Here is a 72,089-nt window from a genome sequence, read left to right as displayed (position 1 = left end):
AGGAGGCGGCGAAGGCTGCGTGGAAAGCGGAGATGCTGCAGCGGATCCGAGACCGCCGTCGAGGAGAGGAGGTTCCAGGACCAGTCGACCTGGAGGTCGTAGTCGAGGGTGACCTAGCGGCAGGTGAGAGTGCAACCCCTGCCCCGGCTGCGGAGCCATCAGAGGTGATCCTGGACCTCATGGCGGAGTACATAGTCCCCTACGCGGTCACCTGGGAGCAAGCACTATCTCCTGAGCTGCAACCGGCAGCTGTTGGCGGGGACTTACGCTGTCACGAGAGCTCAGTAACGGAGGTGCCTGGAACTGCGGAGGAGGCATCGGTAGAGGACTTGCAGCAACCCATCCTAACCCCGCTACCTGCACCGGCGGTAACCTGGCCCGAGGCCGAGGAGTGGGCCTGGGAAAACCAGGGGGTCGACCTTATGGGCTTCCCGTGGGAGACCAGATCTGAAGCGCGCAGGAGGAGCCAATGGTGCAGCGACCAGATCTTCCAACTGGCACGGGAGCAACGTCGGCGGGAGCAATGCTGCGAGCGCCTCGAAGTCAGGACCAAGGCTGCAAAGACTCGGGCGCGACAGGAGGAGGCCACCCGTCCCAGTCCCCGATATGAAGGCAAGATTGTGCGTTTCCACCATGAGGCGGGGTGGGGGTTTATCCGGTGTCCCATGTTCCAGGACGATGTGTTCGTCAGCAGGCGGGACGTCGAGCCGCGCCTTAAAAAGGGACACCCCGGCTGTAACCTCTTTCCGGGCGACACAGTGACTTTCACTCGCCACCAGGGGAGTGTGGGTGGTACGCCCTGGACGTCCGCAAAGTGTCTGGGAGTGACGCCACCACGACCTCAACATCAGGTGACCGGCTAGCCTCTGTCGGGAGGAATGAGCCCTTCCCTCCACGTGAGCCCCAAGTCTAGAGCAGCCCCCGGCTGCTGTTGTTATTGTTTGAAGTTTAATTATTGCTGCTATTTTTGTGTTTTTCCTTTATATAGAGACTTTGGTCCCTGCGGACTATGGCAGGCGGCGGACTGCATTGTAAATAGTTATGCACCTATTTAGGTGCTCCCTATTGGTTTTATACAAAACCGTGCCTACTTTCTACCTCAGACCTCAGAAGCAAAACCTCTCTTGAGTGGCTTGTGTGGGGGTCCAGCTCCGAATCTTCATGCCCTGCAGCCACCCCAGAGCCCACGTAGAGGGTTTAGGGCAGGTCCCTCTTGCTACTGAACTGACCGTCGTCACCTTTAAGCAGTCCGCTGTCTTGATCAAAAAGTCTCTTGTCTTAATTTTTAATTTTGCACTTTTATACCTTTGTACTTTTATAATTTTATACTTTGCACTTTTGTACTTTTATAACTGTTATGCAACGTTACAAGAAATGTGCCTCCCATAAAGGGATGATAGTTTTACTTGTTATATAAAAATACATTTTCCTGGGTGCTATTCCTTTGCAGCCCGCGGACGTGCTGTGTTTTACAAGGGGGGAATGTGGCGCCCCTGAGGATTCGGCCGCCACAGGAATGTTGCACTTCTTTAATGGAGTCTGGTGTTCCTCCTCTGAGGTAAGCCTGGTGTGATGGTAGTGACCTAGCCTTTTGCATCCAACACCACATTCCACCAGAGGGAGCTAGTATGCACTAGTGTGGCTCCCCTGGTTACAGGGAGACTGGGGAGCACAAAGTGGTAGGAACCAGTTAGTGGGTGTGGCTGGAGTAACAGTTAGTTAGTTACACTTCTAATTTCATATTTAATAGAATGCCATCTTTGATCTTGGTCTTCGGTAGGTCCTTTGGTTCTTCTCTGGCAGTCTGTCAAGTGGTCGTACTGTGCTGTCATGAACTGTGTGTAAAGTGACTTCCCTCCGGGAGCGCAGATCCTGTGTGGGCCTCCACCGGCATGGGACACAGCCCTCGTACCCCGATCTATGGGACGAGAGGAAGGTTGCAGACAAGGAATGTCTCAACCCGGCCAAGGACCAGGATCAAGAAGGCCCGGGAGCTTTAGAGTGTTGCTCCCTAGCAAATGGGTCCCGGGGAGGATGCAGACGGAGCGGAGCACGCCACCTGTCCTTGCCTACCTGATCTATTCAGAGGGATTCCGGCTGCGAGAGGGGTACTGGTCCCCGACACCCGACCTCGTACTCTATGTCCAGGACGGGAAAGCCCGGTTAGGCCCTGAGGATCCCGCCGGGCCTGGGATGGAGAGGAATTGCCACCCGAGCCATACATCTGAGAGGAGCTCAGAGGGAGACCCGGCCTATCTACACACGCACAGATGGGAAAGGGTAAAGTTTGTAGTGCAGGAACACTCTGGTGTAGGGATGCTACCTCACACTGGACTTCCTCGGAGGTAGTCGGACCCCCGTCCCTGGTGGCCGCAGGACTCCGCGAGGAGCAGGGAGAAGCCTTGTGCTGCTTGAGAGAACTGTGAGCAAAGCCTTGGAAGTTCATCCCTATGGCCTCCGGACTGTTCATTACGCGCCATACCACGCGACGCAGTGCCCGCACTCCCCGCGCTACTACTACTACCCCCTTCATCCTGCCTTGCCTGCCCTGAGGCCACGCTCCGCCTGTGGGGAGCAGCGAGAACTTTAGCCGCCATGACATCGGGCCTCAGCGGACTGTAGCGGCGCTGGTGGCGCATCACCAGACACCACAGGTGGCGTAGTAGACAATTACCACTCAACCTGGAAAGCCCTAACACCATTTTTAATGTGACGGCCCTGGGCACTGAACGGGTCCAGGCCACGACTGCATCCCCGTTCTCAACGTCGTACCCGGCTCCGAGTACCCCATCTTCCCAGGGCAGGGCTTGCGAGTGTCACAGCTGCACATACCATCAGCTTCAGTGGACTGCTCCGCAGCGGCGGTTCCCAATAACCGCATTCCACAGGTGGCGTAGTCGGACATTATAAATACTATACATAAACTACCCTGGTTTGACCGCCCTGGGTCACGGACCCGGTCACCACCACGGTGACTACAACCCCCAAAATCTACAGGCCCGGCTGCGGGTACCCCACAGCCCAGGGGGCGCGTCATACCCTTTTACTGATTTTTTAACCCCTTGTTAGTGAAATGATGGCTGGGTGCTATTTTGTTGCATTTGTGCAAATTGACTCCCAAAAATTTTGGAAAATCCCAAATTTTCATAAATTCGGAAATTAATTTGATAATTTCTAATTATACTATAGTTTCCCTATACTTATTTTTTTGCCTTAAACACCTGCCCTTGTGTGCCTGGTAGCAAGTACTATCTTGTATTTAAGCAAGAGATTTGTAATAGGAACCATAATTGTAAAAAATTACAATTTCACAACTTTCCGCCATAATAATTTTATTTCTGGCTACAGGATATAAAATCAGTTCTATATAAAAGGGACTTTGTATCGTCTGGAGAAGTCTTGTGCAGGCATTACACAATCATTATATAGACTACATCTTCTTGCCTGGTGTAGAATATCAGTCCCCACGCGTTCGCTGCAGACTGGAGAACGCAGGTAAATAAGCCAATCTTTCTATCAGCATCTATCCGCGTATTCGGGGAGGCTCAGTAAATCCCTGGTACGCTGCTGATAGAGAATATTGCTCCGTTGGTAGGAGCAGATCCAGATAATCCTTTCTGCTAAGAAAATTACTAGTCTTGGTTGTCAGTGACAAAAGTGTTCATGTTTGTGTCAAAACAGCAGTTTTCAGCCTCTTCAACATAAAAATAAATTATTCATGCATAAGTCACAGCTACTTAAGGTCTAAAAGGGGGGAGAATGATGCAGGATTTAGAGGGAATCTGTCAACAGGTTTTAGCTATGTAATCTGAGGGCAGCATGATATCGGCGCAGAGAGAATGATTTCAGCAATGTATCACATACTGGGCTGCTTGATGTAGTTTCGATAGAATCCCTGTTTTCTCTGCTGCGAATCTAACAGTGCTCAGAAAGCTGAGCTCTGAATAACCCCGCCCACATCACTGATTGGCAGCTTCCTGTGAACACTGCTCATAGACAGAAAGCTGCCTGTCACGATTCCACCACTCAGAGTGTCCTAAGGACGCTGTGAGTGACAGCTCACCCGACCTAAAGAATTAGGGGTGTGTACTGCTGAGCTGTCAGCATTGTGAATGATAGCAATTTGGCCAGGCCTGTGGAGTTTCCTCCAGGTGTCGCCCGTTGGGGGTGATTACCTGGCTATTTAACTGGCTGCTAATGATTGGAACATTGCCAGCTGTAGCTTAGCTCAAGTGGTGTGTGTTTGCTCTGTATTCTAAGTTCTTGCATTCTGATCTTTGTTGCCTGACCTTGGATTTTCCTTTGACCATTCATTTGCCTAGCCCACTTGACTTGATCCGTTATCTTCTTGGAATTCTGACCCCGGACTGTGATCTGACTGGGCCTTTGTCTCACCCCTTTGCTAAGGCGTGTCCTCCTGGCTCATGACCTCAGACTCCTTGACTTCCCCGACTCACGACTTGTCCATGAGAAGTGACTCAGCTTCAAACTGCCAATTAGTGGAAGGGGCGGTGTAACACAGTTAAGCCTGCATGTGAGACCTAGTCATGCAGTGAGAATCTCCTGCTAATAAAACACTAATTGTATTGAAACTGCGACACACAGCCTAATAAGTGACACATTGCGGGAATCAGAGTCCCTGCCCCTACATTATCCTGCTCTCAGATTAAATGGCAAAAATTTGCTGACAGATTCCCTTTAAAGATGGTTGCGAGGAAAATTTGTGCGTCATGTTTCCCCACCTGCCTGGATTAATCATTATTAAATAGGGCATTGGTCCTTTAAATTGTAGATTATGGAATGGGGTGGAGTATATCTAAGGTCAAGAGTTACATTACAGAAGAGAAAAAAATTTACCGTATTTTTCGGACTATAAGACGAACTTTTTTCCTCCAAAATTTTGGAGGAGAATGTGGGGTGCGTCTTATAGTCCGAATGTTGGGGGAGGGTGTATATATATATGGGGTGTGGGGGGAGAGGTAGCGGTGGAAGAGCGGGGCACAGGAGGCAGCAGCCGCCCGCTGCAGCCTACACTGTCCCCGCTGCTAAAGAAAATGAATATTCACTGCTCCCCATGCCCATGGGGCGTGTGGAGCACTGAATATTCATGCTCCTTAATAGCAGCACACAGTATAGACGCGCTGCGGCTGCTGCTGCCGGAATCGTCTATGCCCGCTGTTAAAGGGCATGAATATTCAACCTCTCTCCACGCCCATGGGCGTGGGGAGGGGGTGAATATTCATGCCCTTTAATAAGCGGGCACATGCAATAGCCCGGCAGCAGCAGCAGCCGCAGCGCAGCTACACTGTGTGCCGGCTATGAAGGAGAGGGAAGTCACTGCTCCCCGCGCACACAGTCCCGGCGTGGGGAGCGGTGACTTCCGGCAGCTGATCTCTCCTTGTGAGCCGCGCATGGCAGTGACGTCATGCGCGGCTCACATGGAGAGATCAGTGCAGGCAGACAGGACGCTGCGCTGGAGGAGAGAGAAAGGTGAGTAGGAGTGTTTATTTTTTTTTTTTATGTGCAGCCTGGTGGGGATTAGGGGGGCCATGCATACTAGGATAAGGATGAGGGGGCCATACATACCAGGGTAATGCTGAGGGGGCCATACATAACAGGATAAAGATAAGGGGGCCATACATAACAAGATAAAGATGAGGGGGCCATACATACCAGGATAAGGATGAGGGGTGCCATGCAAACCAGGATAGGGATTATGGGTGCCATGCATACCATGATAAGGATAAGGGGTGCCATGCAAACCAGGATAGGGATTAGGGGTGCCATACATACCAGGATAGGGATGAGGGGTGCCATGCATACCAGGATAGGGATGAGGGGTGCCATGCATACCAGGACGGGGATGAGGGGTGCCATGCATATCAGGACAGGGATGAGGGGTGCCATGCATACCAGGATAGGGATGAGGGGTGCCATGCATACCAGGATGGAGGGGTTCCATGCATACTAGGATGGAGTGATGCCAGGCATACCAGGATGGGGATGGGGACCACGAATAAAAGGAAGGGGGGGCATATATACCAGGATAGGGGATATTGTCAGAATTGGGGGATATTATCCCTGTACCAGTGTCAGCAGAAGACCCCCTCCCCCTTAAAAGTGCATCATGAACACATTAGATGCTTTAAATTTATTTTTTTTTATTTTCCTCCTCTAAAACCTAGGTGCGTCTTATGGTCCGGTGCGTCTTATAGTCCGAAAAATACGGTAAATATGTGTCTTTTAATTGAAAAAAAGAATAATAAAATGAAAAATAAAAGAAGTAGAGAATCATATGAATTAAATTTAAAAGGGACAAGCAGTTCAGCAACGCAATATTCTTATACCGTATTCATATACTATAGAATCTTAAAGATTACTTTGGCCGAAGTAAAGAGTTGGTACAAAGAGTGCCTCTTGCTCTGGAGGACCTGTCCTCTCCAATATTTGACACACAAACCATTGATTTCAATGAGAAGTGTGGTGTCACTACAGGGAAATTAAACATGTACAGTATTGTGAGTGTCACGGGTGTGTCGCCACGAAGATCGTCACGATTACACAGCCTGACTTCTCGCAGCTGACTTTTTGGTGCTTTGTGTTTTCGGCAGTGAGGGAGTTAATTCTCTCTCTCTCTGTGCTAGACGAGGTCCAGCCTCGCCCAGCTGCAATCAATGCTGCTGTAGTAAGACTCCTTCAAATGCCTGCTGGTCTGTTTGGGAAGTGTCGGTGAAAGCATTTCATGCAGACTAACAGAGCGGATCGTGGTATTTGGAGTTTCTGAGATAAGTGTATTTGGAGTGTTTTTTCCCTTCCTCGCTTTATCATTTATCTCCTTTCCCGTTGGTGTTCCCTCTGTTGTAGTTGTGTAGTTTTTGTATGCAAGGTGGTTTTGGTTTTTCCCTTGTACTGTCTCGTTCGTCTAAGTACTGTGTGTGGGCATATTATTACTTGTCCCCTTTTGTTGTGATCGGGGTCCTTCTCAGGACTAGATTACTTAGGTGCAGGGATCCTCAGGAGGTAGGGGTTACGCTGGCGGCCTGGACCTCTGTACCTTTAACAGTACCTCCAGGTTGAGGGATTAGTCAGGGCCCCAGCTTAGGGTCAGCTTAGGCCCCCTACCTCCAGTATACAGAGACAGCATGACATTTTCACCGACCCACTTAGTTTTTCTCCAGCTACCATGGATCCAGTAGCCGGTCTAGCTTGGCAGTTGCAGAGTTTGTCCATGGAGCTGGCGGACGTTAGGTCCAAGGTTTTGCATCCTCAGGAGCAAGCCGGACCAGAACCTAAAGTAGCTCTCCCTGACAGGTTCACTGGCGGGCGGGACAAGTTTTTTCTTTTCCGGGAGGCATGCAAGTTGTACTTTCGGCTGCGGCCTCGGTCATCGGGGAGTGAAGAACAAAGGGTGGGAATTGTCATCTCGCTCCTACAAGGGGACCCACAATCTTGGGCGTTCTCTCTTCCCCCGGGCTCCCCGGCTCTCCAGTCAGTGGATAGGTTTTTCGCTGCTCTGGGACTCGTATATGATGACCCAGATCGGATCTCCCTTGCTGAGTCTAAGTTACGTAGGATCCAGCAGGGAGATCGTCCGGCGGAGGAATTCTGTTCGGAGTTCCGTAGGTGGGCCACGGACACCCAGTGGAATGACCCGGCTCTTAGGAGCCAGTTTTGTCAAGGTTTATCCGACAAATTACAGGATGTGTTGGCACAGTATGACTCTCCCGCGTCACTGGAAGCCGCTATGGCCCTTGCTATTCGCGTTGACAGACGGCTTCGGGAGAGGTGCGGGATAACTCTACCCCCTGTGATGACTCCACCTCCTACAAGGTCCCCTCATATGGTGGTTCCCCTGGTCAGTCCAGAGGAGCCTATGCAATTAGGAGGGACATCATTTCGGGGGAGGGGACCGGTGGTGCGCCATAAGACAGGAAGGTGTTTCTTCTGCGGGAGAAAGGGACATTTTATTGGGGGGTGTCCATCCCGTCCCTTGCAGAGTGAAGAGTCGTCGGAAAACTGTTGATCCCAGGTTGTGTGGTGGACGGCAATCTGGGAGTAGGTATTTCGTCCCTAGGTTCGTCTCAGTTTCTCGTACCGGCGGAGGTGGTGGTGGGTACGTGAAATGAGAGGATATCTGTTCTTCTGGATAGTGGGGCCGGGGCTAATCTGGTTGATGCTCGGTTTGCCCGGGTTCAAGGTATGCGATTGAGTGAGTTGGCTAAACCCATCCCCATATTCTCGATCGATGCCAGGCCTCTCGGTCAGGGAAGTTTTTTGCAAGCTGTGCATGACGTAAAACTTCAAGTGGGGGCGATACATAAAGAACTGTTGTCTTGCTACGTGTTGGAGGGTCTTCCCACTCCTGTAGTGTTGGGCCTTCCTTGGTTAACTAAGCATAACCCGGTTATTAATTGGCAAACCAGAGAGATAAGCCAATGGAGTAAATTCTGTAATAAAAACTGCATGAACACGGTCATCGGTGCGGTTACTCCTTGGGTCTTACCTCCATTTCTGGCGGACTTTGAGGATGTATTCTCGGAGAAAGGGTGTCAGGAACTACCTGTCACGCTGTCTCTGTATACTGGAGGTAGGGGGCCTAAGCTGACCCTAAGCTGGGGCCCTGACTAATCCCTCAACCTGGAGGTACTGTTAAAGGTACAGAGGTCCAGGCCGCCAGCGTAACCCCTACCTCCTGAAGATCCCTGCACCTCAGTAATCTAGTCCTGAGAAGGACCCCGATCACAACCAAAGGGAACAAGAAATAATATGCCCAAACACAGTATTTAGACGAACGAGACAGTACAAGGGAAAAACCAAAACCACCTTGCATACAAACAACTACTCAACTACAACAGAGGGAAAACCAATGGGAAAGGAGATAAATGATAAAGCGAGGAAAGGGAAAAAACACTTCCAAATACACTTATCTCAGCAACTCCAAACACCACGATCCGCTCTGTCAGTCTGAATGAAATGCTGCGAGAAGTCAGGCTGTGTACTCGTGACGATCTTCGTGGCAACACACCCGTGACAGTACCCCCCTTTCTACGAGGGGCCTCCGGACCCTCAGGGCCAGGTTTATCCGGGTGAGTCGTGTGGAAGGCCCGAACTAATCGGTCTGCGATGATATCCGACGCAGGAACCCACATCCTCTCCTCAGGACCATACCCCTTCCAATGAACCAGGTACTGAAGGGACCGGCGATTAAAGCGTGAATCAATGACCCTCGATACCTGGAACTCCAAGTTACCATTGACAACCACTGGAGGGGGAGGTAAAAGTGACGGTACCACCGGCGCCACATACCTCTTAAGCAATGATCTGTGAAACACGTTGTGAATTTTAAACGTAGGGGGGAGGTCAAGACGGAATGCCACCGGATTAATAATAGAACTGATTCTGTACGGCCCGATGAACCTGGGACCCAGTTTCCAGGAGGGAACCTTAAGTTTTATATTCCTGGTAGACAACCATACCCGATCGTTCACACTTAGGTCCGGACCAGACACTCTCCTCCTATCAGCCATACGTTTGTATCGGTTCCCCATAGTATTCAGATTCTTCAGCACCCCTCTCCATACTGAAGCGAGTGATGAGGAAAATCGTTCCTCCTCAGGAACCCCCGAAGAGCCCCCCCCACTGAAAGTACAAAACTGGGGGTGAAAACCATATGCCCCAAAAAACGGGGACTTACCAGTGGACTCGCTCCGCCTATTATTAAGAGCAAACTCTGCCAGAGGTAAGAAAGAAGCCCAGTCCTCCTGGTTCTCTGACACAAAACACCGGAGATATGTCTCCAAGCTCTGGTTCATACGTTCCGTCTGACCATTGGTCTGAGGATGAAAAGCCGATGAGAATGACAACTGCATCCCCCGCCGTGCACAAAACGCCTTCCAGAACTTAGACACAAACTGAGACCCCCGATCAGACACCACCTCGGAGGGTACCCCGTGAAGCCTCACAATCTCCCCAATGAACACCTGCGCAAGAGTTTTAGCATTAGGGAGAGCCGGAAGAGCGATAAAATGTGCCATCTTGCTGAACCTGTCCACTACAACGAGTATGACCGTTTTACCCGAAGACGGAGGGAGGTCCGTAATAAAGTCCATAGACAGATGAGTCCAAGGACGCTCCGGGATCTTCAAAGGTAAGAGGGCCCCAGACGGACAGGTATGTGAGGTCTTAGAGCGCGCACAAACCCCACAGGACACAACAAAAGTTACCACCTCCTTATGTAAATTAGGCCACCAAAACCGACGCGAGAGGAGATCCACAGTAGCTTTACTCCCCGGGTGTCCTGCAAAAACTGAGTTATGGTGTGCCTCGATCACCTTTTGTCGCAACTGATCAGGAACAAACAATCTCCCTGGAGGTCCAACAGGGGCGTCCCCCTGAGCCTCCAATACCTCCTCCTCCAGCTCAGAGCATACTGCCGAAACCACCACCCCCTCCTGAAGGATAGGAATCGGGTCGTCCGTATTCCCGGCCCCAGGGAAACTACGAGATAAGGCATCCGCCTTTACATTTTTTGACCCAGGACGATATGTAACGACAAAATTAAACCTGGTAAAAAACAATGACCACCTAGCTTGTCTGGGATTCAGACGTTTCGCGGACTCCAGATATAGCAGGTTCTTGTGATCGGTGATGACGGTGACTGGATGAACAGCCCCCTCCAGAAAATGGCGCCACTCCTCAAAAGCTAACTTAATGGCCAAGAGTTCCCTATTGCCGACATCGTAATTCCTCTCAGCGGACGACAATTTTTTAGAGAAAAAGGCGCACGGATGCCACTTACCAGGGGACGAACCCTGTGACAATACTGCTCCCACCCCTACCTCGGAAGCGTCTACCTCTACAATGAATGGCTGAGACGCATCAGGTTGAATGAGTATGGGCGCCGAGGCAAAACATTTTTTCAAAGAGGAGAATGCTTGACAAGCCTTGTCAGACCACCTAGAAAAATCCGTCCCCTTTTTAGTCATGTCAGTGAGAGGCTTAACCATGGACGAGAAATTACGAATGAACTTCCGGTAATAATTAGCAAACCCCAGGAAACGTTGTAGTGCCTTAAGATTCTCTGGCCGATCCCACTCAAGAACTGCCCGCACTTTCCCAGGGTCCATACGAAAACCGGACGCTGAAACCAGGAAGCCTAAAAACTGGAGTTCCTGTACGGCGAACACACACTTTTCCCACTTGGCATACAGTTTATTATCCCGCAAGATCTGTAACACCTGCCTAACGTGCTCCTGATGAGACACCAGATCCGGCGAGTAAATTAGGATATCATCCAGATATATGACAACAAACTGTCCCACCAAGCGGCGAAAAATGTCATTAACAAAGTGTTGAAACACCGCCGGGGCATTAGTCAGACCGAATGGCATGACAAGGTTCTCATAATGCCCCTCCGGAGTATTAAACGCCGTCTTCCACTCATCCCCCTCCTTCATCCTAATCAGATTGTACGCCCCCCTGAGATCCAACTTAGAAAACCATTTGGCGCCCACGATCTGATTAAAGAGATCGGGAATAAGTGGGAGCGGATACGGATCTCGGACCGTAATCCGATTAAGTTCACGGAAATCCAGGCAAGGGCGTAGGCCTCCATCTTTCTTCTTAACAAAGAAGAACCCCGCAGCCACCGGTGAAGATGAAGGTCTAATATGCCCCTTAGCCAGACTTTCTGAGATATAATCCTTCATGGCCTGCCTCTCAGGACCAGAAAGGTTATATAACCTAGCTTTAGGTAACTTGGCCTCAGGGAGCAGTTTTACAGAACAGTCATACACGCGATGAGGACGTAGTTCCTGACACCCTTTCTCCGAGAATACATCCTCAAAGTCCGCCAGAAATGGAGGTAAGACCCAAGGAGTAACCGCACCGATGACCGTGTTCATGCAGTTTTTATTACAGAATTTACTCCATTGGCTTATCTCCCTGGTTTGCCAATTAATAACCGGGTTATGCTTAGCTAACCAAGGAAGGCCCAACACAATAGGAGTGGGAAGACCCTCCAACACGTAGCAAGACAACAGTTCTTTATGTATTGCCCCCACTTGAAGTTTTACGTCATGCACAACTTGCAAAAAACTTCCCTGCCCGAGAGGCCTGGCATCGATCGAGAATATGGGGATGGGTTTAGCCAACTCACTCAACCGCATACCTTGAACCCGGGCAAACCGAGCATCAACCAGATTAGCCCCGGCCCCACTATCCAGAAGAACAGATATCCTCTCAGTTCTCGTACCCACCACCACCTCCGCCGGTACGAGAAACTGAGACGAACCTAGGGACGAAATACCTACTCCCAGATTGCCGTCCACCACACAACCTGGGATCAACAGTTTTCCGACGACTCTTCACTCTGCAAGGAACGGGATGGACACCCCCCAATAAAATGTCCCTTTCTCCCGCAGAAGAAACACCTTCCTGCCTTATGGCGCACCACCGGTCCCCTCCCCCGAAATGATGTCCCTCCTAATTGCATAGGCTCCTCTGGACTGACCAGGGGAACCACCATATGAGGGGACCTTGTAGGAGGTGGAGTCATCACAGGGGGTAGAGTTATCCCGCACCTCTCCCGAAGCCGTCTGTCCACGCGAATAGCGAGGGCCATAGCGGCTTCCAGAGACACGGGAGAGTCATACTGTGCCAACACATCCTGTAATTTGTCGGATAAACCATGACAAAACTGGCTCCTAAGAGCCGGGTCATTCCACTGGGTGTCCGTGGCCCACCTACGGAACTCCGAACAGAATTCCTCTGCCGGACGATCTCCCTGCTGGATCCTACGTAACTTAGACTCAGCAAGGGAGATCCGATCTGGGTCATCATATACGAGTCCCAGAGCAGCGAAAAACCTATCCACTGACTGGAGAGCCGGGGAACCCGGGGGAAGAGAGAAGGCCCAAGATTGTGGGTCCCCTTGTAGGAGCGAGATGACAATTCCCACCCTTTGTTCTTCACTCCCCGATGACCGAGGCCGCAGCCGAAAGTACAATTTACATGCCTCCCGGAAAACAAAAAACTTGTCCCGCCCCCCAGTGAACCTATCAGGGAGAGCTACTTTAGGTTCTGGTCCGGCTTGCTCCTGAGGATGCCAAACCTTGGACCTAACGTCCGCCAGCTCCATGGACAAACTCTGCAATTGCCGAGCTAGACCGGCTACTGGATCCATAGTAGCTGGAGAAAATCTAAGTGGGTCGGTGAAAATGTCACGCTGTCTCTGTATACTGGAGGTAGGGGGCCTAAGCTGACCCTAAGCTGGGGCCCTGACTAATCCCTCAACCTGGAGGTACTGTTAAAGGTACAGAGGTCCAGGCCGCCAGCGTAACCCCTACCTCCTGAAGATCCCTGCACCTCAGTAATCTAGTCCTGAGAAGGACCCCGATCACAACCAAAGGGAACAAGAAATAATATGCCCAAACACAGTATTTAGACGAACGAGACAGTACAAGGGAAAAACCAAAACCACCTTGCATACAAACAACTACTCAACTACTACAGAGGGAAAATCAACGGGAAAGGAGATAAATGATAAAGCGAGGAAAGGGAAAAAACACTTCCAAATACACTTATCTCAGCAACTCCAAACACCACGATCCGCTCTGTCAGTCTGAATGAAATGCTGCGAGAAGTCAGGCTGTGTACTCGTGACGATCTTCGTGGCAACACACCCGTGACACTACCTCCTCATCGCGAGTATGACTGTTCTGTAAAACTGCTCCCTGAGGCCAAGTTACCTAAAGCTAGGTTGTATAACCTTTCTGGTCCTGAGAGGCAGGCCATGAAGGATTATATTTCAGAAAGTCTGGCTAAGGGGCATATTAGACCTTCATCTTCACCGGTGGCTGCGGGGTTCTTCTTTGTTAAGAAGAAAGATGGAGGCCTACGCCCTTGCCTGGATTTCCGTGAACTTAATCGGATTACGGTCCGAGATCCGTATCCGCTCCCACTTATTCCCGATCTCTTTAATCAGATCGTGGGCGCCAAATGGTTCTCTAAGTTGGATCTCAGGGGGGCGTACAATCTGATTAGGATGAAGGAGGGGGATGAGTGGAAGACGGCGTTTAACACTCCGGAGGGGCATTATGAGAACCTTGTCATGCCATTCGGTCTGACTAATGCCCCGGCGGTGTTCCAACACTTTGTTAATGACATTTTTCGCCGCCTGGTGGGACAGTTTGTTGTCATATATCTGGATGATATCTTAATTTACTCGCCGGATCTGGTGTCTCATCAGGAGCACGTTAGGCAGGTGTTACAGATCTTGCGGGATAATAAACTGTATGCCAAATGGGAAAAGTGTGTGTTCGCCGTACAGGAACTCCAGTTTTTAGGCTTCCTGGTTTCAGCGTCCGGTTTTCGTATGGACCCTGGGAAAGTGCGGGCAGTTCTTGAGTGGGATCGGCCAGAGAATCTTAAGGCACTACAACGTTTCCTGGGGTTTGCTAATTATTACCGGAAGTTCATTCGTAATTTCTCGTCCATGGTTAAGCCTCTCACAGACATGACTAAAAAGGGGACGGATTTTTCTAGGTGGTCTGACAAGGCTTGTCAAGCATTCTCCTCCTTGAAAAATTGTTTTGCCTCGGCACCCATACTCATTCAACCTGATGCGTCACAGCCATTCATTGTAGAGGTAGACGCTTCCGAGGTAGGGGTGGGAGCAGTATTGTCACAGGGTTCGTCCCCTGGTAAGTGGCATCCGTGCGCCTTTTTCTCTAAAAAATTGTCGTCCGCTGAGAGGAATTACGATGTCGGCAATAGGGAACTCTTGGCCATTAAGTTAGCTTTTGAGGAGTGGCGCCATTTTTTGGAGGGGGCAGTCCATCCGGTCACCGTCATCACCGATCACAAGAACCTGCTATATCTGGAGACCGCGAAACGTCTGAATCCCAGACAAGCTAGGTGGTCATTGTTTTTTACCAGGTTTAATTTTGTCATTACATATCGTCCTGGGTCAAAAAATGTAAAGGCGGATGCCTTATCTCGTAGTTTCCCTGGGGCCGGGAATACGGACGACCCGATTCCTATCCTTCAGGAGGGGGTGGTGGTTTCGGCAGTATGCTCTGAGCTGGAGGAGGAGGTATTGGAGGCTCAGGGGGACGCCCCTGTTGGACCTCCGGGGAGACTGTTTGTTCCAGATCAGTTGCGACAAAAGGTGATCGAGGCACACCATAACTCAGTTTTGGCAGGACACCCGGGGAGTAAAGCAACTGTGGATCTCCTCTCGCGTCGGTTTTGGTGGCCTAACTTACATAAGGAGGTGGTAACTTTTGTCGCGTCCTGTGGGGTTTGTGCGCGCTCTAAGACCTCACATACCCGTCCGTCTGGGGCCCTCTTACCTTTGAAGATCCCGGAGCGTCCTTGGACTCATCTGTCTATGGACTTTATTACGGACCTCCCTCCGTCTTCGGGTAAAACGGTCATACTCGTTGTAGTGGACAGGTTCAGCAAGATGGCACATTTTATCGCTCTTCCGGCTCTCCCTAATGCTAAAACTCTTGCGCAGGTGTTCATTGGGGAGATTGTGAGGCTTCACGGGGTACCCTCCGAGGTGGTGTCTGATCGGGGGTCTCAGTTTGTTTCCAAGTTCTGGAAGGCGTTTTGTGCACGGCGGGGGATGCATTTGTCATTCTCATCGGCTTTTCATCCTCAGACCAATGGTCAGATGGAACGTATGAACCAGAGCTTGGAGACATATCTCCGGTGTTTTGTGTCAGAGAACCAGGAGGACTGGGCTTCTTTCTTACCTCTGGCAGAGTTTGCTCTTAATAATAGGCGGAGCGAGTCCACTGGTAAGTCCCCGTTTTTTGGGGCATATGGTTTTCACCCCCAGTTTTGTACTTTCAGTAGGGGGGGCTCTTCGGGGGTTCCTGAGGAGGAACGATTTTCCTCATCACTCGCTTCAGTATGGAGAGGGGTGCTGAAGAATCTGAATACTATGGGGAACCGATACAAACGTATGGCTGATAGGAGGAGAGTGTCTGGTCCGGACCTAAGTGTGAACGATCGGGTATGGTTGTCTACCAGGAATATTAAACTTAAGGTTCCCTCCTGGAAACTGGGTCCCAGGTTCATCGGGCCGTACAGAATCAGTTCTATTATTAATCCGGTGGCATTCCGTCTTGACCTCCCCCCTACGTTTAAAATTCACAACGTGTTCCACAGATCGTTGCTTAAGAGGTATGTGGCGCCGGTGGTACCGTCACTTTTACCTCCCCCTCCAGTGGTGGTCAATGGTAACTTGGAGTTCCAGGTATCGAGGGTCATCGATTCACGCTTTAATCGCCGGTCCCTTCAGTACCTGGTTCATTGGAAAGGGTATGGTCCTGAGGAGAGGATGTGGGTTCCTGCGTCGGATATTAACGCAGACCGATTAGTTCGGGCCTTCCACACGACTCACCCGGATAAACCTGGCCCTGAGGGTCCGGAGGCCCCTCGTAGAAGGGGGGGTACTGTCACGGGTGTGTCGCCACGAAGATCGTCACGATTACACAGCCTGACTTCTCGCAGCTGACTTTTTGGTGCTTTGTGTTTTCGGCAGTGAGGGAGTTAATTCTCTCTCTCTCTGTGCTAGACGAGGTCCAGCCTCGCCCAGCTGCAATCATTGCTGCTGTAGTGAGACTCCTTCAAATGCCTGCTGGTCTGTTTGGGAAGTGTTGGTGAAAGCATTTCATGCAGACTAACAGAGCGGATCGTGGTATTTGGAGTTTCTGAGATAAGTGTATTTGGAGTGTTTTTTCCCTTCCTCGCTTTATCATTTATCTCCTTTCCCGTTGGTGTTCCCTCTGTTGTAGTTGTGTAGTTTTTGTATGCAAGGTGGTTTTGGTTTTTCCCTTGTACTGTCTCGTTCGTCTAAGTACTGTGTGTGGGCATATTATTACTTGTCCCCTTTTGTTGTGATCGGGGTCCTTCTCAGGACTAGATTACTTAGGTGCAGGGATCCTCAGGAGGTAGGGGTTACGCTGGCGGCCTGGACCTCTGTACCTTTAACAGTACCTCCAGGTTGAGGGATTAGTCAGGGCCCCAGCTTAGGGTCAGCTTAGGCCCCCTACCTCCAGTATACAGAGACAGCGTGACAGTGAGGTCCCTCAACAAAATATAGGAGACAAAGCACTTTTAATCTGCTATTGTCAGTGGAGCCTTCTTAGAAAGACAATAACATATAGCACAGTCCCAGCAATTATCCAAGATAGTGCAAATTACAGAGTCTCACCCTTCTGCTGACTCGCCGAGATTAGAGCAGCTGCAATTTTGGGGCTTCCAGGGTCGACTGCCCCCATCAGTGGCACTCTGCTTTTGGTGAGCACCCACAGAGAGGAGGTAACGATAAGCTTAGCAAGCTGACAATCCATTGAGGATGTGATCAGGTGTTGCACAGGTCAGGCGACAGGAGTGCTTAGCTCAGGTGACAGGAGTGCTCAGCTCAGGTGACAGGAGAGCTCAGCTCAGGCAACAGGAGTGCTCAGCTCAGGTGACAGGAGTGCTCAGCTCAGGTGACAGGAGTGCTCAGCTCAGGTGACAGGAGTACTCAGCTCAGGTGACAGAAGAGCTCAGCTCTGGCGATAGGACAGTTCAGGTCAGACGACAGGAGATCTCAGCTCAGGCGACAGGAGTGCACAGGTCAGGCGACAGGAGAGCTCAGCTCAGGTGACAGGAGAGCTCAGCTCTGGCAATAGGACAGTTCAGGTCAGACGACAGGTGATCTCAGCTCAGGTGACAGGAGATCTCAGCTCAGGTGACAGGAGATCTCAGCTCAGGTGACAGGAGAGCTCAGCTCAGGTGACAGGAGAGCTCAGCTCAGGTGACAGGAGAGCTCAGCTCAGGTGACAGGAGAGCTCAGCTCAGGTGACAGGAGATCTCAGCTCAGGTGACAGGAGATCTCAGCTCAGGTGACAGGAGATCTCAGCTCAGGTGACAGGAGAGCTCAGCTCAGGTGACAGGACAGCTCAGCTCAGGTGACAGGAGTGCTCAGCTCCCACTTGAGAATGCACAGAGAGCATAGACGGATGCTATTGAAATCCTCAGCTTCGCCAAAATGTATTTGAATTCAGTATTTTTTTGTTCTTGTATGGTTTGGAGAACTTCACCCCTCAGAAGTGTGCTACCGTCCTGCTTTTTTATCCTGATAAACAGATTCCCCAGTGAAGAAACAAGTACGGGTCAGCGAGTCGCTTCATATCTGTAAGATGTGTGTTAGACAATACACTGTGCAGTAGACAGCAATCCACATGAGACCAGAATGACGCTGTGTTGTCAATGTCGGATCCTTTGATGACTTAACATCATTCAAACAGTTTGTAACAATGTTTTATAAGCAAAAAATCACATTTACTGTAATTTCCCTGTGTCTATAAAAGGAAGCTTATATCAATTCACCAGAGCTAAAGTTGTAATGGTTAAAATATCATGATGATAACTAAGTATAATATTTAACACTCCAAAGCACATTATGGTACATTACTTATCCTGTACTGATCCTGAGTTACATCCTGTATTATACCCCAGAGCTGCACTCACTATTCTGCTGGTGGAGTCACTGTGTACATACATTACATTACTGATCCTGTACTGATCCTGAGTTACATCCTGTATTATACTCCAGAGCTGCACTCACTATTCTGCTGGTGCAGTCACTGTGTACATACATTACATTACTTATCCTGTACTGATCCTGAGTTACATCTTGTATTATACTCCAGAGCTGCACTCACTATTCTGCTGGTGCAGTCACTGTGTACATACATTACTTATCCTGTACTGATCCTGAGTTACATCCTGTATTTTACTCCAGAGCTGCACTCACTATTCTGCTGGTGCAGTCACTGTGTACATACATTACTGATCCTGTACTGATCCTGAATTACACCCTCTATTATACTCCAGAGCTGCACTCACTATTCTGCTGGTGCAGTCACTGTGTACATACATTACATTACTTATCCTGAGGAACATCCTGTATTATACTCCAGAGCTGCACTCACCATTCTGGCCGAGGGTCTTAGTAGAGAAGCACTTTGGAATTAGCCTGTTGTAAAGGGACAACATCTTTTATCTGTTTTCCTGAGATATGGCCCCCTAATCTCTGTATGCAAATCCAGTCTTCTTGGCAAGTGGGCATGGCTCTGAACTATTTCTTGGGGGTGTTGCCTTGAGAACCACGCCCAGTTGGCTAACAAGACCAGAGTTACATACAAGGAATATGTGATCATATCTCAGGAGCGGAGAGACAGAGGAACAAAAGTAAAACATCACCGCATTCAGGAGAACAGAGGCTTTTAAACCAGGTAAAAAAAAATTCCATATTTATGGCAAGTGACAGGTCTTCTTTAAAGATAGTGAAATAATAACCTGGCAATTAGTGGAAGAATTAGATATTTTTGGCAGCATTACCTACAGGTATCTTTCCTTGCTCGCCTTGGAAGAGTGATCAGAAAACTATAGGCTTTTTCTGTCATGTAGAGCTGGGAATTTATGATACCTCAGGGGACATACGCTAAGAAAATCTACAAAAGAGGACCTTATAGCAATTATGTTGATATAGAAAGTCATAGAAAGTGAATTAGTGGCAACAATTAGCCAAGCCAGTGCGTTGCGGGTATCATCAGCTCCGCAGCGTGGCAGAACAAGCCCAGCAGACATGTCTAATTGCCGAGATGTAGCTAAAGGGAACCGTAGGATGTTTTGAGGTCTCAGGAACCGGATTTTTATGACAGCTTTTCTCTTTTGCTCCTCGTTTGACAGCTTCCTGACACTGTGTTATTTTTGGGCTTTCACCTCTCTAAGACTTCAAATCAAGTTTCCCGGTCTTGTAGTGAGGAGGGCGTCTTAAGATCAATACTGGGCTTTATTTGCAAAGTGTACTTGTCAAAAAATTGTAGCTTTGGATTAAGGGAGGGGGGTAGACTTTTAGTGTCCTTGCAGCTTTGAATAGGAAAAGGAACTTAATTCAAAGCTTGCATAACGGGGGGAAAAAAGAAGCAAAATATCATTAAATCTGCTGGCTTGCCGGGCTGCATAATTCATATGAATGGTATGAAATATGAATGTTACTAAGAAGTTGCTGTCAGGAGTAAGAATTTAAAAAAAAAGAGCAATTCCTCTGCTGTTTGCAACAGGACTGTAGCTGATTTAGTGATTGTCAGAACATGGAGGTCAGGCTCATCCGGTATTAGGACAATGATGGACACATTCTACAGCCCGTTCTTACATGCTGAAATATTGAAACTGTGGTATGAAAAAAACAAATTTCCTTCCTTTTTCCTTCCCCTGATAGCTGTCTTTATCCTTCCTTTGTTTGCTAACTACTTCTATCTTTTCCTCCATTCCATATACAGAAAATTAACTTTCCTTTCCTTCTTTCACAAATCTGGAATACTTCTCCATAGAACTAAGCATGTAACTTATTTGATTCCTCCATTCATTTCCTAGCCTTTCAAAACCATTTTGTCTCATTCACCTTTCTTCCTTCTATCCTCCTATTCTTCTTTCTACATTTCTTTCCTTCATTTATTTTCTCATTCCTTCATTCTTTCTTCCCTCCCACATTTTTACCTTCCATACATTGAACATCCAGAATTTCCCCTCCATCTCCTTATAATTCTCTCACTCACACTCTCATCAACTTTTTTTCTTTCTCTTTCTTTCTTTCTTTCTTCCTTCCTTCCTTCCTTTCTCTCTTTCCTTCCTTTCTTCCTTCCTCCCTCCCTACCTTCCTTCCTTTACTTTCTTCAGCAACCTGACTTCCACCTTCCTCCTATGCCTTCCCTTTTTTAAATTTTTTAATTTACCCTTTACCTCCCTATCTCAATCTTTTGCCTCTTTTCCTCCTTCTCTTTCTTCTTTACTTCCTTTCTTCATTTCTTCCTTCTTTCTCACCTTTTAAAGCTCCCTCCCTGACTTCCCCTTTCCTTCCTTTTCTTTTTCTTTTGAATTGCTAACTTTATTCTTTTCTCCCAAATACACTCCTTTCCTCTTCCTTCCTTCTTTCTTCTTTCTTCTTTCTTTTCTTCCTACCCTTTAAAGATCCCTTCTTCACTTCTACTTTCCTTCTGTGTTTTCTTACTCTTTTCTTTTTCTTTTGAATTGCTAACTTTATTCTTCCCTCCCAAATAAACTCCCTTTCTCTTCCTTCTTCTCTCCCTCCCTACATTCCATCCTTTAATAAGAATAATAATCTTTTTATTTATATAGAGCCAACATATTCCTCAGTGCTTTACAATTCAGGAAATATCATCACTGTCCCCATTGGGGCTCACAATCTACATCCTCTATCAGTATGTCTTTGGAGTGTGGGAGGATACCGGAGGAAACCCACGCAAACACGGGGAGAACATACCATACCTTGCAGATGTTGTCCTTGGTGGGATTTGAACCCAGGACCTCAGCACTGAAAGGCTGCAGTGCTAACCACTTAGCCACCATGCTTTCTTATATATATTCCCCTTCTTCCCCTCTTTGACTTCCACCCTCCTCTTATATTTTCCCTTCTTTTAAATTTTGAATTTCCCCTTTACCTCCCCATTTCACTCTTCCCTCTCTTTCTTCCTTCTTTCCTTCCTTCTTTTCTTCCACCCTCCTACCTTCCTTCCTTTCAAAGCTTTCCCTTCTTCCCCTCCCTGACTTCCACCTTCCTCCTATATTTCCCTTCTTTTATTTTGTGAATTTCTCCTTTACCTCCCCATCTCATTCTTTTCCCTCTCTTCCTTCCTTCCTTCCTTCCTTCCTTCCTTCCTTCCTTCCTTCCTTCCTTCCTTCCTTCCTTCCTTCCTTCCTACCTTCCCTAACAATCCTCCATCCTTCATTCTTACCTCCCTTCTCTCTTCCTTTATAAGCCTCCTTATACTTTAGTCTGTATACTATACCCACTGTTTCTTTTATTGATCCTTCATTATTCATCCAATACATCAATATCCTGATTGTCTTAAATGCGTACATTTATACCTGAAGATAAAACAGGTGCACGTTGGAGATTGAGCTGTTTCATGTTGGTGAGCATTATGCGAAGATCTTTTTACACTGCAGTTTCTGAAGGAAATGGCCAAGATGAATTTTTGGATCAATTGCAGCTTCTGATTTGTCTTATTTATCAGGTTGTTGGTGTGAGTTTTGACTACTTTTCTTTTCCACAACTTCAATCTGCAAAATCTCTAAGTTTATCATCATGGAAGAATATTTAACTATTTGCTTTACCATACCATTCTATGTCTTGAGCAATAACCTAGAAACATAATTTCCAAGTTCAAGCCACTTCCTCATATTTCCTTTAAAACAGATTCCTTAATTTCCACCTATACCCTGATGAATCAATGACTGTCTTTTCCTTTCCATTCATCCTCGATTTTTAAAATTACCTAAGTAATAGTTATTTCTTGTTTTTACCTTTTATAGAAAATTACTTGGATATCCATGGAAACCCATGACGTCATCCACCTCACTCAGTCTTATGACATAGACTAGATTTAAAGCCATCATGTCAAAAGCTTTAGTGAGAAGAATCCTTCATCAGGTCTTTTCAGCTGTCAGATGTAGTAAATTATCAATATATCAATAACCACTCTACGAGGCGCGTCACCATGAGTGATGGAGGGCAGCTCTCCTGTGCTCTCATCATCTCCAGCCTGTGTCATCTCCGGTGGGATAGCATGAGTGCGGTCACAGTACCACTCACCACAAGAAGATGGCTGTCTCCGAAGACATATTTCACGGCAGTAACTATTATACTATAGGGCTGTTTATCCTGTGCCAAAACCTACGTGTCATTATTAGGTGGAACTTAGGGCACATTTCCATCACAATGTTCACCTTGTCCATGTTCCGCAACGAGGCAACCACATTAATACCTACAGAAGAAGAATGATCTCTCTCGTGTGCCCTAGACATCCAAATTGTGCTCAGTAGGATACATGTGAGTCATAACAGTATGACGCGGAGTAACAAGTGCCTGCTATACTAATAGGGCATGGTGCAGGGAAAGGATCACACTGATCTATCATTTATCATATCTATCTATCTGGGTTGCCAATCATACAGAATTTCGAGTACAGTCCATAAAAATTGGTCATTTTTTGCTATCCATAAAAAAATGGAGGTGTCTTAATGATTACTGGTTAATGATTTGTTTGTGGTTGAATAAACTTATATAGATTATTATGACTGCAATTATCATCATTTATCATCTATTTAACTATCTATCTATCTATCTTTTGTGGTAGATTGTCTCACTCGGCCACTCACAGAGGTAGACACAGGAACGCTTTCCTTTTAAGACTTCCACGGGTTTATTAAAAAAACGTGCTGCATAAATCAGTTCAAAATTAAACAAACAAGCAATGCCCTTATTGCATAACGGGAAAAACAAAATAGCATACAGTACAGTGTGTGTGACTGCAGGGATCAGCCCGCTAAGAGAAAACACAAGGTTCAGCTCTCTTTAACATGAGCACAGCTCTGGAGATCTCATTTCCAGAGACACCAAACACTGAATGAGTCCAAAGGCTCCACATTTAGCATCTGGATTCACCCTGGGGTGGAGATATGGTGAACAGCCTCCCATCCACGCTTCAGCTGTCCACAAAAACAGCCCTTAATATGGTCGATTAACCCCTCTCAGCACTTAGTATGCTGGAGCATTTTTCCAGGTTCATATTACTGTGGCTGACATCCTGAATGACACATATCTCCCCTCCAGTATTTTACCAAAGACCTTCTCACACTATCTATCTATCTATCTCCTGCTTTTTCCCTTTTCATGGTTTGATTGCACAACTATTTGTTATATCACTGCACAACCTTATTCCATTTTTATTGACATAGCAAGTTGTTCTACCAAAAGGTGATATTTTTTTTAAACAGCTATAGTCTGGTGCCACTGACAAGCTCTCTCATTGTAAAATATCTATCTATCTCTCTATCTATCTATCTATCTAGGTTATCTAGCTACAGTAGGGAAAATAAGTATTTGATACGCTGCCGATTTTGCAAGTTTTCCCACCTACAAAGAATGGAGAGGTCTGTAATTTTTATCGTAGATACACTTCACCTGTGAGAGACAGAATCTAGAAAAAAATCCAGAAAATCACACTCTATGAATTTTACATTATTAGTTTGCATTTTATTGCCTGAAATAAGTATTTAATACAATAGAAAAGTAGAACTTAATATTTGGTCCATAAACCTTTGTTTGCAGTTACAGAGATCAGACTTTTCCTGTAGTTCTTGACGAGGTTTGCATACACTGCTGCAGGGATTTTGATTCACTCCTCCATACAGATTTTCTCCCGATCTTTCAGGTTTCAGGGCTGTTGCTGGGTAACATTGAGTTTCAGCTCTCTAGAAAGGTTTTCAATAGGATTCAGGTCTGGAGACTGGCTAGGCCACTGCAGGACCTTGAAATGCTTCTTATGGAGCCACTCCTTAGTTGCCCTGGCTGTGTATTTCGGGTCATTGTCATGCTTGAAGACCCAGCCACGACCCATCTTCAATGCTCTTATTGAGGGAAGGAGGTTGTTGGCCAAAATCTCGTGATACATGGCCCCATCCATCCTCCGTTTAATATGATTCAGTCATCCGGTTCCCTTTGAAGAAAAGCACCCCCAAAGTATAATTGTTCCCCCACCATGCTTCATGATTGAGACCTTGTTTTTAGGGTTGTATTCATCCTTCTTCTTCCTCAAAACATGGTGTGTGGAATTGATACCAAAAAGTTCTATTTTGTTCTCATCTGACCACATGACCTTCTCCCATGCCTCATCTGGATCATCCAGATGGTCATTGGCAAACTTCAAATGGGCCTCGACATGTGCTGGCGTGAGCAGGGGAACTTTGCGTGCCCTGCAGTATTTTAATCTACAGTAAGATGGCGTAGTGTGTTACTAGCGATAATGTTTGAGACTGTGGTCCCAGCTCTCTTCAGGTCATTGACCAGGTCCTCCCATGTAGCTCTGGGCTGAGTCCTGACCGTTCTCAGAATCATCCTTATCCCACGAGGAGGGATCTTGCATGAAGCCCCAGAGCAAGGAAGATTGATAGTCATCTTCTGTTTCTTCCATTTTCTAATAATTGTGCCAACAGTTGTTGCCTTCTCACCAAGCTGCTTGCCTATTGTCCTGTAGCCCATCCTAGCTTTGTGCAGGTCTACAATTTTGTCCCTGGTGTCCTTAGACAGCTCTTTGGCCTTTGCCATGGTGGAGAGGTTGGAGTGTGATTGATTCAGTGTGTGGACCGGTGTTTTTTATACAGGTAACAAGTTCAAACAGGTGCAATTAATACAGTTGAAGTGTACATATGATAAAAATTACAGACCTCTCCATTCTTTGTAGGTGGGAAAACTTGCAAAATCTGCAGTGTATCGAATACTTATTTTCTCCACTCTATCTATCTATCTATCTATCTATCTATCTATCTATCTATCTATCTATCTATCTATCTATCTATCTCTTTGAACAGAATTCATGTAAACTATTATTTTCACATCCTATCGTGTAAGAAAACATCTTCTAAAAAGCAGCATAAAAAAGCTAATAGTCAGTGTGGAAAATGCTGCTGACAGCTTCAATAAATTTATCACACCTTTGTGAGTTCTATCCGGCCTCTTGTTTGTGGATTATAATGAGGTTTTCATGTAGGAGGTGATAGTTAAATAACCGCACACGGCTCCATTTTGGTTTTAACATTCATTAAATCGGGCACAAGCAGCGCTTCCGTTCCTATAGAACATTCTATCTCAGCCCGAACATTCTATTCTAGAAGCTCCTCGTAGAAAGCACGGAATACAAGGAAAGAGGCAAGTCAATGTGTGAGCTTGACGGACGTCGATTAATCACCGGCGTGTCAAGGAAAGGGACACAGGGACCCCGCGTGTGATTATTTCCTGTCGTTTTGTAATACAATTTACTATATTTTTTTCGCTCTCTTTTAAAAGCACTTAGATTATGATATATAAATTCTTTATTGCTTGCTGCTAGTGTTTGAACTTTGATTAGTCTGGGACTGACCTCAATTTCATAGGCATCACTCACATCAAGGAAGAGAACAAGCTCTCTCCAGCACAAGCAGATGTTAATCTATTGGAGGTTACTGGAGGATTCTGCAGCTTTTTTTATTCTTATTCCTGTAGAGTTGTAACATTTTAATTGTTTGCAAAATATGAAAATAAAGAAAATACAAAAATATATACAGCACATATACTGTAAAAATAATGATAATATTTAATGTATTTAATATTAATTACTTTAATATCTTTACTATTTTCTTTTTTTCTTTTGCATCTCTTTTAAAATCTTTAAAGCTCTTTTATTCTTCTTTGAAATTAATTATCACCCTATCAATAAGTTGTACCTGTTAGAGATTAGTTCGCCGGCTTTGCCAAATTTTCCCCAAAAAATTGATTTGTGGTGAATAAATTAGCTTCGAGTACAAATATTGCAAAGACTTTAATTGTTCAGAAAATGCATGCATAAAACTGAGCTTTTCCGGGACTGTATTAAACCCCTTTTTCAGTTCTTTAATGCAAGCACAGCTTTATTAATGTCTAATAAGTGACCTCAACCTATTTGGCTAGTGAAATAGCAGTCTCATTATCATTACAGACAGGATTGCAATGCCAGATAACAACTCTATATACAGTAGATAAAACAGGATCCACCATTCACAATAGACAATGTCACAACTCACCACTTCCTCCTGTACAATGACTGATATCACCTCTATATACGGTAGATAACACAGGATCCACCATTCACAATAGGTGATGTCACAGCTCACCTCCTCCTCCTGTACAATGACTGGTAACACCTCTAAATACAGCAGATAACACAGGGTCCACCATTCACAATAGGTGATGTCACAGCTTACCTACTCCTGCTCCAGTACAATTACTGATAACACCTATATATACACAGGATCAACTACTTACAGTAGGTGATGTCACAGCTCACCTCCTCCTCCTCCTGTACAATGACTGATAACACCTCTATATATAGTAGATAACACAGTATCTACCGTTCACAATAGGTGATGTTACAGATCACCTCCTCCTCCTGTACAATGACTGATATCACCTCTTTATGCAGTAGATAACACAGGATCCACCATTCACAATAGGTGATGTCACAGCTCATCTCCTCCTCCTGTACAATGACTGATAACACCTCTATATACAGTGGATAATACATGGTCCACCATTCACAATAGATAATATCACAGCTCACCTTGTCTCCTCCTGTACAATGTCTGATAACATCTCTATATACAGTAGATAACACAGGATCCACCATTCACAATAGGTGATGTCACAGCTCACCTCCTCCTCCTGTACAATGACTGATAACTAGTGATGAGCGAGAATGCTCGCTGCTGCTCTGTGCTCTCCCGAGCATCTCACTGCCCGACATGCTTGGCGCTCGCCAAGTATTTCTGGGATTGCTAGGCGGGAGCTCGGGTCTCCGCCCTGCATATTTGGCGCTCTTTAGATCTCCAATGAACATACAGGGATTGTCTGCCACACACTGTAATGCCGCAGCCATGGTTGTGGCATTACAGTGATTGGCTGGCCGCACAGCGTCATCAGGTCTATATCAGACCTGCAGCCGCCATGCTCATCACAGTCACTCCGGAATCAGACAGTGTAGGGAGAGCTGCTGCTGAGCTAGGGAGAGATTCGCTTGTTTCTTAGTTAGTGTACACGAGGTCGCTGTTCAAAATAATTACCTACAGGCCAGTTATTTAGCACTGTGGTTTGTCAGTCACACGGATCACATATAATTGCGCTGAAAATTCTGCCATTTCTGGCCTCCATTCAAATTTTGTTGGAGTGTGTCAGCGAAGCTATTGACACGAGGTCGCTGTTAAAAACAGTTACCTACAGGCCAGGTATTTAAAACTGTGTTTTCTCCGTCACACAGATCACATACGTTTTCAGAAAATATTGCCATTTCTGCCCTCCATTAAAAATTAGTTTCAGTGTGTCAGTGAAGCAATTGACACCAGATTGCTGTTCAAAATAGTTACCAACAGGCTAGGTATTTAAAACTGTAGTTTTCCGTCACACATATCATATATTATTGCGGTTTAAATCCAGCCATTTGTAATGAACGTGGAAAATATTGTCCTCCATTTAAATTGGCCAAGGCGCATGGCAACAGACGGGGAAATGGACGTGATGGTGATGATGGTACATGCAGAGGACGAGGCAGAGGCCGTGGGCTGGCTGAAATTGAGCCACAACAAACACCCACATCTTTTCGCTCCACCTTCCTGTCCCAATTAATAGGGGACTGCAGCACACCACTATTGAACACAGAGCATTGTGAAAAGGTTATTGGTTGGATAGCAGATAATGCTTCCAGTCACTTAGCCACCACCACTCTGTCTTCCACACTGTCAAGTCTCAGTAGCCGTGAGTCTGGACTGCATATTCCTCACTCTGATCCTCCTTCCTCCCACCATGCCGAGTGCCTGGAGACAACTGATCCCACACTTGGACACTCCGAAGAGCTGTTCACTTTTCCATTTATAGATTCGGACCTCTCGCCCAGTCCACTTGAAGTGGGGCAAGAGGAAATCACATGTAGGGATGCCCAAACATTTGAGCAGCCACGATCACACAAAGGCAACAGTGGGAAACTGTCACTAGAGATGGACGATAATGAGACACAATTGCCAGAAAGTCAGGAGGAGGACCAGGGGGCGGAAGTGGAAGACAAGGTGGTGGATGATATAGTAACTGGCAGGGGGACATACAGATCGAGGACAGCAGCACCCAGGGAAGGGAGGCGTAGCACCACAACAGGCAGGAAGAAGCAGTGTGGTAACCGCAGACAGAAGGCGGGCAACCATTCCACGTAACATCAGCACAACGGAAGTTGCCAGTGCAACTGTTAGGTCTTCCCGAGTCTGGTTGTTTTTTAAAGACTCTGCTGATAGCCACAAAAAGGCCATTTGCACCACCTGCCAGACCAGCATCAGCCAGGGTAGCAAAACTACCAGCCTGACCAGCACCAGCATGATCAGGCACATGGCAGAAAAGCACCCAAATTTGTGGACCGAACCCCATTGTTCAGGAAGTGTCTGCGGGTGGCACCACTGCTTCTTCTGCTTTAGTGCGTGCAAGCCAATCCTCTCTCCATGGTGCATGTGAAGATGCCTCCTGCCCTCAACCTGTTGTGGCATACTCTCAAGTAGCACTCTTAGCAAGCAAGTCCACGTCCTTGTCCCAGCGCAGCATTCAGTTGTCCATACCCCAGTCCTTGGAAAGCAAGCGCAAATACGCAGCCAACACCCCACAGTTTTCCCTACTAAATTCACACATTTCGCAACTGCTTGCTCTCGAAATGTTGCCTTTTAGGCTTGTGAAAATGGAAGCTTTCCGCAACCTGATGGAGGCGGCCGTCCCTCGGTACTCAGTCCCCAACTGCCACTATTTCTCCCGGTGTGCCATCCCCGCATTACACCAGCACATGTCCCACAATATTAGCCATGCCCTCAACAACGCAGTTACTGGGAAAGTCCACCTAACCATGGACACATGGACAAGTGCTTGTGGGCAAGGATGGTACATCTCGCTGACGGCACACTGGGTTATCATAGTAGAAGCCAGATCCCAGTCGGACCTTGGGACGGAACAAGTCCTCCAGATGCCGAGAATTGCAGGCCCTGGGTCAATCAGTGTTGCCCCCAAAATCTTCAGCTCTTGCACCTCTTCCTCCTCTTCCTTTTCAGCATCTATCTCTGAAATGACCACATCAGTCACAAGCTGGAAGCACAGCAGCACTGCCTCGGCCAAGCAGCAACAGGCTGTGCTGAAGCTAATATGCTTAGGTGACAAACCACACAATGCTGAAGAGTTGTGGACAGCTCTGAAAGAGCAGGCAGATCTGTGGCTGACTCAGCTGAACCTACAGCCAGGCATGGTCATCAGTGACAATGGCCGGAACCTGGTGGCGGCTCTGAGGCGAGCTCACACACGTACCATGCTTGGCCCATGTGCTTAACCTCGTAGTTCAGCGGTTTTTCAAAACCTACCCGGAGCTATCAGATCTGCTTGTCATAGTACGCCGCCTGTGTGCCCATTTTAGAAAGTCACCTAAAGCTTTCGCCGCCCTTGCCGTGTTTCAGCAGCGTTTGCAGCTTCCAGCTCAGTGACTTGTGCGTGATGTCTCCACGCATTCAGTCTCTTCATTGCAGATGTTGGAAGGATTTGTGAGCAGAAGAGGGCAGTTGTTGAGTACCAGCATCAACAAGGCTGTCGGTATTCAGTTCAGACTCCAAACATAAGACCAGACAATTCCCTGTGCAGGTGTTACAAATATATAGGTGATACTGTGATTATATACAGCCGTTGCAGTATCACATACATAATAATACATAATATATATAAAGTATCATCTATAGATTGAATATACAGCAACTGCTGTATATACACATTAAAAAAGTTTCCATGTTGGGACTCACTCACCAGATCCCTGAGATGGAGAAGGATGAAGAGCTCCAGGTGTGCATTTGTGGATCCCTGGGATTGGTCAGGACTCAGGTGAGTAGAGTTTAATGCAAGGCCCGCCATAGCGCTGCTGACAGGGCCCTCCGCCACCCGGGACACAGCGCCGCAGACAGGGCCCTCCGCCGCCCGGAACACAGCGCCGCAGACAGGGCCCTCCACCGCCTGGACACAGCACTGCAGACAGGGCCCTCCGCCACCCGGGACACAGCGCCGCAGACAGGGCCCTCCGCCGCCCGGAACACAGCACCGCAGACAGAGCCCTCCGCCGCCCGGAACACAGCGCCGCAGATAGGGCCCTCCGCCACCCGAGGCACAGCGCCACGGACAGGGCCCTCTGCCGCCCGGGGCACAACGCCACAGACAGGGCCCTCTGCCACCTGGGACACAGTGCCGGAGACAGGGCCCTTTGCCGCCCGGGACAAAGTGCCACAGACAGGGCCCTCCGCCGCCCGCCACAGCGCCGCAGACAGGGCCCTTCTTTGGATCTCCCGCGCTCTGTGTCATGAAGGCTGGCGGCTGCGCATAGTGTGGTGCATGACGTAGCCACGTTTGCTATACAGTGATGCCGCCGGCGGGGCACAGCAGCACGCAGGAGTACAGTGCCGGCCGGCGGCTGTAAAGACTGCAGACCAATCAACAGCTGATCGGGGACTGGCGCAGGAGATCCGAGGCTGAGGCGCGACACCACTTGCACCAACAATGATGACGCACAAAACATTATAGTGAGGGCAATCTGGCCATGGGCCCCCCCAGGGCCTCGGGTCCCGGGCGGTAGCCCAGATTGCCCTCATTATAATCCGCCTATGGTCTGATGATATCTCACACACCACATGGCCAGATAAGGTTGTAAAATGTAAAAATTACATTTTCCAGTGAATGCATTTGTCACGGTTGAAAGCAATGCAAAAGTGCAAAAATGCATCAAAAATGCTACGTGTGAACATAGCCCAAGGTGTGGAGGAGTATTTTTGTTTTTGATTATTTATTTTGCCTTATATACAAGTCATTACCCTGGAAAGGATGTTCCTTAACATATTTCCCAGGAAAATTCATTTATGTTTCATTTTTGTATGTTTTATTGTGAGTCCGTAAAAGTGGCGTAATACTCTGACAACGTTGCTGACAGCAGTGACCTGGGAGTCAGAGATGCTTCCAGGGGTCTTCCCCATGCTGTTCCCATGTCATTTGAGCACTGTTCCCATCGATTTGGGCAATTTTTAGGCCCTCTGCAGACCATTGGGGGGAGCATCCTGAAAAATTCTTAAGTTTCCCATAGACTTACATTGGGCTCGTTGCTCGGGTCTAGCACCCGAGTATTCCAATGTGCTCAACCCGAGCATCGAGCACCCGAGCATTTTAGTGCTCGCTCATCACTACTGATACAACCTCTATATAAAGTAGATTGCAATAGTGGATATCACAGCTCACCTTCTTCTGTACAATGAGAGATAACAGCTCTTTATACTTTAGATAGCACCCAATCCACCATTTACAATAGGTGATGTCACAGCTCACCTCCTCCTCCTCCTGTACAATGATAAATAACACCTTTATATACAGCAGATAACAAAGTATCCACCATTCACAATAGGTGATGTCACAGCTCACTTTTTCCTCCTTATACAATGACCTTTGCCCTGATTAGAGCATGTTCATATAACACTTCCATACAAATATATATGGTTTTGAGTCCATTTATTGCTGCAAATGTGCATGTAAAGAACAGAAAGTTGGAGTCCAATATTAGGCTTAATGGTCAGTGTGAAAATTACAACATTTTTCATTTTTTACATATAAATAGTGATTTGAAGAATAAATATGCTGAAAACATCAACATAAAACCTGACTTAAACAATAGATCATTTTGTATGAACTTATTCCCTTTAACTGAATAGATGTAGCACACGGAATCTCAGCTGAGTTCTTGTTCATTATTTGGGATGGATGGTATTATATTTGTATTATATGTTATGTTTTATTCTAATGCACAAATAGATTTATGTGCTCCCAACCTTTAAGAATATATTGACAATATTAGACTAACCTGTGACCATAGATGTTGTCGCTTGCCCTCCCTCGCTCCTCTTGGCTGATCATTCAGAGTGAGGGGTGACAATGAGCAGAGGGAGCTTCCCTAAGGCCAAAAGGAATGTGAGATCTGCGCTAAGCTGAGGTATGATGGGAAAGCACTTCACAATAAGAGAAAAACATATTCAGCAAAATAGATTTTCAAAAACATTCTTTCCCCCTCAAGGCGTAGCAGTCAGATGTGTTTTATGGGTCCTTTTGCCTTTAATTTTACAAAGTTGCATGTGTTCATCTCTACTGCTAAAGTATGCATAAATAATTACAATTAGAGATGAGCGGATCGATTCACGGAGTATCATATTCGAGAATTTACAGTTTCCCTCAAGTTGGAATATTTTGAGATTCAATTCGGTTCATAAAAAATACAAACTTGCTCGGCACCATTTTTCACACTGTTAAAGCAACAGACAGTGGGCTAATGCCATTCTGTATTGTCACGCGGGCCTCCCCATAATGCCCTGCACCTATGACATCTTATGGTTTATCACATCTTGTACAGTGGTGGTCAGTAGCTGGGACATCACAGATCAGCGGCTCCCGGTGGAGGACAGTTTGTTTGACAGTCAATTTCCATCTCCAGAGTCAATGGGCAAGTCTCTCTCTCCTGTAGAGTGTAAGCTCATATGGTCAGCAGGGTCCTCTCTCTCCTGTAGAGTGTAAGCTCTTATGGTCAGTGGGATCCTCTCTCTCCTGTAGAATGTAAGCTCTTATGGTCAGTGGGGTCCTCTCTCTCCTGTAGAGTGTAAGCTCTTATGGTCAGTGGGGTTCTCTCTCTCCTGTAGAGTGTAAGCTCTTATGGTCAGTAGGGACCTCTCTCTCCTATAGAATGTAAGCTCTTATGGTCAGTGGGGTCCTCTCTCTCCGGTAGAGTGTAAGCTCTTATGGTCATTGGGGTCCTCCCTCTCCTGTAGTGTGTAAGCTCTTATGATCAGCGGGGTCCTTTCTCTTGTAGAGTGTAATCTCTTATGGTCACTGGGGTCCTCTTTCTCTCCTGCAGAGTGTAAGTTCTTATGGTCAGCAGGGTCCTCTCTTCTGTAGAGTGTAAGCTCTTATGGTCAGTGGGGTCCTCTCTCTCCTGTAGAGTGTATGCTCTTATGGTCAGTAGGGTCCTCTCTCTCCTGTAGCGTGTAAGCTCTTATGGTCAGTGGGGTCCTCTCTCTTCTGTAGAGTGTAAGCTCTTATGGTCAGTGAAGTCTTCTCTCTCTTCTGTAGAGTGTAAGCTCTTATGGTTAGTGGGGTCCTCTCTCTCGCTCATGTAGAGTGTAAGTTCTTATGGTCAGTGGAATCCTCTCTCTCCTGTAGAATGTAAGCTCTTATGGTCAGTGGGGTCCTCTCTCTCCGGTAGAGTGTAAGATCTTATGGTCAGTGGGGTCCTCCCTCTCCTGTAGTGTGTGATCTCTAATGGTCACTGGGGTCCTCTCTCTCTCCTGTAGAGTGTAAGCTCTTATGGTCAGCAGGGTCCTCTCTTCTGTAGAGTGTAAGCTCTTCTGGTCAGTGGAGTCCTCTCTCTCCTGTAGAGTGTAAGCTCTTATGGTCAGTAGGGTCCTCTTTCCTGTAGAGTGTAATCTCTTATGATTAGTGAGGTCCTCTCTTTCTCTCCTGTAGAGTGTAAGCTCTTATGGTCAGTGTGGTCCTCTCTTCTATAGAGTGTAAGCTCTTATTGTCAGTGGGGTCCTCTCTCTCCTGTAGAGTGTAAGCTCTTATGATCAGCGGGGTCCTCTCTCTCCTGTAAAGTGTAAGCTCTTATTGTCAGTGGAGTACTCTCTCTCCTGTAGAGTGAAAGCTCTTATGGTCAGCGGGGTCCTTTCATTGTCAACGGTTTCCTCTCTTCAGTAGAGTGTAAGCTCTTATGATCAGTGGAATGCTCTTTCTCTCTCTCCTGTAGAGTGTAAGCTCTTATGATCAGCGGGGTCCTCTCTCTCCTGTAGAGTGTAAGCTCTTATGGTCAGTGGGGTCCTCTCTCTCCTGTAGAGTGTAAGCTCTTATGGTCAGCGGGGTCCTCTCTCTCTCCTGTAGCATGTAAGCTCTAATGGTCAGTGGGGTCCTTTCATTGTCAACGGGGTCCTCTCTTCTGTAGAGTGTAAGCTCTTATGATCAGTGGGATCCTCTCTCTCTCTCCTGTAGAGTGTAAGCTCTTATGGTCAGCAGGATCCTCTCTCTCCTGTAGAGTGTAAGCTCTGTTCACACATGTTGTTTTTTTTTTTTTTGCTGTATATTTTGAGACTTGGTTGTGTTTTTGGAAAATAGAGCATGTTACTTCTTTCAGCGTTTTTGCAGCAGAAAGCACACCTGCGTTTTTGCTGCCTATTTGCAGCGTTTTTTCACCCATATGAAATAATGAGTGGTCAAAAAAACTCAGCAAAAGCAAAGCAAAAACGTAGCAAAAAACGCAACAAAAAACGCACCAAAATGTGCGTTTTTAAATCAGCCATTTTCCTGCCAGAGAAAAGTTAGCAGCAGATTTGCAGCAGAAAAAAACACAACGTGTGTGAACATAATCTTATGGTCAGCAGGGTCATCCATCTCTTTCCTGTAGAGTGTAAACTTACGGGTCAGCAGGGTCCTCTCTCTCCTGTAGAGTATAAGCTCCTATGGTCAGTGGGTTCCTCTCTCTCTTCTGTAGAGTGTAAGCTCTTATGGTTAGTGAGGTCTTCTCTCTCTCCTGTAGAGTGTAAGCTGTTATGGTCAGCAGGGTCCTTTCTCTCTTGTAGAATGTAAGCTCTTATGATCAGTGGGGTCCTCTCTCTCTCCTGTAGAGTGTAAGCTCTTATGGTCAGTGTGGTCCTCTCTCTGTTCTGTAGAGTGTAAGCTCTTATGATCAGCGGGTTCCTCTCTCTCCTGTAGAGTGTAAGCACTTATGATCAGTGGGGTCCTCTTTCTCTCCTGTAGAGTCTAAGCTCTTATGATCAGTGGGGTCCTCTCTCTCCTGTAGAGTGTAATCTCTTATTGTCAGTGGGGTCCTCTCTCTCTCCTGTTGAGTGTAAGCTCTTATGGTCAGTGTGGTCCTCTCTCTCCTGTAGAGTATAAGCTCCTATGGTCAGTGGGGTCCTCTCTCTCTTCTGTAGAGTGTAAGCTCTTATGGTCAGTGGGGTCATCTCTCTCTCCTGTTGAGTGTAAGCTGTTATGGTCAGCGGGTTTCTCTTCTTCTCCACATTAATTTTCCAAGCAATTTCAAGCTTTCCAGTATTGAGATGTGTGAGAATTTATTGGCAGCAAATTAATATTTTAAAAAAATGTGCTCATCTTTAATTATAATAGTATCTTTATTGAACAATTGATGTCCTTATCAGTTGAATTTGATACTGAACCTTAACAGACCTAGTTGGTCTCATTTCTTAGTGGAGTACTGAAACTACAATATAAGAACAAGAGTATTTTGACACCTATTACGTCTGTAGCTTTTCTGACATCCTGTCATGCGAGTAGAGGGAAGGAACAATTGTACAATGACGGCAAGTGGGGGAACGGAGTCCAACAACTAGGAAAAGGGGGAGTGGAGACCCTTAGGCAGATCTAATATCACCATGTCTCCCCTATCGTCCCTATATTGGTTCCTCACCAATCGCCGAACAGGAAACCTAAGCCCTGTAAATCCCTAGAGCTAGGCCCTGGGTAGGGAAGGGATGGGGTGAACACTAGTCAATCCCCACTGTAACTAAAGACAACAAGGTAAACAAACAAAGGGGATACACTCAGCTTGAAAAGACACCAAGGGGAGTCTAATAAGAAACTAGCCAACTACTAGTACTCCAGGCATGGACAGAGGAACATAGAACTATCACCAGCGACTCTCTGGAGACACGAATAGTTTTTAACTACCAAGAAAATGTGTGTCAATTAGCAGTAAAGGTGGAGATCATTGCTGGGTCCTAAAGGAAGAAGGATATCACTACACTACACAGATAAGATGATCAAGAAGGCGTCTGCAATGCCAAGCGCAGTGACCTTCTACAGCCGGTTCCAGTTCGACTGTCTGTCACACTTGATACACCCGTGACACATCCCATTCTAAATCTATAGATATTAATATGAAGTCAGTTTCTTTGCATGTATAACAGCTTCCAATCTTCTGGGAAGAATTTCTACAAGATTTTGGAGCAGTCTGTGGGAATTTTTGCCCCCTTCATCGAGAAGAGCATTTGTGAGGTCAGACCCTGATGTAGGAAAGAGGCTACACTCACAATCTCCATTCTTGTTCATCCAGAAGATGTACGATTTATTTATTTTACTCACTTACAGTACAGACCAAACGTTTTTACACACCTTCTCATTTAAAGATTTTTCTGTATTTTCATGACTATGAAATTGTACATTCACACTGAAGGCATCAAAACTATGAATTAACACATGTGGAATTATATAGTTAACAAAAAAGTGTGAAACAACTGAAAATATGTCTTATATTCTAGGTTCTTCAAAGTAGCCACCTTTTGCTTTGATGACTGCTTTGCACACTCTTGGCATTCTCTTGATGAGCTTCAAGAGGTAGTCACCGGAAATGGTTTTCACTTCACAGATGTGCCCTGTTAGGTTTAATAAGTGGGATTTCTTGCCTTATAAGTGGGGTTGGGACCATCAGTTGTGTTGTGCAGAAGTCTGGTGGATACACAGCTGATAGTCCTACTGAATAGACTGTTAGAATTTGTATTATGGCAAGAAAAAAGCGGCTAAGTAAAGAAAAACGAGTGGCCATCATTACTTTAAGAAATGAAGGTCAGTCAGTGTGAAAAATTGGGAAAACTTTGAAAGTGTCCCCAAGTGCAGTTGCAAAAACCATCAAGCGCTACAAAGAAACTGGCTCACATGAGGACTGCCCCAGGAAAGGAAGACCAAGAGTCACCTCTGCTTCTTAGGATAAGTTTACCCGAGTCACCAGCCTCAGAAATCGCAGGTTAACAGCATCTCAGATTAGAGACCAGGTCAATGCCACACAGAGTTCTAGCAGCAGACACATCTCTTCAGCAACTGTTAAGAGGAGACTTTGTGCAGCAGGCCTTCATGGAAAAATAGCTGCTAGGAAACCACTGCAAAGGACAGGCAACAAGCAGAAGAGACTTGTTTGGGCTAAAGAACACAAGGAATGGACATTAGACCATTGAAAATCTGTGCTTTGGTCTGATGAGTCCAAATTTGAGATCTTTGGTTCCAACCACCGTGTCTTTGTGCGACGCAGAAAAGGTGAACCGATGGACTCTACATGCCTGGTTCCCACCGTGAAGCATGGAGGAGGTGTGATGGTGTGGGGTTGCTTTGCTGGTGACACTGTTGGGGATTTATACAAAATTGAAGGCATACTGAACCAGCATGGCTACCACAGCATCTTGCAGCGGCATATTATTTCATCCGGTTTGCGTTTAGTTGGACCATCATTTATTTTTCAACAGGACAATGACCCCAAACACACCTCCAGGCTGTGTAAGGGCTATTTGACCAAGAAGGAGAGTGATGAGGTGCTACGCCAGATGACCTGGCCTCCACAGTCACCCGACCTGAGCCCAATCGAGATGGTTTGGGTTGAGCTGGACCGCAGAGTGAAGGCAAAAGGGCCAACAAGTGCTAAGAATCTCTGGGAACTCCTTCAAGATTGTTGGAAGACCATTTCCGGTAACTACCTCTTGAAGCTCATCAAGAGAATGCCAAGACTGTGCAAAGCAGTCATCAAAGCAAAAGGTGGCTACTTTGAAGAACCTAGAATATAAGACATATTTTCAGTTGTTTTACACTTTTTTGTTAACTATATAATTCCACATGTGTTAATTCATAGTTTTGATGCCTTCAGTGTGAATGTACAATTTTCATAGTCATGAAAATACAGAAAAAATTTTAAATAAGAAGGTATGTCCAAACTTTTGGTCTGTACTGTATATAGTGTCATTAATTCCACAGTACTTTACAGACATTATCCGCACTGTCCCCATTGGGGCTCACAATCTAATTCCCAATCAGTATGTCTCTTGAAATGTGGGAGGAAACCGGAGAACCCGAAGGAAACCCACGCAAACATAGGGAGAACATACAAACACCTTGCAGATGTTTTCTTTGGTGGGATTTGTACCCAGGACTCCAGCACTGCAAGGCTGCAGTGCTAACCACTGAGCCACCATGCTGCGCATGGGGTTAGGGCTCTGTGTGGCTGATCATGTTCTGAAACACAAAACTCTATCAACCCAACCCTATCTTTTTAGACCTTGTTGTGACGCAAGTCACTATTCATGGACTAGCTGTCAGGTAAAGTGGTCAAGAGGTCCAAGGTCAAAAGCCAGGAATGTACATCATAAACAGAAGGAAGAGACAAAGACATAGTCAGGTAATGTTCCAAGGTTAGAATACTAGAAGGATAGCGGATCAGAGCTGAAGGGTTTAAACAGAAGGATGGTCAGAACGAGGTCCAAGGTTAGGAAAGGAAAGACCTGCCAACAGAACACAAGGCACAGAGAGACAAACCACACGGTAGCTGAATGTACATCTGGCAGAGATCTGGGAGTAAGTGACAGTCAAGTTAAGTAGCCGGGCAATCACCTGGGACAATGAACACCTGGAGACAGCCCAGCACCTCCCAGTCTAAGGTTGGATGGCGGATCTGTCAGTAACTGCATCCTAGGCACACTGTGGGGTGGAACCGTGACACTTGTACACTGGGTACAATCATGACGGAAAACAAAAGGCCTTTACCAATCTGTTCTCACAAACATGTAAGCATAAAATTGAATACAATGTCTTGGTACGTTGAGGAATTAAGATTTCCATTCACTAAAACAAAGGAGCCGAACACTGAAAAACAAGAAACCACCCAAGAGCATTATGTTTCCTCCACCACACTTTAAGCTGACACAATGCAGTCAGGTGGGTAACATTCTCCTGGTATTCTCCAAACCCAGACTCGCCCATCAGACTCGCCCATCAGAAACCAGGTAAGGAACACAATCCATCACAGCACAGAACACATTTCCAGTGTCTAGAGTCCAGTAGAGGCGGCTTTACACCACTCAATCTGACAACTGGCCTAATGCTTGGTGATGTAATGCTGTGTGCAGCTGCTCAGTATCAGGTCGCTCTGTCAATGGTAAGCTAGCAGCACTTAAAAGGGCTTCCTTAGTAGAGTTGAGCCACCCCCGTAGTGTTCGAGTTCGGTTCGTCGAACACCCGTACGTTCGCCGAACTGTTCGTCGAACTGTTCGTTGAACACCTTCGAACACCGTTAAAACCAATGGCAGGCAAACAAAAACACATAGAAACACATAGAAAACACATAGAAAACACTTCAAAGGTGTCCAAAAGCAGACAAACTGCTCAGAAGACACAACTACCACATGGAAAAGCGACAAGTACATATAGTCATGCGAAAAGAAAAGAGGTGGAGGAGTAAAAGGAGGGGGAGACACAGATATAGGCATGTCATGCCCTTCTAAAACCCAAAAAGTGCGAAGCCGACACGGCCAGTCCGTTCCTGCCCGTGCGACCTCCGTGTCGCCGGGTTTGTGCCAGAGCTGCGGTGGACCCTGTCGGCCAGCCCCCCTCTCCCAATACTGTTGCCTGTCCGCTGGTGGGTCGAGCGAGCCCCCCTGCGGTGGAGGCAGGTCTAAGCTTTTTAATTTAAATTGTCTCTCTAATTTGAATGAGTACACTTTAAATCGTTTTACAAGGATCTATTGGAGGGCAAGTCTGATGCCAGCAGCCGCGGAAATTCCAGCTCCAGTAGCGTCCACTAAAGCTGCTGCAGTTAAAAAGCTTTTATAAGGATCGAGCTTGGCGGTCCACCGCAAGGCGTCCTACCACCAGTCCCAGCCCCTGTGCCTTGGGGTGCCTCCAGATGCTCTTCACTGAGTGTCCCGGGCGCCCGAAGCATTTCCTTTGAAAAAATTAAGTGTCCAAACTACAGGTGGTGTAGCTTGCTTAACAGCTGGGATAAGCCGCTGACTAGCAGACACTGCTACTAGGCACAAAGTATTTCCTGGGCTAGATGCAGTTAAAAATTTGTAATTAGATACTCTCGTTGGATGCTGAGAAAGCATTCCATAGAGTCTCCTGGCACGCCATATATTATTCACTTAAAAAGCTTGGGGTAGGGGTCTAGGGGACCCATTTATAGCCAAAATCACGGCCCTGTATCGCAATACGTCACCTAGGCTGAAGATAAATGGAACATTTTCATCACCTTTCATAATCACCAATGGGACAAGGCAGGGATGTCCTCTGTCCCCTCTCTTATACATCCTAGTGACGGAGCACCTGCTCTCATCAATTCGCCATAACCCCAATATTAGGTGGATTGAGGTGGGAGGCACCGAGTACAAGTGCTCTGCATTTGCTGATGATGTCCTAGTATATATCACTCAATCACATATATCCATCCCTGCTGTTATGGCTGAAATAGATCACTTTGTTACATGGTCAAATTTTAAAATCAATGCAGCGAAGTCTGAGGCCCTCGATGTCTCCCTCCCCAAATCCATACAGGATTCCATCCAGTCCAACTTTCCCTTTGCCTGGCACTCACAGGGTATCAAATACTTAGGAATTCGTATTCATAGAGACCTCTCCCATCTATGTTATCTTAATTTTGGGCCCTTTATTGAACAACTCCATACAGACCACGGTTGGCAAGTTAGAACTGTAAGATTCACTACGTGAACCACTGGTGTTTTATGGAAAAGCACATGTACACTGTGTTTCAAATTATTATGCAAAAAGTGTTTAGGAGTGATAAGGGAAGAATTTGTTTGTTTGGCAGTTAAACTCATTGATGGTGATGTGTGTCAGGGCTCTTTATATCACTGTAAGCAATTGCAGACACCTGTGCTGATTAGTTTGTCAGGTGTGTTCAATGAAAGGCAAGACTACTTAAGAAGGCTGTCCCACATTATTAAGCAGCCTACATTTTCTGCCAAAATGGGAAAGAAAAAGGACGTGTCGGCTGCTGAGAAGCAACAAATTGTGGAGTGTTTAGGTCAAGGCATGACTTCAATCAACATTGCCAAGACACTTCATCCTGATCATCGCACAATCAAGAAGTATGTAGCTGATTCACAGTACACACGTGTGCGTGCTGATAAGGGAAAATTAAGGACTCTTTCCTACAGGCAATTATGTCAGGTTAAAAGAAAAGCGGCAAAAAAGCCTTGTCATAGCAGCAGACAAGTTTTTGAAGCTGCTGGTGCCTCCAACGTCCCCCGAACAACAAGATGCAGGGTCCTTCAGAGGTTTGCAGCTGTGCATAAGCCATCCTGTCGACCTCCTCTATTCACTGTACACAAGCAGAAACGGCTCCAGTGGGCCAAACAATACATGAAGACTGACTTCAAAACTGTTTTGTTCACCGATGAGTGCCGTGCAACGCACGATGGTCCAGATGGATGGAGTGGAGGATGGCTGGTTGATGGACACCCCATGCAAACACGGCTACAGCACCAACAAGGAGGAGGTGGAGTAATGTTTTGGGATGGAATCATGGGGAGAGAGATTGTCGGCCCCTTTAGGATCCCTGAAGGGGTAAATATGAACTCCATAATGTATGTGGAGTTTCTCAAACAGCACTTCCTGCCATGGTTCAAGAAGAACCGTGTATTCCGCAGCAAGATCATTTTCATGCATGATAATGCACCGTCTCATGCTGCACATAACACATCTGCATCTCTGGCTGATATGGACATAAAAGGGGACAAACTTATGGTGTGACCCCCATGCTCCCCTGACCTCATCCCCATTGAGAACCTCTGGAGCATCATCAAAAGGAGTGTCTATGATGGCGGGAGGCAGTTCACATCTAGGCAACAGCTCTGGGAGGGTATTCTGTCCTCATGCAAAACAATTGAAGCAGAAACCATCCAAAACCTGACAAATTCAATGGACGAGAGAGTTCAGAAGCTCCTTTCGAACAAGGGGTCCTATGTGCAAATGTAACATCACCTAGAATAAAGTTTTGAGTTGAAAACTGTTTGATTTCAGTTTCTAATAACCTGCTAATGCTTCTAATTTCAAAAATGACCATTTTTTTGTTCTTTAATAAAATGAAAAGGCTGATCGAAGAGTGTGGGGATCTAAGAGTGTGGCAACCCAGTAGTCAGGATTATTTCGAATTCTGACAATCTGAGGGTCATGTTGCAGGTAGTGCAGCAAGAAGGCACTCATGTGTCTTGCGCATCCAGGAGACCCAAAATTACTTTCCGGGCTAGATGCAGCTAAAAATTATTATTAATTTGAAAGCTGGTGGAGCTTAGTATAGATGGCCTAATAGAATCAGTACTGCAAACTGCTACAAGGCCAAAATTATTTTACAGGCAAGATACAGATAAACTTGATTTTTATTAATAACAATGGTGTACAAAAAAAAAAATTTCTGGTGTGGACTTTAAGAACAGTTTTAGACTAATTTGAGGGTGCTGAATTCAAATCTGATCTTATAATTTCTCTATCACATCACGTTTTTGCGCTATAGGTATATAGCCCATTTTCAATAATTCCACAAAAATTTAAGTAGTGTATGAATAGTGCCGGTTTATACGGTTCACTAAGGTAAATTTAGTTTTCATTTAGTCTCCCAATAAATGTGAGAATATCTTTGTTTTCTTTGAACATGCATAATTCCCATTTGTTATGATAAGAAAGTAAAAAAACAGTTTTCAAACACCCTGGTTTTCTGTGCTACTGGGACAGAAGAGCTACAGCAGAGCATTGGGTGAAAACTGAATGGCCTCAGCGACAGAGTTTGGCATCTGGCGATAAGAATGTCATCCATGATCCTCTAGTGGATAGGAAGAACATTGTCTTTCCTCCCTTGCACATAAAACTTGGATTGATGAAGCAGTTCGTCAAAGCTCTCAATCACAGTGGAGAATGCTTTAACTATATATGTTCAACTTTTCCTGGTCTTAGTGAAGAGAAGAAAAAGGCTGGAATATTTGATGTACCTCAAATAAGAACACTTATGAGAGACCCAAACTTTATCACATCAATGAATGAGACAGAAGAAAGAGCTTGGAATGCATTTTGTAATGTGGTGCAGAATTTTCTAGGGAATAAGAAAGCAGACAACTATGAAGAGATTGTGGAAGAGCTACAAATGAGTCTGCAAAATCTTGGATGTAGAATGAGTATCAAGATTCACTATTTACACAGCCATTTGGACTTTTTTCCAGAGAACCTTGGGGATGTGAGCGAGGAACAAGGGGAGCGTTTTCATCAGGATATTAAAACAATGGAAGAACGGTATCAAGGCCGGTGGGACTCACATATGATGGCTGACTATTGCTGGAGCTTGATGAGAGACAACCCAGAAGCTGTACATCACAGATCAGCCAAGAAAAGAAAGTTCAAATAACTGCCATTTGCCATTCATCTGTGTGCCATATATATGTGTTTTTATATTTTGTAGTTTAATTTTGTAAGTATATTTGATTTGCTGTACACAGACTTTGTAATTTTCTTTATTCCTTGATTAAAAATATACCAAATGTAGAAACGAAAATCATGAGGTTTTTATCAAAAAACATTCGATAGGAGTAATTTCCATCAAAAATATCTCAAAATCCTGATGTGATAGCCAAAAACGGAGGTCGTATTAGTAATCAGCAGCCAAAATTGACGTAAAATATGTTTTAAAACCTTTTGACAGAAAAATTGCGTTGACTAGTGTAATTTTAAATCTGGTGGAGCTTAGTATAGATGGCCTAATAGAATCAGTAATGCAAACTGCTACAAGGCCCAAATTATTTTCCACCAAGATACAGATAAACCTGATTAGTAATTTTAAATCTGGTGGAGTTTAGTATAGATGGCCTAATAGAATCAGTACTGCAAACTGCTACAAGGCCCAAATTATTTTCCACCAAGATACAGATAAACATGATTAGTAATTTTAAATCTGGTGGAGTTTAGTATAGATGGCCTAATAGAATCAGTACTGCAAACTGCTACAAGGCCCAAATTATTTTCCAGCCAAGATACAGATAAACATGATTAGTAATTTTAAATCTGGTGGAGTTTAGTATAGATGGCCTAATAGAATCAGTACTGCACACTGCTACAAGGCCCAAATTATTTTCCAGCCATGATACAGATAAACATGATTAGTAATTTTAAATCTGGTGGAGTTTAGTATAGATGGCCTAATAGAATCAGTACTGCAAACTGCTACAAGGCCCAAAGTATTTTCCAGCCAATAAACAGATAAACATGATTAGTAATTTTAAATCTGGCGGAGTTTAGTATAGCTGGCCTAATAGAATCAGTACTGCACACTGCTACAAGGCCCAAATTATTTTCCAGTCAAGATACAGACAGAACGCTGGCTGCGGGGCATGACAAGATCTCCAAGGCGTAAGTGGCGAGCTCCGGCCATTTATCCAGATTGGAAGCCCAAAAAAGAGCAAGGGTCCAGTGACACAGTTATGGCTTCAATGTTTACTTGGAGATACTCCTGTACCATCGTCTCTAGGCGTTGACTATGTGTCAGACTTCTTGTCTCCTGTGGCCTTGCAAAGGATAGGCTAAAAAATTGGTGAGATGATTCCGCAAAATTGATGTTACCAGCAGATACTGTGTTTCTGTTACGTTTTGAGTGCTGAACACTCGACGGTCCCACGATTGGCAAGTTGGAACTGTGAGATTCACTACGTGCACCACTGGTGCTTTTTGGAAAAACACATGTAAGATTCTGCAACAGTCTCTGCTGATACTCCTGCATGCGTGCATCCCTTTCTATGGCAGGAATAATTTCTGCAAATTAACATCGTACCGGGGATCTAACAGTGTGGCAACCCAGTAGTCAGGATTATTTCTAATTCTCACAATTCGAGGGTAATGTTGCAGGTAGTGCAGCAAGAAGGCACTCATGTGTCTTGCGCATCCAGGAGCACCAAGTCCCTGTTGTGTTGCTGGTGAGGTAACAATCATGCTTCCTTCGTCTGCCCTCTCCCCCCAACCTCGCACAATAGAAATGTGATCAAGGTCTCCCTCATCTGATGAGTCTTCCATCAGTTCGTCCTCCACTTCTTCCTGGGCTCCTGCACCTTCCTCACTAGTTTGGCTGCTACCCAGCGCCCTGGTAAAACCATCTCCCCCACCCTCACATGCCTGCCGCCTTGGTGCTGCCGACCATCTGGACCTTGCAGATGTTAGCCCTTCCGCATACAACTCCTCCTCTTCTACTTCCTCCACCTCCTCTTGTGCCACCACCTGACTCCGAATTCTGTTTAACATGAGCTCCAGCATGTAAATCACCAGAATAGTCATGCTGATAATGGCATCGTCAGCACTAAACATCTTCATCGCCATTTCAAAACTGTGCAGAAGGGTTCATAGGTCCCTGATCTGAGACCACTCCTCCAGCATGATTTGCCCCACCTCTGGATCTCGTTGGCCCAGGCTATACGTCAGAACATATTGCACCAGGGCTTGTTGGTGCTGCCACAGTCGCTGCAACATGTGCAGAGTTGAATTCCACCGGGTAGGCACATCGCATTTTAGCTGGTGAAGTGGCAGGCCCAACGACTTCTGTAGAGATGTAAGTCGCTGAGCTGCAGGATGCGAACGGCGGAAGTGAGCACACAGCGACCGTGCCCTCTGCAGAAGGCCATCTAGTCCGGGATAGTGGGCTAAAAATTGCTGGACAACCAGGTTCAACACGTGAGCCATACAAGGCACGTGTGTGACATTGGCCCGGCGAAGGGCCGCACCCAGGTTTGCAGCATTGTCGCACACGGCCTTCCCTGGTTTCAGGTCCAGTGGAGACCACCATTCATGAAACTGGTTCTCCAGAGCTGACCACAACTCCTCAGCTGTGTGACTCACATTTCCCAGACATTTCAAAGTAAAAACCGCCTGATGATGTTGAGCCCTGCTGCCAGCATAGTAAGGAGGTGTGCAGGATCCCTTCTATGCAGTTAGAAAGCTTGTGGCATAACCAGACAGGCTTTGGGTGCAGGTGGAGGACCGAGAGGGGGTTGAGGAGGCAGAAGCAGTGGAGGAACTTCGAGATAAAGAGGATTGATGCACAACTCGTGGGGACGGCAAGACTTGGACAGCAGCCCCTTGTCCTGCTGTCACCATAGTTACCCAGTGCCCAGTCAGCGATATGTAACGCCCCTGTCCATGCCTACTCGTCAAAGTGTCAGTGGTGAAATGCACCCTGTCACACACAGAGTTTCTCAAAGAAGCAGTGATGTTGTGTGTAACATGCTGGTGGAGCGCAGGCACACCTTTCTTTGAGAAGTAGTGCCGACTGGGCATCTGGTACTGGGGCACTGCGACAGACATAAGGTCTTGAAAATCCTCTGTGTCCACCAGGCGGAAAGGCAGCATTTCTGTAGCCAAGAGGTTGCAGATGGTGAAATTCAACCTCTTAGCTTTCTCATGGCTAGGAGGAAATGGTCTTTTACTTGTCCACATCTGAGGGACCGAGGGCTGGCTGTTGTGCTTAGACGGGGTTGAGAAGGGTGTCCCCGGCAAACTGCCGGTCTGTGAGGAAGATGCAGGCGGACATGTTAGGTTGCCTTGATCCAAAGGTGGTGCTATCGATGTCGGACAGCGCTCAACACCAGCTGGTGTTTCCACCTCCAAAGAAAATGATGACCTGCCAATCACGCTGGTTGTTGCGGGTAAAGAGGTGGCAGGTCGGCGTCTGAAAACAGGTGTGACTGCTGCCCCCCCAGTCACAGAGGATGAAGAGGCCGCGGATGCACAAGATGTGGCAGACGGTGGTTGGCCCGGCCGGCTAGGCCGCATTGTAGCACAGTGAGCTTCGCACTGCAACTTATGCTTCATATCCATGTGCCAGTTCATGCATGAAGTACTCAAACTATGTATTTTTTGGCCTCTACTTAGCCTTTGCTGACAAATATTACAGATAACACGAGTTGGGTCATCCTTATCGATCTGAAAAAATGCCCAGGCTATGCAAGGCTTAGCACCCATGGGACCTGAAGAGCCACCACGACTTGTGGTCAGAGGCAGAGTTGTGTTTGAGGATGCAGTTGTTGACGTGCTTCCAGTACCACGTCTCTGTCCAGGAAGGCGCAACCTGACCTCGTCGTCACTAGCATCCTCCTCCACCTCCTCTGCTGACCTCATTGACTGGCTGACTGTGGGTTGACAGAAAGTGGGATCTCCAACCTAATCATCATCACCCTGTGTGTTATCACACCCGTCGTCCTCAGAGCCAACCTCTTCCTGCCCTGACAAAAAACTCAAGTTGTCGCTCCAATCAGGTATTTGAGTCTCATCATCGTCTTCCTAATTGTCTCCACCAACAGGAGTTACAGTTTGGGAACGAGGGTCTACATTATGGTCAGAACCTTCTGCGTCTGTTCTGGTCATCAGTGCAGATCATTTCCTCTTCTGGATTCACAGAAGCTCTGGAGCTGACCTCTGATTCCCAGGCTATAGTATGAGTAAACAGCTCTGCAGACTCAACTATCTGTTCTACCTCATACTCAGACGGGCAACTGGAGACTTGGGAGCTGTGAGGAAGCAAGTGCGATTGAGGTGACACCTCTGAGGACTGGAGTATTTGTGATGTTGAAGTTGAGGTGGAGGAGAGCCCACTTAAAGGAGCACTTGATATCCGTTGAAGCACCTGCTGTTTTTATGCCTCATCTGGAATTTGTAGGGATTGGCGTGGCCGTAAGAAAGGGATCTTATCACATTGTCCGCTAAAAGAAGTAGACATCTTAGTTTGGCTGGAAGATGGTCTTTCTTCTGCAGATGTTACTGTGGCTTTAACACCTACCCCACGGACACAACCTTTTTTTCCCTTCCCAACATGCCTATTCCCCTTTCCACCATCAGCAGGCCTTTTTCCACTCATTTTGGTGGTTAACTAATTGACAACTCTGGAGTTGTTAGCACAAAAAACAATGGATGGGAACCGAGCAGCGCTGAGTGGCCAAACTGTGGTATTAGTCAAAAAGTATTGGCTGGGTTAGAAGCAGTAAAACATTTTTATTACATACACAGGTGGTGGAGGTTAGTATAGATGGACTAATAGAACAAGTCCCACACACTGCTTCAAGCTCAAAGATTTTTTCAGAGCTAGATGCAGATAAAAATTATTTTTAATTTGCAACCTGTTGGAGGTTAGTGTAGATGGACTAATAGAACAAGTCCCACACACTGCTACAAGCCCAAATATTTTTTCAGAGCTAGGTGCAGATAAAAATTATTTTTAATTTGCAACCTGGTGGAGGTTAGTATAGATGGACTAATAGAACAAGTCCCATACACTGCTACAAGCCCAAATATTTTTTCAGAGCTAGATGCAGATAAAAATTATTTTTAATTTGCAACCTGGTGGAAGTTAGTATAGATGGACTAATAGAACAAGTCCCACACACTGCTACAAGCCCAAATATTTTTTCAGAGCTAGATGCAGATAAAAATTATTTTTAATTTGCAACCTGGTGGAGGTTAGTATAGATGGACTAATAGAACAAGTCCCACACACTGCTACAAGCCCAAATTTTTTTTCACAGCTAGATGCAGATAAAAATTATTTTTAATTTGCAACCTGGTGGAGGTTAGTATAGATGGACTAATAGAACAAGTCCCACACACTGCTACAAGCCTAAATTTTTTTTCAGAGCTAGATGCAGATAAAAATTATTTTTAATATGCAACCTGGTGGAGGTTAGTATAGATGGACTAATAGAACAAGTCCCACACACTGCTACAAGCCCAAATTTTTTTTCAGAGCTAGATGCAGATAAAAATTATTTTTAATTTGCAACCTGGTGGAGGTTAGTATAGATGGACTAATAGAACAAGTCCCACACACTGCTACAAGCAGATAAGTTACTCCACTGACTAACACACACTGCAAGAGGCCAAAAAGTATTCGCTCAGCTAGATTTAGCCAAATGCTGTGAAAAAAACTTGCACAGCACTGGCACAGACCTGCCTGGCAAAAAATGATAGGAACTGATGTAACCTAGCCCTCAAAAGGACTGCAATTACAATTAGTCCCTACTCCCATCCTATCTATTTAAGAGCACAGACCTGCCTGATAAAAGTCGTAAGAAATTATGTAACCTAGTCCTCAAAAGGACTGCAATCACAACTATTCCCTACTCCCAAGCTATCTGTATATTTCAGAGAAAATTGGCTTGAAATAAACACTCAATAACACGCAGCTGCAGCAGTGAGAAAATGGTGGTTACGTGGAAAATGGCTGGGTCTTATAGGGCAAGGACATGTGACATACACTGCCAATGACACATGCCCTTGCTTGTGTGAAAAAAAGCAGTTCGCTCCGTGTGTGCACTGCTGATAGGCTGACAGATTGCACCTCCCCACTGTAAATGTGGGAAAGTGAAAAAAAAATGGAGTTCTTCATTATTTATGCAGAGATCCATCCCCTGCCCCTCCCCACGCCCCGCTGTACACTCAAACTGCGTATTAACATTAATTTTCAGTATTACTGAGAAAAAATCCAGTTATGATTTTGGTGAACGAACAGTTATCGAACATAACCTCGAACAGCCGGATTTTTTTCAAATCGTTTGTGTTCGCCGAACGGCTCGAACACCGCCCAAAACAGCTCGAATTTGAGATTGGCGAACAGTTCGAGTCGAACACTGCTCATCTCTATTCCTTAGACTAGTCATTCCATCTTCACCTTTTAAAACCTTTACAGGCTTCTGGAGTTTTGCAGTGGCTCATGGGTTGAGTGCAAGGAGTGGCTGGTGGAACTGGTGGCAGAAAGTTGAGTCAATGCCACGAGGTTAGGATCAGGAACAAAATTGTCAGTCAGAAGAATAGTAAAAACATGATCCAAGGGCAGAAACAGGAATCAAACCAGCTAAGCAGGAGCAGAGAAGTGGGAGTGAACCAGAGTAAGTAGATCTTATAACTGACACTGGAAGCAGGGAGCCAGGGGCTTAAATAGTGTAAGATTCTGTCCAAGACTCAGACTGGCAAGTGAAAGAGGCAACAAATTGAGGATTTGACCCAGACGCTAACTGAATGAATTTGAATTTCAAAAGATCCACTCATCTCTAACCAACAGATTAAGAAACTAGCCCAAGACTTGAGGAAAGAAAGTAATAGGGAATGGAAGGAAAAGATCATTCTCTAGATGGCAAAAACCTTAACCATAATGGGAGCTCAGCTTAATCATAGTTTTGGGGTCCCCTGTTTTCTGTATATACAACTAGGCTATAAAATGTTATTTCCGAAACTTTATGAGTACATCAAGGAATTAATGATATGAAATAAATTTATATGTTTACACATTTGTAAAAGCCATCAGGTTTCCATGTATCAGTGACGATGATTCCTCGGTGCAGTTTTGTGAGTGCGAGACTCACTTGCGGAAATGTCAAAGATCTGTACAAACTCTCCATTTTCACATCAAGAGTCCTAAAAACATCAATGAATTCTCTGCGATAGAAATCTTTAGCTTTTCAGGGCCATGATAAATATCCACAGTGAGAAAAAGTTTCATTTCACACACTGTCTTGTCCTTTGAGGCTGACAGAACAGCTTTTTTTTATATTATATACTGCCCATTTCCGGGGACGATAAAGACTCCATGTGTCAGCCGCCTCGCTATCTATTTGGCACCAATCGTATCAAGGTTAAAATATTTCAAAAATGTTTTCTTCTGCCGGACTCTTTTTTTTTCATCTCTTATTTCTATTAGTACTTGCCGACCCTGGTAAAAGGAAAATCATGAAATTTCTTCTGATCAGCAGCAGGATAGGATAATTTGCCCAAGGTCATAAAAGGCAGGTTGTCGAATTCAGCCTTTTTCGCCTTCAAAGTCGCTGTGCTTTTCAGCAGACGTGTCATTCTTCCCCCGAGCTTCTTCAGCTATTACGGGGATGTTATAATGTTATTACTCTGTACTATAATTCTTGCCAACAAGGTGGTGTCTCAAACAGAAGTATACGGGCTGAGATGATTTGATTGGGGAAAGCCTACAGGGACAGAACGTAGAATCCCACTACCTGACAGATGCCTGTAATACTGCAGACATCACCCGGCAAGATAATCCGCCATCTAATAACTTTAATGCAATTCTGCATTTCCGTGGAGCAGGTAGAGTCACCTTCCTTCCCTGCTGTCCTGATCCAGCCTCCAGCACCATCTATACACTGTCAAACTCTGCTTAACCCTTGCAAGCTCATGTGCCGTGCTAGCCGAAAAAAGCAAAGATGAGATGAAGAATCAGTTCATTTGACAATCCTTAAAGATAAGGTTTCATCATCAGAAAAATGTATAAGTTTTTATGTTAAATGCATTTTTCTATTTTTGTCATTTTTTTATATTATTATTATTATTATTATTAATAATGGCCATCAAGAAGTTGTCCACTACTTGGACAACCCCTTCTCATATCCCACGCTTGTCCCTGATTAAATAAAAAAGCCTTTATTCAAATCCAGTGCAGGCGCCGTTCCCGTGGTGTCGACACTCGCTCTCTGGCGCCCAAACAGGGCTGGTGTTACTGTCCCCGCCTCCTGTCGAATTAAACATGAAGAGGAAGTAAGAGATCAGCTGAAGCCTGGACTTCCTCTTCATGTTCGATTTGTCTGAAGGCGGGGACAGTAACACCAGCGCTGATTAGCTGCCAAGGTCACATGTCAAAACTATGGCATGAGAACCCCGGGACTGCGAGAGTTGATACCACAGAAACAATGCCAGAACGGGAGGTGAGAATTGGGTTTTTTATTTTTGTAGAGGCCAAACATTTACCGTAGATTAAGAATGGGTTGTCCAAGTAGTGGACAACCCCTTGAAGCTCAATCTTGAGCCATGGTGGCTTGATGGATCTGTAGTAAGATCAATCTTATGTAAGCCTAGATAGGTCCACCAGGGTCTTCTCCGCCGTTATCTTGATAGTATCAGGCCTTCGGGTTGCTGATCTTCCTCTTCGCCTTGTTCCTTCTATTCTTCCGACCATGATGTCCTTCTCCAGTGATTGCTCTCTAAATTAGTTATCCTGCAGTATTCCTACTGGCCACTAGGATTATTTTATAATTAAATTTACAGACCTTTCAGTAAGAGTTTACATCAGTCTCACTATCATCAGAGGTAGGATTACAATGACAGGTAACACTTCTATACACAGCTGATAACACAGTATCAACCAATCACAAAAGCTAATATCAAATCTGACCTTGATCCCCCTCCCTTTACATTTATCTTTGCTCATGCTATATAAAAGGCTTCCGAAAGATAGAGTTACAGTTTTATTGCTCCAGAAGGAGAAACGTTACCCCTTAGACCTCAGTCCAGAACTTCTTACCTAGCCATATCAGTTCTCATACTTTGCACTGATGAGGGGCAATACCCCGAAACACTGTGCCTGCAAATTGACATTCTGATTTGGCTTTTAGGCTTAAGTCATTTTACAAGACTCGTTAAAGGGTCGATTGTGACTTTTAGGATTGCTGCTTCCAACAGGTGGTGCTATAGAGTTCAAATTCTCTTCCTCTCTGAAGAGGCAATATTGAAAGAACAGGACGTCAATGGATAAAATAGCCCCAGTGGCTGTTATTAAAACTGGAAGATTTCTGATGCAAATCAGATTTCCTGGCCAAATGTTAATGTCATCACTATTGATGACCTATCTTAATGAAAGTTTTTTCTATTGACCACTTTAATACACCCCTTTGAGAACCATATCGATCATGTTAATAAGTTGATGACCATAAGTCTAAGTCTCTAACAGTTGCAGAGACTCCAATGCCTACAAGTTTTGAATTGTCTGTCCAAGCTCTCTAAATGTAGGGGTAGTCATTAATATCAGATTGATAGGGTCCGAGACCTAGACCCCCACAGATCATTTCATGGTGGTCGGATGTGTGTGAAGCCAGTAAAGCATAGTTCTGTATGCCGTGTGGTGGCCGTTGTTGAAGACTGCAGTTCCTAGTGCTGTTTGGTGGAAAATATTACATCAACACAGGACACCAAATGAGTTGAAGGAGTTGTTCAGGACTTGGAAAATGGCATCTTAATTTTTTTCCCCCGGAAACCTCCAAGTGCCTCTCTGGTCCATGGACTTTGGTATGGCAGTTTATCCCCATTCAGTTAAATACCAGCTGCAATACCCAACCTTGCCTATTAACAAACACGGCACTGTTCCTAGGAAAACACCAGACTTTTTTTTACTCAAATCATGGACATTACCATTTGAAATGACATTTTTTAACCAGTAAAGGAAAAGCAATAATCTTCCGCCGTAAAGTTACCTAAACGTAAGTTTAACAGACAAAACTTTCCACGATAAAGAAAAAACAACAGGGAATCTCAGTGTAAGGTTGAAGTCCCAGCAAGGAGGAAGTCTGTAGAAACACACAATTTAACATTAGACGAGAGCCACGGGGGCCGCTCTTTATGCACTTTCGGTGATTTATAAGCTTGAGTTCTTTGGTTGTCGGTTTTCTTTTATATCCCGTATGACCTTAAAATAAGTCTGTGCCAGGAATATTTTAAATCCCTCACTATATTAACCTTTACCATTTCCAGTGAATCCGGAGATGTATACACCCCATTCCTGTAATGTAAAATTTTGCCGTTTCTGAATTTCTCCAGAGTCTTCGCCAGCCTCCAGCATCGTCTCCTGATGACCCCTTCTTCTGCTGCATTTCTTTTGCTGATATATGCTCCCTTCCATGAAACTCAATCTGTGATTGATAGAATACCTGAATTAATGCTCTATATACTGCCCAGCATACTAAATATCTAGGTTCACCAACTAAAACTTGGTTAATAGCTTTATGCCACAATACTATTAGTGGTCCCCGACTTTTTGAAGAACCTCTGTTTTGTAGAACCTCTGGCAACATGTATTCTTGTGCCAACAGAAAAGTTGAAGAAAACAACTACCACAAGTACATTGTAAGGGCGCAGTCAGATGGCCATATAAAACGGACTACAATCAAATCGCAATGCTCGGACTGGCTGGCGGCAATCCTGACCCAAGTGTGCCAGCCTCTATTTCTAAGATGAAGGAAAAAGACCAGCAGCACTGTCCTTTTAAATATAGTGTGCTTGAGGAAAGGACTAGTAGTCCAGACTAATCAAAGTAGAAACCCATGGCCTACAACCTGCCGCATTTCCTGGTTCCCGGCTCTTTCTACACACAGATGTCCTTCACAAAGACCGATCTCGTTCGAAACGTTGGACCATATCTGTTTTGACTCCTTGCCGGATCAAAATAAATAACACTGCAGCAAAACCTACAGTCTCAATTTCTTTTTGTGGTGCTGAGGTTTCTACTTTGATTTGCCTCTATTTCTATGTAGCTGTCACGCTCGGGTCAGGAGTTCCGACGGCCGGTCCAAGCATTGCGATGCGATTGTCATCCATCTTATATGGCCGTCTGTGTGCGCCCTAAGAGAAACAACATGATACAGAGAAAACATGTATTTAGGTCATAGGTAGCAGTGCTGGTAGCAGTTTCTATGAATTCCAGGTGCCTAAAGAGACCCAAAGGTCCCATGCCACATAGACGGATACTAATATTATAAATGGCACATGGTAGGTGGGAAAACTGGGGTTTTGTAACATGCCTTCAGGTAGAGTAATGCCATATGGTAAGTACCGGGACAGTTAACAAGACTATTCATCATGCATGGACTCTGGATAAATGACTCAAAGCTCCCGCCAAAAATGATTATGACAATTCCTACTATGTACCCTCACGTTCTTTCCTTCCATCAATATATACTACTAGATGGTGGCCCGATTCTAACGCATCGGGTATTCTAGAATAGGTATGCGGCCGACCGGGCGCAATCAGCAGAGCGGTATTTAAATTTGGCGCCAAAATCGCTGATTGGTCGAGGCCGGCAACCGCGACCAATTAGCAAAGCGGTGTTAAAATTTGGCGCCTATATCGCAGATTGGTCACGGCCGGCGGTCGCGACTAATCAGCAGAGCGGGGTTTAAATTTGGCGCCAATAATGCTGATTGGTCACGGCCAGCGAACGTGACCAATCAGCAGAGCGGGGTTTAAATTTGGTGGCAAAAATGCTGATTGTTTGCGGCCGGCGGTCGCGACCAATCAGCAGAGCGTTATTTAAATTTGGCGCCAATAATGGTGATTGGTCACGGCCGCGACTATTCAGCAGAGCGGTGTTTAAATTTGTCGCCAATAATGCTCGTTATTCGTGACCGGTAACCGCGACCAATGAGCAGAGCGGTGTTTAAATATGGCCCCAATTTCGCTGATTGGTCGCGGCCGGCCACCACAACCAATCGGTGAAGCGGTGTTTAAATTTGGCGCCAATATCGCTGATTTGTCACGGCCGGTAGTTGCGACTAATCAGAAGAGCGAGGTTTAAATTTGGCGCCAATACTGCTGATTGGTCGCGGCTGGCGACCGCGAGCAATCAGCAGAGCGTTGTTTAAATTTGGCACCAAAATCGCTGATTGGTCGCGGCCGGCGGTCGCAACCAATCAGCAGACCGGGTTTAAATTTGGCGCCAATACTGCTCATTGGTCGCGGCCGGCGACCGCAACCAATCAGCAGAGCGTTGTTTAAATTTGGCGAAAATCTGGCTGATTGGTCGCGTCTGCCGTCCGCGACCAATCAGCAGAGCATTGTTTAAATTTGGCGCCAATCTCGCTAATTGGTTGCTGACGCCAGACGCGACCAATCAGCAGAGCGTTGTTTAAATTTGGCGCCAATCTCGATGATTGGCCGTGGCTGGCAGCCGCGACCAATCAGCAGAGCGTTGTTTAAATTTGGCGCCAATCTCGCTGATTGGTCGTGTCTGGCGTCCGTGACCAATCAGCACAGCAGTGTTTAAATTTAGCGCCAATCTCGCTGATTGGTCGCGGCCTGCCACCGCGACCAATGAGCAGAGCGGCGTTTAAATTTGCCGGCCATCTCGCTGATTGGTCGCAGCTGGCGACCGCGACCAATCAGCAGAGCGGCGTTTAAATTTTCCGCCCATATCGCTGATTGGTCGTGGTGGCCGGCCGCGACCAATCAGCAGAGCGGCGTTTAAATTTGCCGGACATCTCGCTGACTGGTCGCGGTGGCCGGCTGCGACCAATCAGCAGAGCGGCGTTTAAATTTGCCGCCCATCTCGCTGATTGGTAGCGGTGCTGGCCACCGCGACCAATCAGCAGAGCGGCGTTTAAATTTGGCGCCAATACTGCTGATTGGTCGCGGCTGGCGACCGCGAGCAATCAGCAGAGCGTTGTTTAAATTTGGCACCAAAATCGCTGATTGGTCGCGGCCGGCGGTCGCAACCAATCAGCAGACCGGGGTTTAAATTTGGCGCCAATACTGCTCATTGGTCGCGGCCGGCGACCGCAACCAATCAGCAGAGCGTTGTTTAAATTTAGCGCCAATCTCGCTGATTGGTCGCAGCCTGCCACCGCGACCAATGAGCAGAGCGGCGTTTAAATTTGCCGGCCATCTCGCTGATTGGTCGCGGCCGGCCACCGCGACCAATGAGAAGAGCGGCATTTCAATTTGCCGCCCATCTCGCTGATTGGTCGCGGTCGGCGACCGCGACCAATCAGCAGAGCGGCGTTTAAATTTTCCGCCCATATCGCTGATTGGTCGTGGTGGCCGGCCGCGACCAATCAGCAGAGCGGCGTTTAAATTTGCCGCCCATCTCGCTGATTGGTCGCGGCCGGACACCGCGACCAATCAGCAGAGCGGCGTTTAAATTTGCCGCCCATCTCGCTGATTGGCAGCGGTGCGGGCCGCGATTAATCAGCAGAGCGGCGTTAAAATTTCCCGGCAATCTCGCTGATTGGTCGCGGTGGCCACCGCGACCAATCAGCAGAGCGGCGTTTAAATTTGCCGCCCATCTCGCTGACTGGTCGCGGTCGGCCGGCCACCGCGACCAATCAGCACAGAGGCGTTTAAATTTGCCGCCCATCTCGCTGATTGGTCGCTGCCGGCCACCGCGACCAATCAGCAGAGCGTTGTTTAAATTTAGCGCCAATCTCGCTGATTGGTCGCAGCCTGCCACCGCGACCAATGAGCAGAGCGGCGTTTAAATTTGCCGGCCATCTCGCTGATTGGTCGCGGCCGGCCACCGCGACCAATGAGAAGAGCGGCATTTCAATTTGCCGCCCATCTCGCTGATTGGTCGCGGTCGGCCACTGCGACCAATCAGCAGAGCGGCGTTTAAATTTGCAGCCTATATCGCTGATTAGTCACGGCTGGCGACCGCGACCAATCAGCAGAGCGGCGTTTAAATTTTCCGCCCATATCGCTGATTGGTTGTGGTGGCCGGCCGCGACCAATCAGCAGAGCGGCGTTTAAATTTGCCGCCCATCTCGCTGATTGGTCGCGGCCGGACACCGCGACCAATCAGCAGAGCGGCGTTTAAATTTGCCGCCCATCTCGCTGATTGGCAGCGGTGCGGGCCGCGATTAATCAGCAGAGCGGCGTTAAAATTTCCCGGCAATCTCGCTGATTGGTCGCGGTGGCCACCGCGACCAATCAGCAGAGCGGCGTTTAAATTTGCCGCCCATCTCGCTGACTGGTCGCGGTCGGCCGGCCACCGCGACCAATCAGCACAGAGGCATTTAAATTTGCCGCCCATCTCGATGATTGGTCGCTGCCGGCCACCGCGACCAATCAGCAGAGCGGCGTTTAAATTTGCCGCCCATCTCGTTGATTGGTCGCGGCCGGCCACCGCGACCAATCAGCGTAGTATTAGTGTGGGCCCGGGAGCGGCGCTGCTTGTGCGGCTCCGTATTAGCGAGGAACGGGGAGCGGCGCTGCCTGTGCGGCTCCTTCTGCTGCGAGAAGCCGGGAGATGAGCGGCTACTCGCAGCAGAAGCATCCCGACCGGCGGCGCCGCTCCCCAGTCCTCCGTTCACTCTTGCTGTCGGGAGATCAGCGGGCCAAGCCACTGATCTTCCGACATTAGCCGCATGGAGGTCAGCGGCGCCGGTCGGGGTAGTTGTGCTGCTAGCGCCGCTCATCTCCCCGCTGCATCGCCGCTGACCTCCGTCCGGCAGATGAGCTGCTAACGGCCGCCATCTTTTTTCAGAAATCCCGCGGCGCTGATTGGCCGCTGCCGGACCAATGAGCGACGGGGGAATTCCTGGACAGACAGACAGACAGGCAGAAAGACAGACAGATAGACAGACAGACAGACGGGATAAGACAATTATATATATAGATATGTAGAAAAGGAGGGGAGAGAGAGTAACACTTCTCTGAGAATAGTAGGTCAGTATAGGCGTGCTGGGGTTGTGCACAAAGGTCATATACCTCCTGAACCAATACAGATTGGTGCCTCCGACCTGGTTGCTGTGGAATAGTCTTCCAAGGAGAGTTCCAGCAGAACATAATCAAGAGAAGAAACTCCAGAGGACCAGCACTCCTAAATGCAAAAAATTGATCATTCACCGAAATTAGATGAAAATGAAAATAAAAATTTCTTAAAAAAACACAATGCGTTTCAACTACACCCAGGCTTCCTCATGTTGCATGGAAAGTACAGTCTTCATCCTGAATCCATCCCATGCCAACTGTCACTGTAGGTCAATCAGCAATTGTCCAGATAAAACATGGAGCCATGGCACATCCATTTAACATTTAAAATTTCAAATTATTTATATCATCCATTAAAAAGATATATCCCACATGTGAGCATGCACTAACACGGTGTCACAATTGAAAAAACTATCTGTTATGTGCCCACCACCATGTGGGTCAAAAAATATGGAGAGTCCCTCAATCAAGCATGTACTCTCTAAGTTCTTTAGTAGGACACCAAAGCAGCATGCATCATCACAAACTGTCATCATGTAGGGACCTTGGACAGTATTTCACAACACTTTCTCTTTAAAGGGGTTGCCCACCACTTTAAGAAAAATGGCCACTATGGGCTAAAAGTGAAAAATATTAATACTCACCTTCTTATCTCCATTCCGTTCTTGTAGCACCATCTGGGTCTCCCAAGGATCTCCAAATGTTGTCTTCCAGGAGGGAAAAGCACGCTGTGCCCGATGCGGCCAATCTTTGGCCATAGTGATTACTATTGTATTGTACCTAGTGATTGGCTGCAGCATTTGTGGCGCCCCTGAGGGTTCGACCGCCACAGGGATGCTGCACCTCTCTAATGCAGTGTAGTATACCTCCTTCGAGGTAAGAATGGTGCAATGATCAGGACCTCACCTCCACATCCAACACCACACTTCTCCCACCAGAGGGGGCTAGTAGGCACTAGGTGCTGCCCCTACTGGGAATTGGGAGACTGGGGAACCAAAAGATAGGGGGGAACCATGTAGTGGGTGAGGGTGGAGGACTCACATTTAGTTTACACTTAATATTTCATATTTAATACACAGCCATCTTGGGCTCAGGGTTCTTTGATTGTGACCTCCATCCCTGACCGTGGCTTCTGGGTGAACCAGCAGCGGATGGAGACACGGCCCTCGTACCCTGGCCTTGGGTCGAGGGGCAGGTTCGAGTTAACATATGTCTCAACCCGGTCAAGGACCATGACCAAGAAGGCCCGGAGCTTAGGAGTGTAGCTCCACCGCAAAAGGATCCCAAGGGGATGCAGATGGAGCAGTATACGCCACCTGTCCTCGCTATTCTGATCTAGTCAGAGGGATTCCAGCTGCAAAAGGGGTACCGGCCCCCGACACCTGACTTTGCTACTCCACGTCCTAGTCAGGGAAGCCCGGCAGGCCCTGAGGATCCCACCGGGTAACGGACAGAGCAGAGCTGCCACCCGTACCCTGTTTCTGAGCGTAGTCCAGAGGGAGACCCGGCCTATCTACACACACACAGACAGGAGAGGACTCAGTCTGAAGTCTAGGAACACTCTGGTGCGGGGTACTGATTAAGCACTTGAATTACTCGGAGGTTGTCGGACCCCCGACCCTGGTGACCGCAGAACTCCGCGAGGAGCAGGGAGAAGCCTCGCAGCTGTACTCTCCAACGTTAGTAAAATCCCTGGAAGTCAACTCCTATGGCCTCCGGACTCTTTATTTCTGCACCCCACCGCGCAGCACCAGATATCCTACACTACGACTCCCTCCATCCTTGTCTTCTGCCCTGAGGCCCTGCTCCACCTGTGGGGAGTAGTATTAATGACGGCTGCCACAACATCCCGCCTCAGAGGACTGCTGCAGCGCTGGTGGTCTTCACCAGGTACCACAGGTGGCGTAGTCAATAGCAACCACTCAACCCTTGATAGTCCTTACATCCTTTTTAATGTGATGACCCTGGGCACGGGACGGGTCCAGGCCACAGCTGCACCCCACCAAAACATAGGACCCGGCTCCGAGTTACCCCCCATCTTCCCAGGGCAGGGCTGCGAGCGTCACATCACTGGCGTAGTCGGCAGGGTCGCGTGCCCGCAGCAACGTAAGGAAATTGCCCATTGCTACCGGGTACTGTGCGCCTTACACCTTAGACTGTCGTTTCCACTTAAAATGGCACCCGCCCAAGAAGAACAGACGCCATAGTGCATCAGAAAGACAGTCTCCTAACACCTCCTATCGTGGGCCAGGCTCCCACATGGCGCCAAAAGAGCAGACCGCCCTAGAGAGGCTATCCGCGGGGTAATGCCCGTCAAATCGGATGGGATATACGAAGGCGTGCCTGTCAGCCTACCACCCTGGAGCAGCCCCAAAAAGAGGTGGAGATGGAAAAATAACAAGGTGCGGCCTTAGCAGTTGGAGTCTGGGAATCTTCAGGAGCAGACATGGACGCTGCAGGAGCAAGTCAGTCGGAATCTTCCGAACCCGGCCCAGATTCTTCTCCCGTCAGAGAGCGAGGTGGCACAATCCTCACAGCGGGAGATATTGAATTTCTCCACCAGGAAGCCCCAGGTCTCGCTAGGAGACTGGATGAGGCCCAGAAAGCGGCGTCCGCTGCGTGGCGGGAAGAAATGCTGCTGCGCATCCGGACCCGCCGCCAAGAGCAGGAGCTCAGGAAGAAGCAGCAACAGAGGTCGCGTGCAGCCCAGAGGTGGGTGAGTGTGCTACCCCTGTCCCGGCTGCTGAGCCCACTGTGCCCATACTGGACCTCATGACCGAGTATCTGGTGTCCGGCGCGGTCACCTGGGAGCAGGTCTTTGACCCGGAGCTCGAAGCTTCAGCTATTGGCGGGGACCTGCACTGCCGCCCAACTCCTGACTCGGAAGAGCCTGAGTTTGCTGGGGTATCCACCGACCCCAACCCGGACTGGTCCGCACTTCAAGAGGACCCGCAGCAGCCCCTGCTGTCACCGCTACCCGCGCCTGCAGTCACCTGGCCGGTGGATGAAGAGTGGGCCTGGGATAACCAGGGGGGGGACCTGATGGGCTTCCCCCGGGAGACCCGGGCTGAAGCGCGTAGGAGGAGCGAGCTGTGCCGCCAGCAGATCCTCCAGCTCGACCGGGAGCAACACCAGAGGGAGGTCCGCTGCGAGCGCCTCGAGGTGCGCGCCAAGGCTGCGAAATCCCGGGCCCACCTGGAGGCGGCAACTCGTCCAAGCCCCCGTGTGGAAGGCCAAGTTGTCCGCTTTCACCATGAGGCAGGATGGGGATTCATCCGGAGTTCCCAGCATGAGCACGACGTCTTCGTCAGCTGGCGGGACGTCGAGCCGCGGCTGAAAAAGGGACACCCTGGCCGGAACCTCTTCCCGGGTGACATAGTCACGTACACCCGACACCACGGGGTGCGGGGTGGTACGCCCTGGATGTCCACAAGGTGTTTGGGAGCGACGCCTCCTCGTGCTCGGCCATAGAGGACCGGTCAGCCTCCGTCGGGAGGAATGAGCCTTTTTCCCGGAGGGGACCCGAGAATTAAGCAGCCCCAGCAGCTGTAACTTGTTCAAAGTTATTATGTTTAAGTTGATCATGTTTTTCCCCGGTTTCTAGAGACATTTGTCCCTGCGGACTTGCAGTAGACAGACTCCTTATCTGTATATAGTTTGCATCTCTTTAGGTGCTCCTTATTGGTTTTATGTAAAACTGCAGCTATTTCTACCTCAGACCTCAGAAGAAAAACCTGTCTGGGGTGGCTCACCTGGAGGTCCAACTCGGGATCTTCATGACCAGCCACCCCAGGGCCTACGTTGGGGGTTTGGGACAGGTCCCTCGCGCTTCTGAACTGACTCTTTGTCCTTGCACTTCAACCCGTCTGTCTATGCATAAATGTCTCTGGATAGTTTTATACTTTTATATTTTTATACTTTTGTATTTTTATATTATGTTCAGTTTGTAAAGTTAAAGAAGAAGTGCCTCCCATATTGGGAAGATTGTTTACTGTTACTAAAATATAAAAGACTGTACCAGGTATTTGCTCTCTTTGCAGCCCGCGGACGTGCTGTGTTTCACCAGGGGGGAATGTGGCGCCCCTAAGGGTTCGACCACCACAGGGATGCTGCAGCTCTCTAATGGGGTGTAGTATCCCTCCTTCGAGGTAAGAATGGTGCAATGATCAGGACCTCACCTCCACATCCAACACCACACTTCTCCCACCAGAGGGGGTTAGTAGGCACTAGGTGCTGCTGACTCGCCCCCTGGGCCGTGGGGCACCCGGAACCGGGCTTCTATGCGATGCTGGGGGTAGTAGTGGCAACCCGATCCCGTGGCTCAGGGTGGTCAGACCAAATGGCAGCAGTCTATTTATCAGTGTTTTTGGAATGTCCGACTACGCCACCCGTGGATTGCGGTCAGGGATGACCGCCGCTGCAAGGCAAACCGCTGAGGCTGGTGTTGGTGTGCAGCAAAGGGAAAGGATAACTCCCCACGGGAAGAGTGTAGCCTCAGGGCAATGTAGGTGGATGCTGGGGGTGATGGTGCAGGCGCAGCATAAATCACACAGAGTCCAATGGTGCAGTTCAGGCCTTTTACTCACAGTTGATATCCAAGTCACTTCTGTCAGCAATGACTGCCCAAGCCGTGCTGCGTCCACCAGGTGAGGGGCTCAGTCAACCCCCAGGCAGTTCAAGTGTATGGCACAGGACCCCCTTCTATCCTTTCTCTGGCCTCTCGTGCCCCACCAGTGACCACGCTTCTGTCCGGCTGCCTCGGGCCTTCTCTGGTAAAACTTGGCGCCAGTTTCCCTGACCCTATGTGGTGCCTTCCTAGTGGGTGTAGCAAGGGGTCGCACCAATAAATGATCACGACCTCCGATTCTTGGCTGAGGGATGATTTACCTCCACCAACTTGGGAATCCGGTACCCTTCCACGGCCTGACCCTTCACCCGATATAATGCGGGCTTGCAACGGTTGCTGTCCGTTCTGCTCTCTTAGGGTCCTTTCTGCCTTCTTGTTTCTGGAGCCTTTCTACTCCTCTGTCTCTCCTCTTTCCTTCCTTCTCCTTCTTATCTTCTCCTCTCTGGCCCCGGCCTTCTCTCTAGGCCTGCCTCGTGGAGCTGAGCTCAGGCCGAGCCTGTCAGCTCTCTCTCCCTTTCTGCTCTCCCTCTCTGAACACTGACTAAAGATGGCTCCCCCCTTTTATCTGCTTCTCTGTGCTGAGCTCAGGTAACCGGCACCCAATGAGCTCCTTCCTATGCTCCAGAAACCGTCCCCTACTGCTCCTACATCACTGGGTTCTCTCCCCCCCTCCCCACTCCAGCCAGGGACATGGTCAGTTGTGCCTGCAATTATATGGGAGCACCGTCGAGCTGGCCCCCAGAAATGGGGAGTGTGTATGTGTGTGTATGCAGCTAACTGAGCCCTGGTCCACACTCCATCCTTACCTGGGAGTGGAATATCACACCTCTGGTTGAGGTGCAATACCCCTGTGGCAACCGAACCCTCGGGGCGCCACACTGCCCCTACTGGGAATTGGGAGACTGGGGAACCAAAAGATAGGGGGGAACCATGTAGTGGGTGAGGGTGGAGGACTTACATTTAGTTTACACTTAATATTTCATATTTAATACACAGCCATCTTGGGCTCAGGGTTCTTTGATTGTGACCTCCATCCCTGACCGTGGCTTCTGGGTGAACCTGCAGTGGATGGAGACACGGCCCTCGTACCCTGGCCTTGGGTTGAGGGGCAGGTTCGAGTTAACATATGTCTCAACCCGGTTAAGGACCATGACCAAGAAGGCCCGGAGCTTAGGAGTGTAGCTCCACCGCAAAAGGATCCCAGGGGGATGCAGACGGAGCGGTATACGCCACCTGTCCTCGCTATTCTGATCTAGTCAGAGGGATTCCGGCTGCAAAAGGGGTACCGCCCCCGACACCTGACTTTGCTACTTCACGTCCTAGTCAGGGAAGCCCGGCAGGCCCTGAGGATCCCACCGGGTAACGGACGGAGTGGAGCTGCCACCCGTACCCTGTTTCTGAGCGTAGTCCAGAGGGAGACCCGGCCTATCTACACACACACAGACAGGAGAGGACTCAGTCTGAAGTCTAGGAACACACTGGTGCGGGGTCCTGATTAAGGACTTGAATTACTCGGAGGTTGTCGGACCCCCGACCCTGGTGACCGCAGAACTCCGCGAGGAGCAAGGAGAAGCCTTGCAGCTGTACTCTCCAACGTGAGTAAAATCCCAGGAAGTCAACCCCTATGGCCTCCGGACTCTTTATTTCTGCACCCCACCGCGCAGCACCAGACATCCTACACTACGACTCCCCCCATCCTTGTCTTCTGCCCTGAGGCCCTGCTCCGCCTGTGGGGAGTAGTATCAACGACGACTGCCACAACATCCCGCCTCAGAGGACTGCTGCAGCGCTGGTGGTCTTCACCGGGTACCACAGGTGGCGTAGTCGATAGCAACCACTCAACCCTGATAGCCCTTACATCCTTTTTAATGTGACGGCCCTGGGCACGGGACGGGTCCAGGCCACGGTTGCACCCCACCAAAACATAGGACCCGGCTCCGAGTTACCCCCCATCTTCCCAGGGCAGGGCTGCGAGCGTCACACATTCACATGTCCGTATAGGCTTAGCAGCTGTGTAGATCCTATCCAAACGTACAGATATGTGATGCATTGGTGGCTGCAGTGATTAAATGGCTTTCCCAAGTGAAAGGGAAAACTTGACTACTTTAGGAAGACTTAGAAAGAGCTTCAATCAGAACGGGCAAGATCAATAGATTAGAATACATTATTTTTTTAATGTTAGACCATTCTGGGCCTTTAAAAGTATAAAAAAAATGGTGGACACATCCTTTACATTAAGTTAGTATTGAAAATGATGGCAATGTGGCTGGAAAAAATCTTACAACAGGATCCATGAAGTTTTAATCTGGTTACCCGGAAAATGAGTTATTACATTCAGAGGCATAATTTGAAGCTGGTAAACCTTCATGGAGTAACTAGAATAGGTTCAGCGGTTGCCATCGCACCTGGGTCCTAGAACATAAGGGACCCAAAAAGTCCCTTTGGCCTATATGAAAAGACCAATATTTTTAAAGACTTGCAATAATTGGGGGCCCTACTGGAGATTTGACATTAGGGCCCATTAGCTTCAAGTTATGCTACTGGTAGACCCCAAAGTAAAAACTCCAACAGTACCCCCAACTATCATGGGTTTTCTCTTATTGACCAATGAGTCCTTTTGGGCTTGGGTATGACTGCAACTGCTGCACCAACTATAGTCGCGATCCGGTTTACAAACTACTTCAATCAGTAAGGCAGTAACTTTTTTTAGAGTAACATTTTAAAATGATTTTTTTTTCTTCTTAAGGTATAAAATATTACAAGAAGTTAATCCAAAGGACTAAAATGACAGCACTAGATAAATAAAAGAAATGAAAAAATAAATCTGGTCTTGAAGAAACTGAATTATTTGCATAGATGAAGATAATAAAAAGTAAATATGATGTGCTCAAGAGAGACAAGAAGAAAAGTTTTTCATGGAAGTGTAGTGTGACAAGACTTCTGACAGCATCACAAAGTTTCTTTTCAGAAGGGCTTTCTTTTTATTGTCTTCCAGTTTAACACTGGAATAACTAGTATTACCTCAAGATGACATCCATGTCTATAAAAGAGTTATCACTTTGGACAATCCCAGATTTCCTAAAAACTACTTGACCACAGCAATCAGGCAGCAAGTGTTCAATTACCCTGCAGTGCCCCCACAGGGATAATTAAGTATGACATGCTTCCTATTAAAATCAATGAGCGGCTCATATGAAGCACAGACTTGCTAGGTAGGGATGAGAGGACCTGTGGAAGTTCGGGTTCTGGTACTCTATGTCCAAAAGTTATGTCTCGCTCTCTGTCTCTCTCTCTCCTCCTGAACTTCCCCCGGAACTCCAAACATTAAAATGGACTTCTGGGAGAAGTCCGTGTTCAGAGTTCAGCACGGTACGAACCCCGAACTTTAAAGTTTGGGTCTGTTGATCTCTAATGATGGGTCCTCCAAGACAGAGACATTCTTTTGAGCACCTCTTCTCTTAATTGATAGAGGGGATTTCCATCTAGAAACTCAAAATGGTATTACTGTATATAGAAAATGTGACAACCCCTATTTTTAAAAGGGAAGCTGTCATCAGGTTTGGCCAACATGTTGAGGGCAGAGCAAAGTACTACAGATCGCAGGCGCTGGGGCTCTTTGACCTTTCCCAGCGCCTTCACACTGCCATACTTTATTCTGCCCTACTCAGGGCAGAGAAGTATGCCTGCGCAGGATCGTGATGCCAGGGAGACTGTGTGGATTATGCGGTGGAGGGTTCAGTCGCCACAGAGGTACTGCATCTCACCCAGAAGTGTGGTATTCCACTCTCAGGTAAGGAGGGAGTACTGTCCGGAACCCACCCAACGCATCCAATACTACACCATTCCAGACCAGCCTGAGGGGCAAGATGCACTCGCTTATGCTGAGCCCTGTCCCTGGTTGGAAGTGGGAAGAACCGAAAGAGGGCGAACCATGTAGTGGGTGTGGGTGGAGGATGCAGCACAGGAGAGCACCTTCAGTAGGAGTATAAATAGGGAACCATCTTGTAGGAAGTCAGACAGTCTGAGAGGAGAAGGAGTGGGAGCAGGAGCTCTGTAGGAGCTCTGCTCAGAGGAGAGGGCCTAGATTGAGAGGCCCAGGAGGACAGGCTGAAAGAGGATGGGAGTGGAGGGAAGGCTCCAGGAACAAGGGGATCCCAGGGGCACGGCGAGTGCGGAAGCCACCCGTGCACCCGAATCTACAAGAACTTAGAGGGATCAGGCCGCAAAGGGGACCGGCCCCTAACTAGTGGAGAACTACAAGGCCCAGCTAGAAACCGGAGGCTACTGTACTTTCAGGGTGCAGCTGCTCACAACCGCAGCTAAATCGCTAAAAAGGTAGCCGCATAGGATTCAGGGAACTGCACGTTGACCGCCAAAATCCGAGGTTACCAGCTTGGGACACTGGTTGCGAGGCACAGGGCAATACGGTGAGAGCCAGCGCAGGAAGATGACCGAGGAAAGCACACAGAATGAGGTCCTGTTATGTATTCCTGAAACACCTGGGAAATTGCTGAACCCCTGCCTTGGTAAACACAGGACGGCGTGGGAGGTTTCCCTGGCGCTGGAAACCTGGAGTCTGACAGCTGTGAGTAAATCTGAAGACTGCACCCAACTGTGTCCTAGAATTATTGCTGCGCCATCACCAGCCCTGCACTACACTGCACCAACAACATCTACCTCATAACATCGCTATTTTCTGCCCTGGAGCTAAGCTCTGCCTGTGGAGATGTTATGATCTGCAACATAAACTAAGGAAAGAAAGGGGAAAGCTGTAAGACTAAGCTGAATCCCTACGATGTAGCGGGTAGCCTGTTCCTTGCGAACAGACCCGCCTTCGTCCTCGGCTAGTCTGAACGGAGACCTATAGAATAAAGGGAGGGGTCCCTAAAAGAACTAAGGACTGGGACAAAAATGGGACACCTCCTAACAGAAGTTGTTGCACAGCAAAAGACAAACAGACAAAAAGTACTAGAGGTCCCAGAGGACCAAGCGAACTAGACAGAGATAGGCACCGAAGCACCTGGCTAGAGAGACAGGCAAAAAACACTGAAGTCCAGCAAAGCCAGAAGGGCGGAGCGGGAATATATAGGCAGATTGTCACGTGACCACAAAACACAAGATAGAAAAAACTAACAGAAAGGTTCTAACAGGAGAGCTGAACCAACTCTACTGCGTCACCACCAGCTCCAGAGGATCTGCACCACAGCGGCGGCCCCATATAGCCGCATACCACAGGTGGCGTCACGAACATTAATTATAAAACCTTTATTCCCTTTTATTTTCCCCTTTTATTGACCGCCCTAGGTCATGAACCTGGTCATTGCCACTGTGACATCCCCCAGCACTGACTGGCCTGGCTACCAAGTACCCCACGGCCCAGGGGGCACGTCAATGACGTAGGGACGCATCATCCACATGAAGCAAGAAGGAGGATGACAATCGTAAGAAGATGGGAGGTGCCGGACCAAGATCAGCAACACCCATCGGACTGGACCGCCCTCCAGGTGAGTATAATAAAAGGTCTTTTGCTTCTCTTGCAGGTCGGATCGGGGCCTTATATGCATCCAGGGGAGTATAATAAAAGGTCTTTTGCTTCTCTTGCAGGTTGCATTGTAGAATGCTGTATATCAGGTCTCAAAGATGCTGGCCGTATCTCATATCGCCCAAACCTGGTGACATGTTCCCTTTAACAAATTTAAGAAAAAAATTTACATCTTGAAGCTGCCTTGTGTCATTATGATCAGGTAACCCTCCGAATCAGACATTATAGGGTAGGTGTTTTTTTACTTACATAAGTTTTATATCTTATATAAGCTTTATAGAAAATGATGCCTTTTAGAAAAGTTGTCAAAATTATTATTATTTTTATTCAATTCTTAGAAATTGTAACATCCTTGATGAAAAAAAATGAACAATTTCCCACCGACAAAATGTCTCAGGTGGGTTACTTTTCATTATTCAGCTCCTGAGCTCCTCTATATTATAAGCTGAGCTTCCTCATTCCCAATGTGCTTAGATCTTTGCCATTTGTGCTCAAGGGAGAGCTGGAAGGATAATGCCGCCTTACAGTACACATACTATGGATGTTTCATTGAAATGCAATCCTACATCGCAAGCGAAAAACACTTTAATACAACGGTACGTCTTACATGACCCAGCGGCTGGATGCTCTACATGTGTCTCTATGTATCTACGTCTAGATAGAGAAGTCAGGCTCCTGTGGATACAAAATGAAGATTCTGTGTGAGATTACTGTGTGAACAATCCTTATTTTATCTGACTTACTATAGGGAGAGGTGCTACATGATACTATCATAAGTGCTTCTCTCTTGTGACCCGAATGAAAATCAGCTCTTGATCGTCCTCAACTTGCCAAACATGAAATATTTGTCTTTTTAATGCATTTTTTCCTCTGCCTACAGCCTATACTGTATTACAATTTGTTAACAATTGTTCTGTTTTGTTTTTTGCTCTTTACCCTTCTCTTCCTTGAGTGGATTGCCAACACTTTAGTGTGCAAAGAGAAAAAGTCCATCACTTGTTTTGAGCACCTACATCACAAACTTTCTGAATTTCTTCACCCAAATTCAACAAGTGCACAAGGATGGAGTCTACTGGAAGCCCTCTATGAAATGTGTCCTGAGCCTTTCCCTATCCTTCTAGACCAGAAGAGTAAAAGATAAAGAGATTCTCTGGTTGAAAGTTAAGCAGAAGTCGTCTTACTCCAGTCTTTCATCTAAATTTTAGTATTCATCCAGAGACTGAGTAATGAATCTGTTCCCACTTCATGGATGTGAGGAATCTGATGACCACACACTCCTAGACCTGAAGAGGACAAGAGGGCATCTCTTAAATGTTAAATCCCATTGGACAAATACATGTGAACAGTGAACATACGCATACTTATCAACCCTTCTATTAGGGCAATAGGGGCCTAAGGTCTCCAACATAACAGGGAAAAGCACAACCCTCTCCGCAATCCTCCCGGTCAAAGCAGGACAGCTCATTTTGGCTAGCATGTACATACCACCCAGCACCTTTTGGTCTTAGATGTCCAAATTTCCCAGGTCCGTGTCTGAAAATGGGGCAGTGCTGGAAAATTTGAAACAGTCGGCAGGTATGCAGACCGTGATATGTAAAATAAAATAAATAAATGAAGACAGATCTATAAAAATGCTTCGTACTGGTAAAGTCCAGACCTGGGTAAACTATGACTTGGATAAGTACAGACAAAGGACTGGACGTGGCCCATTAACTCTATTCAGCCAAAAGGCTGGAAAGAGTAGTGTAGGGCACCATGCGCCTTCCCCTCAACACTCTCTCCGCCTGGTGTCTCGATTTCAAAAGGTATCTGCATTTTCAGGATGCAGATACAGTTGAATACAATGGTGGAACTGGGAGTCCCTCTTAAATCATTAAGCCTGTGTTTCTGAGTCTCCTAAAAAGAGGCATAATGACATCACAAAACTGAGCCTGCTGCACAGAGACTAAGTAGTCTACACATTACTCAGAGTGAATCAGTGCATTGGTGAAATGGGGTGAGGTGATTTTTTTTATGTCAGTCATTACTTGTAGAGAGCTGTGAGGGAATCAAATTGTGTATGGGAAGCAGTGGGACTTCATACTGTGTGGGAAGCTGTAGGGGCATCATACAGTGTGGGGATGACTGGGGCATGATATTGTATGTAGGGACATTATACTGTGTGTAAGACGCTGTGAGGACATCATACTGTGTTGGTGAGTTGGTGACAGTGGAGACATCATACTGTGTGGGAGGCTGTAGGGACAGCCTACTGTGTGGGGAGCTATAGGGACATCCTACTGTGTGGGGGGCTGTGGGGACATCATACAATGCAAGTGACTGTGGAGGCATCATGCTGTGGGGGAGACTATAGGGACATCATACTGTGTGGGAGCTGTAGGGACATCCTACTGTGTGGGGGCTGTGGGGACATCATTCTGTTTGGGAGGTTGTGGAGGCATCATACTGTGTGTGGATGACTGGGCGGAAATATTGTGTGTATGGGAATACTGTGTGTAAGAGACTGTGAGAGCATCATGCTGTATTGGGGATTGTGGGTTCATCACGCTTTGTGGGGGACTTTGAGGAAATTCTACTGTGTGGGGGGCTATGGGGCATCGTACCATGGAGGGGCTGTGGGGTCACCATGCCATGTGGGGGAGAGCTTTTCATTAAGGTACATCAGTGCTTATAAATACTTTGGGATGAATAACAAGAGCAGTATGAGTTATGGCTTTTTAAACAATTTATAAAACCAGTAAATTATTTGGTTTGACTAGATCTTACAGGTAAGAACATTACAATAAGCCTTATAGTAACATTTATTAGCAGTAGCAGTGAGTCCACATATTGAATTCTGCATAATATTAAAAGATAATAATAATATAAAGCAACATTAAGTCCAGCATGTTGGTTTGGCCCTCCACAACAGTCACGGTCTCTCATTTAGCACCCTGTGAAAAGTAACTATCAGTATCCTGCAACTTTAAGATATGTTTCCGCAGTTGTAGACACTCTTGCCACAGCTGTTGGAGGGATTGGTGGTATTGGCTTACCACGGAGACCAGACTTACATGGAGCTCTACTGGAAATGCAATATAGAAAAAAAGCATGTTAGCCCTCTCCCAGACATTAGAAAACTATTTTGCTA

Source organism: Phyllobates terribilis, unplaced genomic scaffold (genome assembly GCF_046119375.1).
Source record: "Phyllobates terribilis strain yellow unplaced genomic scaffold, ASM4611937v1 Scaffold_9__5_contigs__length_417890890, whole genome shotgun sequence".
Taxonomy (NCBI): domain Eukaryota; kingdom Metazoa; phylum Chordata; class Amphibia; order Anura; family Dendrobatidae; genus Phyllobates; species Phyllobates terribilis.
Note: the sequence above shows the minus strand (reverse complement) of the source record.